The sequence below is a fragment of the Arachis ipaensis genome, chromosome B4, assembly GCF_059453495.1.
Source record: "Arachis ipaensis isolate K30076 ecotype BB chromosome B4, ASM5945349v1, whole genome shotgun sequence".
In the NCBI taxonomy this organism is placed as follows: domain Eukaryota; kingdom Viridiplantae; phylum Streptophyta; class Magnoliopsida; order Fabales; family Fabaceae; genus Arachis; species Arachis ipaensis.
In genome coordinates this window covers 106,761,544-106,833,632 of record NC_142439.1, presented here as the reverse complement: position 1 = coordinate 106,833,632, position 72,089 = coordinate 106,761,544, and the positions used below count along the sequence as shown (strand labels likewise).

Genomic DNA, 72,089 nt, shown 5'->3' with positions numbered 1-72,089 from the left:
AGTGGAGTCTGAGTCTGATTTGAAGACTCGGGGGCAGAGGATCATAGAGTCCCCTCCTCGCTCTAAGGATGCTCCGAGTTCTTCTGCCGCTCCTCCGACTTTCTCTCCAACTCCTGGTCCTGGTGGTGGTGATCCTTCTACTCCTCTTAAGAAGTGATTTTGGCTATTGGGGCTCGGCCTGTGGGCCCCTCTTTTTAAACTCTTTTTATATTTATTTGTTGATGTTTGCAACAATTTTTTGGCCTTTTAGGGCCGTAAACAAAACAAATTTTCGATACCCTTTTTAATAAGGGTTTAATTTAGCGTTTAAATAAATGCCCTTTTTTGGATAAGGGTTTTGAGTTACCTTATGCGCGCATGCTTTTCTGTTCGTGGTTCTTTTGACTCTTTGATCTTTTCTGGAAAAAACCTTTTCTTTGGGGCTTGCCTGCTTTTCTGAATCTCTTTGATCCTCAAAGCAGCCTTACGACTTTTTCTTGGTTTTTTCCTATCTCTTTTTGTTATTTCTAGTACTCAATTTTGTTTTATTGAGTTTTTCGTGACTTAGGCTACTTTTGCGATTCATTTTAATTTTACTCGGTTTCGCATTCCGACTTATGAGTCGGACTGCTCCCGAGTTTATCATGATCGACTTCTATAGCCTCTTTACGCCGACTTGTACCTCGTCGTTTTATCCTGACGACCATCTAGGTCGGTTCATGGGATTTTCACGTTTTGTCGAGCTTAAATCGGCGCGTTTCGTGGAAAGAGAATAAAAAGGGAATTTAAAAGAGATATTTAAAATGAAAGAGATCTTTATTAATTGAGGAGGTACCTTATTGCTACTAAGGGCTTTTGATAATTTATTTTCCCTTAGCCCCTACTATGATGCCTCATTAAAAACCCTTTTCAGAAAAAACCCTTTGATTTTGGGAAAAAATCATGAAATTGGGAAAAGAGTACATCAGGGAGTAGGGTTCGCTTTTAGCTGTAGTACCTTTTCATATTATAAGCATGCCATGATCTTGGTAACTCGTTGCCGTCGAAGTCGGTTACTCTATAATAGCCTTTTCCTAAGACCTCGTTGATCTTGTATGGTCCTTTCCAATTAGCAGCGAGCTTTCCTTCCCCTGATTTGTTGACTCCAATATCGTTTCTGATTAGGACCAAGTCATCTGGGGTGAAACTCCTTCGAATGACTTTTTTGTTGTATCGCGCAGTCATCCTTTGCTTCAACGCTGCTTCTCTTATCTGGGCTTCTTCTCGGATTTCGGGGAGCAAGTCGAGCTCCTCTTTGTGCCCCTGTATATTCCCGATCTCGTCGTGGAAAATCACTCTTGGGCTTTGCTCATTAACCTCTATTGGGATCATGGCTTCTACGCCATAAACTAGTCGGAAGGGTGTTTCTCCAGTGGCGGATTGGGGGGTTGTTCTGTAAGCCCATAGTACTTGTTGGAGCTCTTCAGCCCAAGCTCCTTTCGCATCTTGTAATCTTTTCTTCAGCCCTGCCAGTATGACTTTGTTGGCTGCTTCGGCTTGCCCATTGGCTTGTGGGTGTTCCACTGAGGTGAACTGGTGTTTGATGTTCATACTGGCTACTAGGCTTCTAAAGGTGGAGTCAGTGAACTGGGTCCCATTATCTGTAGTGATGGAGTAATGTATCCCATACCTTGTAATGATATTTTTGTAGAGGAATCTCCGACTTCTTTGTGCAGTGATGGTGGCTAGCGGTTCTGCTTCTATCCACTTTGTGAAATAATCTATTCCCACGATTAAGTACCTGACTTGTCCTGGTGCCTGAGGAAAAGGACCTAACAAATCCATCCCCCATTTTGCAAAGGGCCATGGAGAAGTGATACTAATGAGCTCTTCTGGGGGAGCCACGTGGAAATTTGCGTGCATTTGACACGGTTGGCATTTTTTCACAAAGTCTGTGGCATCTTTCTGCAAGGTTGGCCAGTAGAATCCAGCTCGGATCACCTTTCTGGCTAATGACCTTGCCCCGAGATGGTTCCCGCAGATTCCACTATGTACCTCCTCTAATACCTCGGTGGCTCTTGAGGTCGGTACACACTTTAACAATGGTGTTGATATCCCCCTTCTATAGAGAATATTTTTCACCAAGGTATAGTGTTGTGCTTCCCTTCGGATTTTCTTGGCCTCTTTTTTCCTCTTTGGGGAGGATGTCGAATTTCAGGTATTCGACCAAGGGGTTCATCCATCCGAGGTTTAATCCGACCACTTCAAAGACTTCTTGTTTGTCTTCCATTTTTACCACTGAAGGTTCCTGGAGAGTTTCTTGGATCAGGCTTCTGTATTTCCTCCTGGCTTGGTACTTGCTAACTTGGATAGGGCGTCTGCTCTGCTATTTAGGTCCCGAGTTATGTGCGTGACCTCGGTTTCTGCAAAACGCCCAAGGTGCTCCAGAGTTTTTTCCAAGTATCTCTTCATATTTGGGTCTTTTGCCTAATATTCTCCACTTATTTGGGAGGTCACCACTTGAGAGTCACTGTACACCATTACCTTCGTAGCACTGACTTCTTCTGCCAGCTTCAATCCTGCAATCAAGGCTTCATATTCTGCCTGATTATTTGAAGCTGGGAATTCAAACTTGAGGGAGACCTCTATCTGGGTTCCCCTTTCATCTACCAATATTATGCCTGCGCCGCTTCCTGTTTTATTGGAGGATCCATCTACATAGAGTTCCCATGTAGTTGGTTTATCCTCTTGATCCCCTGCATATTCTACAATGAAGTCGGCGAGGCACTGGGCTTTAATCGCCGTCCGAGTTTCGTACTTCAAGTCGAACTCGGAGAGCTCTATTGCCCATTGAACCATTCTTCCTGCAACATCCGTCTTTTGGAGGATTTGCTTCATGGGTTGGTTCGTGCGGACTCTTATTGTGTGAGCTTGAAAGTAAGGTCGTAGACTTCGAGAGGCTATCACTAAGGAGTAGGCAAACTTCTCTAATTTGTGATACCTTAGCTCAGGGCCCTGTAGAACTTTACTGATGAAATAGATTGGGTGTTGACCGTCCTCGTCTTCTCTTATCAAGGCTGCTGAGACAGCCTTGTCTGCCACGGATAGGTATAGGACGAGGTCTTTTCCGGCTACAGGTCGGGTCAAAATAGGAGGTTGGCTCAAAAACTTTTTGAACTCTTGGAACGCCTCCTCGCATTCAGGAGTCCATTCAAATTGGCGTCCCTTTCTCAATAGGGAGAACAGTGGAAGGGATCTTAGTGCTGATCCTGCCAAAAATCTGGAGAGAGCCGCTAGTCGGCCATTCAGCTGTTGGACCTCTCTCAAACAAGTCGGGCTTTTCATTTCTAGGATGGCTCTACACTTGTCGGGATTGGCTTCGATCCCTCTTTGTGTTAACATGAATCCTAGAAATTTTCCTGCCTCCACCGCGAAGGCGCACTTTGCAGGATTGAGTCTCATCCCGTGCAACCTTATGGTGTCAAAGACTCGTGAAAGGTCAGACAAGAGGTCGGTTTCTTTCTTGGTCTTTACCAACATGTCGTCGACGTACACTTCCATTAAGCTCCCTAGGTGAGGGGCAAACACCTTATTCATCAGCCTTTGATATGTGGCCCCTGCATTTTTTAATCCAAATGGCATGACCACGTAGCAAAAGTTGGCTCTGGGCGTGATGAATGATGTCTTTTCTTGGTCGGGTTCGTACATCGGGATTTGGTTATACCCCGAGTAGGCGTCCATGAACGACAAGTATTGATACCCTGAGCTAGAGTCTACTAGGGTGTCAATGCTTGGTAGTGGATAAGGGTCCTTGGGACATGCCTTATTTAAGTCGGTATAGTCGACGCACATCCTCCATTTGCCATTTTGTTTTTTGACTAGCACTACATTGGCTAGCCATGTTGGGTATTTGACTTCTCTGATGAAGCCGGCTTCCAGGAGCGCCTGTACTTGCTCGTCCACTACTAGGGCTCGCTCTGGGCTGAGCTTGCGTCTTCTTTGTTGCACAGGTCGGGACCCTGAGTAGACCGAGAGCTTGTGGGACATGAGCTCAGGATCTATCCCAGGCATGTCGGAGGCCTTCCAGGCGAAGAGATCGGAATTATCTTTTAGGAGCTTAGTCAACCCTTGTCTTAGGGTTTCCCCTAGGTTGGCTCCTATGTGAGTGTTTTTTCCTTCCTCTTCGCCGACCTGAATCTCCTCAGTTTTTCCCCCGGGCTGAGGTCGCAGCTCTTCTTTAACCCTTGCTCCCCCGAGCTCTATTGTGTGAACTTCTTTGCCTTTTCCTCTCAGGTTTAGGCTTTCATTGTAGCACTTCCTTGCCAGCTTCTGATCTCCCCTCACCGTTGCTATCCCCGCTGAGGTCGGGAATTTCATGCAGAGGTGGGGTGTCGATACCACCGCTCCGAGTCGATTAAGGGTAGCTCTGCCGATTAAAGCATTATAGGCCGACCCCACGTCGATGACTATGAAGTTTATACTCAGAGTCTTTGATTTCTCCCCCTTTCCAAGGGTGGTGTGGAGGGGCAAAAATCCTAGTGGCTTTATTGGCGTGTCACCTAATCCGTACAAGGTGTCGGGGTAGGCTCTTAACTCTTTCTCATCTAAACCTAGTTTGTCGAAAGCGGGCTTAAAGAGGATGTCCGCTGAGCTTCCTTGGTCTACTAGTGTTCTGTGTAGATGGGCATTTGCTAAGATCATGGTAATTACCACTGGGTCATCGTGCCCAGGGATTACTCCTCGCCCATCTTCCTTTGTGAATGAAATGGTTGGAAGGTCGGAGGACCCCTCTTCGACCTGGTAAACTCTCTTGAGATGTTTTTTACGAGAGGATTTTGTGAGTCCCCCTCCCGCAAACCCTCCTGAGATCATATGGATATGTCTCTCCGGAGTTTGTGGTGGTGGGTCTCTTCTATCCATATCATCTCGCTTTTTTTTTCCATGATTGTCCGACCTTTCTATGAGATATCTGTCAAGCCGACCTTCTCTGGCCAGTTTTTCTATCACATTTTTAAGGTCGTAACAGTCATTTGTGGAGTGCCCATATATTTTATGGTACTCACAGTAATCGCCGCGGCTCCCCCCTTTTTTATTTTTAATGGGCCTGGGAGGAGGCAGCCTTTCGGTATTGCAAATTTCTCTGTATACGTCCACTACAGGAACTTTTAGGGGAGTATAAGAGTGATATTTTCTTGGCCTATCGAGGCCGAGTTCTTCCTTCTTCTTAGCTTCCCTCTCCCTTTCTTTCGTTGAGGGAGGGTGACCGGGTCGCAAACTCGGGTCTCTTAGCCTAGCGTTCTCTTCCATATTGATGTACTTTTCAGCTCTTTCCTGTACATCACTTAAAGAGGCGGGGTGTCTTTTTGATATGGACTGTGAGAAGGGACCTTCTCTAAGATCATTGACTAGCCCCATGATGACTGCTTCGGTGGGCAGGTCTTGAATCTCCAAACATGCTTTGTTGAACCTTTCCATATAGGCCCGTAAGGACTCCCCGACCTCCTGTTTTATTCCCAGGAGACTTGGTGCATGTTTTACTTTGTCTTTCTGGATGGAGAACCTCATCAAGAACTTTCTTGAGAGGTCTTCAAAACTGGTAATCGACCTCGGAGGGAGGCTGTCGAACCACTTCATCGCTGCTTTTGACAAGGTTGTCGGAAAGGCTTTGCATCGCGTAGCGTCAGAAGCGTCAGCCAGATACATCCGACTTTTAAAGTTGCTCAGATGATGCTTTGGATCGGTGGTTCCGTCGTAGAGGTCCATGTCGGGGCTTCTAAAGTTTTTCGGAACTTTTGCCCTCATTATGTCCTCGCTAAAGGGATCTTTCTCTCCTAAGGGAGAATCTTCTCTACCGTCGTGGGAGTTCTGACCTTTAAGGGAGGATTCTAACTTTAAGAGTTTTCTTTCTAACTCTTTTCGTCGCTCCATCTCCTCTTTTAGGTTCTTTTCGGTTTCCTTTTGTCGTTCCCGTTCCTGTTCTAGCTGCTCGAGGCGACTGTGGATTAATCCCATAAGCTCAATTGCGTGGGATGGTCCTTCTTTTTCTGATTCGCGCCCCTTCGAGGAATTCACCTTCGGGTTTTTGATTCCGGAGGTGCCTTCCCTGTGTTGATCATTGGCTTCCTGGTGAAGGGTCTGGTCTGCCTCATTGTTTCCAGTGTTCAGATTCTCTTGTTCAGAATCTGTCTCCACATGACCCTCTTCAGGGGATCTATCCGCCATCACTGGTTGATCTCTCGGGTCCCCGGAAACGGCGCTAATGTTACGATGGGTAACCGGAGATTAATGGGCTGGATGGCGTTGGTTGACCCAAACGTATGAAGGAGGTGGTTTTCGAGTGGACCTGGTACTCGGTGTTCCTCCGTCCGACTTGTACGTGAGAAAGAATAGGGGGTGGTACCTGCAAAGACACTCCGATGCCTAAGTTAGCAAGAGTGTGAGCAGGTTAGAGAGTATTGGAACTTAGAGATACCTGAATGGTGTCAGTGTATTTATAGTGGTGAACCAATAACCACCGCTGAAGTAGTGCCACCTTTTTAGGCGGATAACCGTTCCCATATCTTAGGGAGGTTAAGATATGGCCCTATGAAGTGGTTAGAGAGTTTCTAGGGGCAGTTACTCATTCGAATGAGTGTTATCTGCCAGCTAATCCTCGTATCCGACTTCTTTGGGGCAGGTCGTGTTCAATACCGACTTCTGGGGATGAAGGCTGGTACTGGGGGAGGGTCAACCCTTTGGGTTGGGCTTCTTTGCTTGGATCCTGGGCCCTATTTATTGGGCCAGGGTATGAACAAGAACAATTGATAGAAAATAAACATTGTACGTGATGAATGGTGAGATGAAAATGACTAGTACAATAGGGGAGAGAAAATAAAAAAATAAAAAAATTACTTTATTTATAGAGAAAAAATTAGAGAGATTTTAATTAATAAATTTAAATTAAATCTAACGAATAATGTATTTATCTAAAAAATAAAAAAGAGATTTAATTAAAAATATTTAAAAAATAAAAAATTAAAAAAATTTAGTATTTAAAATTTAAATTAATTTTAATTACCAATATATTTAGTTACAAATTAAAAATATGTTTTAATTAAAATTTAATTAAATAATATTATTTAAATTAAAAGACTGATTAAAGACTAAAAGTTAAAGGATAATTTACATTTTCCGAATAAGTGTATGGTTCATCTAGACAATCTTGGCATAAGGCCTTTTAATAATAATAATAATAATAAAGTTTAATTAAATCAAGTTGGATTGGTCTAGTAGTTAGTTCACTAGTTCGTTTAAATAAGTGTCGGAGGTTCGAGTCCTAGCTTGTGCATGTAGCAACTTATTGGCAACGATTCGTGATGGATTAGTTCTTGACTTATCAGATTAGGGGATACAGTAGAAAAAAAAATTTTAATTACTTTATTGGTCTCTATAGTTTTAATAAATTTACAATTAGATTTTTATACTTTTCTTTTCTTTCAATTGGATCTCTACATTATTTTTAATTTTGTAATGAGGTCCTTTCTAATATAAAAATTGTTGAGTTAATTGAATATTTCATCTCAAATTGAAAGTATCGATAATTAAAAATCTAATTAGATTTTTGACTACATATTTTTTGAGATAAATATTCTATTAATTTTAATGTTTTTGACATAAAAGACTTAATTACAAAATTAAAAATAGTGTAAGAATCTAATTAAAAAAATAAAAGATATAAAAATTTTATTACAAATTTGATAAAATTACAAAGATAATAATAATAATAATAATAATAATATAACTGAAAAAATTAGAGAGTTAGGATTTGAACGTAGAATGAGCCATTTCATTCATAAAACACAGTAACATCTCTTGGAAGAATCCACCCGATACATCCACCAACCTTACACCAAATAAATAATACTCGAAAATAAAACACATATTTAACCATAATTTTATTAAATTAACTATGAAGGGTGGGGATGGGCTCTGAAGGGTTGAAACACTCAGTCCCTCCAATTAAAACACAATACATACATTTAGTAATTTTTTTATTTAATTTTATTAATCTTAAATTTTCATCTCAACAACTTGATTGTGACGACATCAATCCCTTCACAACCTTAGCTTTTGTCATGAACTCCTCCTCATGTATTAAGAAAGATGAGGCTGGTTCCAAATTGATTTGGAAATTTAAGATTAAAAAGGTAAATAAAAAATTTACTAAATTAGTTGACACATAAAATTTAAATACTATAACAATGGCTTTGTTAGTACTAATGCAAACTTAGGCAACACTTTACCTAAGCCATTATTATTTTTAAACAAAGTAGTCGCTCGTGTATTTTATTATAATCGCTAGTGTACTAATACCACCAATTAGATTTCTTCAAATGCAGATTCTTCTTAGATTCATTCAGGTTTCTATCATAAAAGAGGGGAAACAAAATACCCTTGCCAGATTAGAAAGCCCAATATCAACGTCTACTTTGCTATTACTCAAATTTATTATTTACAAATTATAAAAATGGGCCTTCAAAACTTCCATGCTCAGCAAAATAACCAAAATGACCCATGGCCAACAAAAAGCCCAATCCAAGCACAACCATCATTAATATAAGTTTACACATAAATACCAATATATATATAAGCTTACACATAGGTCATTATCCTAACTCATCTAATCCCCTCTCTGCAACCATTGCAATGCCACAACTTTTGTTTGTGCTTGTACCCCCAACATCAACATGCGTCCACCAGCGGATGTGCCACCGCGAAATTAAAGGGGTTCAACACAGTAGCATTGGCCATATCATTTTTATACAAAGTGAAACGAGATTTTTTACCTAAAGATTTTACATATGGAATAAAGTCATGCCTTTTTCTTCGATTAAATATTTTCAATATATTTTTTTTCCAGCCTTTTCAACAATTTTTTTTCGAGCCTATAACTATGATATTCATCATAGAGTATCAGTATAGTAACTAATTCTGCCTTAACTTGAAGATGCACCAATAGATGAAATAATTTCACAAGTGTTCCAAAGATTTCTAACAATATCATTCACTTGAATATTAACTGTAAATGAAGACATAAATGAAAAATAAAATAAAATTTTGATTAATTTCTTTTGACATTATATCTATATTTATTAATTAATTGATTAAGTTAACAGATAATGTTAGTAATTGTATCATTTTTAATAAGATGGCAAATCGAAAATAATCAATGGAAACAAATTTATGTTGAGAATTTATCCATAGATATTCTATAGCTGATAATATAAAATATATTTTATACAAAAATTTTAAGTATATACTAAAATCAATCACTTATTTTAGGGATTTTTTTATTTAAATTAAAAAAATATAATATTTACTGATTTAAGTAAATGTATAAGTATTTATTAAAATACATTTAGAGTCATATCTCGGATGCAGTGGGAAAAATCGAAAATCATACGTATCTCGGATGCAGTGATCCCGTTATGTCTAACAGAACTCGCTGGTCATATCTCGGGTGCACCCGAGATATGAATAAGAGAGCATTTCAGATACACTGCATCCGAGATATGCTCATATTCTGACATGGAGCATTGCGTCCAAGATACGTGTAATGAAACAAAACAGGGACACTGCATCCGAGATATAGTCAAGATTATAATTAGGGTCTCAGCACCCAAGATATGTTGTACAATAAGTCTATTTATAGATACCATCCCAATACCTCACCTCACACAATTCACAAACCATTCTTTTCTTTGTCTTCTTTCGATTTTGCTCTGATGGAGAACAATCAATACTTTTTTTTGTGGTGGTTTATCCGAATGGGATAGTCAGACATGGTGATGAAGGAGTGATATTTGAGTCTAACAATACTATGATGCCGCGCACTTATCGGGTTGATACCCTGGATGTGCTAAAGACGATCATGCTGCGTAATATGGGAGGAGTAGGAACAAAGGAGGTTGGGAGGATTGCATATAGATTTCTGTATGCGCTTCCGAACGGTGGATTTACGAACCGGTTATTCTGGATAGATGGGGATCAACATGTGAGGGTCATGTTCGATGTACATGCGTGACTGATGCCCCAACATGTGATGGAGTTGTATGCTGTGGTCTGAGATGTAGTTGCTGGGGATGGGCTGCGCTGTCTCCTCCGGGTCCTGAAGTCGTGCCGCTCGAGGCGACACCAATCCACTATGCCCAACCTCATGATAGTGCCGATGATTCTGACAGTGAGGGCGATTCCGCCTATGTTGCCGGGTCCGAATCGTCGAGTGATACAGTGTTAGATAATGAGTTTGTGCCGGAGACTCCCAGTGGTAAAGTTGGTAGGTTTCTGCTACCTCCACCTTTGGCCATTCCTCGACTGTCGGATGTTCCTAACCATTACCAAACGTTGAACTTGGATGCAATGCACTCGGACGATCTTTTGAACGCTGGGGACGGGGAGTATTACAACACGGATGGTGGGGTGAAATTTCGAATTGGGCATAGGTTCAGCAACCGAGAAATAGTCCTACAGGCGGTGAAGAACTACAGTATTCGAGGAATGCGTAGTACAGAGTGCTGGAGTCAGATAGGCTAAAATATCACTGTCGATGCAAGCAATTCTCTAATGGTTGTCCGTGGAGTCTTGAAGCATTTAAGCATTGCAAGTCGTTTGTATCGGTGGACGGAACACATCTGTACGGCAAGTACAGGGGCGTGCTTTTGATTGCTGTGGCTCAAGATGGTAACAACAATATTCTTCCTATAGCTTTCTCAATAGTGGAGTCTGAGACAACGGTGTCATGGTCGTTTTTCCTCTCAAATTTGAGACAACATGTTACTCCACAGCCAGGAATCCTAATCATATCAGATAGATCACAGGCCATTCGTGCCGCTCTCAATGCACCTCACAGTGGATGGCATCCCCCATCAGTATATAATGCTTACTGCATCCGGCACATGGCATCAAACTTCAATTCCAAGTTCAAGTCGATCGAGGGTAAAAGGTACCTGATAAATGCGGCGTATAGTCCGAGTAAGGAAGGATGCGACCGGTACTTGGATGCTTTAGGTACACTGTCCCGTGAGATGGTGGATTAGGCTCTTCGTTTCAGGAAGGAATTGTGGTTGCAACATTGCAACATTGGCAGCTATAGACAAGAACATAGAGAGTTTGCCGATGTTGCGAGTCACCCATTGTGATCGTAGGGAATCTGTTTTTAGCATGGAAGAGATGGAGCCAGTAGATGGTTGGTCATAGACATCATATCGGGTTCGTCTTTCCGAGCGTACATGCGATTGTGGCCTGTTCCAATCATTGCATTACCCATGTCGACACGCCCTGGCAGCATGTGCAGCTGCGAGTATTAAGTGGGGTCATTTTGTGGACCCCATGTAGACGATGACCTCTGTATTCAAGGTATACGAGAGGGAGTTTCCGCCGATACCAGATGAAAAGATGTAGCTTCCATGGTACGGTGCACGCCTGAAGCCCAACCTAGCCATGAGGAGGAAGGCATCGGGTAAGCCGGTATCCACTCGGATCTGAAATGAGATGGATGCCATTGAGCGTGCAGAGAAGAGATGTGGGCTCTGCCGCGGAGAGGGCCACACCAGACGTGGGTGTCCTAATGTGCCCCACTCGGATCCATGACGACGCATGCAGTTTAGGGTTTAGGTCTTTCTGTTCTAATGTTGTCACTTTGATGTATTGATTGTTATTAAATGTGTTTAATGTGTAATGAATCATACTTTCTATATAACTAGTTACCTTCAATTGTTATGGGACCATTTTTCATCTATAACATTGCAATATTTTCATAAAAAAAGCATACAATATATTTATAACATCAGATCTTGACTATATCTCGGATGCAGTGCCCCTGTTTTGCTTCCTTGCACGTATCTCGGATGGAGTGCCCCATGTCAGAATATGAGCATATATCTCGGATGCAGTGTATCCGAAATGCTCTTTTGTTGTACCCGAGATATGACCAGTGCATCCCGTATCACAAATCAAGGTCACTACATCCGAGATACGTGTGTTTTTCGGTTTTTCCCACTGTATCCGAGATATGACTCCAAATGTAATTTAGTAAATACTTATACGTTTATTTAAATCAGTAAATATAATTTTTTTAATTTAAATAAAAAATCCCTTACTTCAATCATAATATATTATTATATTTTTATACGTATACAAATCTAACACAAAGTAGTCACTAATTTTATGTGTCACAAGCCCCCATTTCTCTTTGAGATTTTGTTGCCTCCTTCAGACCTTCAATCCTCGGTCCCTCTCCTTACCGACCACCATCGTCCTTTTGTCACCATCATGCCGGAGGCCGGACGGCTCAATGTTGGCGCCAGTTGTTCGTGGTTCTTCGCTACTCGCCCTGTTCAGTCTTGCTTCTTCGCTACTCGCCCTGGTCGAAGAAGCTTTGTGGCTGATTTGAACCACAAAGGGCGGGAGCCCAGCAGATCCGAGAAAAGGTCCATAGAGGATCTTGGTGGCGCCGGGATCGGATCCGCCATTATTCGGTTCTAGTGCACAAGACTTTGTGTGTTGTTTGGTTGCTGAGAAAATAAATTCGATTGCGGTTCATAAATTTTTAGAAAGAGCCAATTTCTACTGAACACACCACACAAGAGTCTACCGCAAATATAACATTATTAAAACATTAGAAACCTCAATTTTTGAATCACAGCCATGTTTTTTTTTTAATCATGGCATGGATTTGCTTCCCTATTTTAACATTAGTAACATTGGTAGCATCATTACCTACAGAGCCAAATGTGAATGTTGATTTTTCACCCATCTTTATTCATTTTAGCAAACAGTTTCGGCGCTTCATTCTTTAAAATATCTACTTGGTGAAAATCCTGATACCAATGAGTTCCATGATATATTGTCTTTTGCAATATTTTATCAAAACAATATATGCTTTTCGTACTTCACCATACCTAGCATAAAGACTAACAAGTGTGCTACTAATTGAAAGATCATCAGAACAACTAGAGACACATGACTATGTATGAATTTGCCACCATTGATAAAGTGCTTGGATACCTACACATGCACTAATTGCACCTACAAATCCTATATTATCAGGTTGAATCCCTTGATCTTGCATTTCTTCAAAGAGGTTAAGAGTTTCAGATTATAATCAAACTGAGGTTTCTAGCATTTTAATCGCAATAAATTTTGACTTAGATTCTTGAATTTGATTATTACTTTGAGAATGTTTGATCAAAATTGAATTTTGTAATTTGATTTAGAGTGCGTTTAATTATAATTTAATTATAGCATAAATTTAAACTTTGATTTGGATTCTAAGGTTTGATTATTACCTTAATGTGTTTGATTATTGAAGTATGATGTGGGACACATTTGATTACAATCAGATTATAACATTGAACTTTGATTTGGATTCTTGAGTTTGATTATTACTTTGAGCGCTTTGATCATAACAATTTTTAATATGATTTGAAGCATGTTTGATTATAATCTAATTATAATATGAGTGTGAACTTTGATTTGAATTCTTGAGTCTGATTATATTGTTACCTTCATTTGATTATAATAAGATTTTGTAACATGATTTGGAGCTTGTTTAAAATTACAATAAGGGACATCCAATTCCAAAATAACTTGTCTAGAAACACTAAAATTTGGGATAATTTGACAATAATCAAACATAATTGTGAATAATTAAAAATAAATTAATCAAATTATTATTGTAATAATAATTTGTAACTAGATTATCATACATACTCAAGGCTAATTCTGTGTTTTTTCAGCCTCACATATAGTATTAATAGTTTTAACATACAAAAATTGTAATCAATACATAAATTTTTTTGTGCAGGAATACAAGCTAGCTTAAGAGGAACAAATATTAAACCATTTAAATCAATCAAATATCATTATGAAAACTAATTATACAACAACATACTGGTTACCTGAAAGGCAAAAGTAGCAAAGTGACATTAACACCCAAAAAAAGGAACTTGACCTCCTATAGTATTTCATACGCATAACTCTTTTGAGGTATCTATTGAAATGACAATGTTAAATTTAGTTTCAGTTAAAATATATAAAAATAAAATCATTAACATTAATACCGAGTATATACTAATGAGAATTCAGAAAGCATATATTCCTTCACCAATCACCATAACCAACTCGAAATTAATGAATAGAGGTGATTGCCATTCGTAAGAGAATTGCATTCCCTACACTCTGATTCCCATAGAACCTTCCTTTTTCTTGTATTGTATTATGGTCTCTCTCTCTCTCTCTCTCTCTCTCTCTCTCTCTCTCTCTGCAACTGACGTTGGGATTTTTGCTAGTAAAGAATTTTATAAAAATAGTCGCATTGTAGATATAGATTCTAAACCAACAGAAATCCCTTCGTACAAACATTTTGGTTGTCACAGGTAACAAACCCCTAAATAAATTGATAACTGAAGTATTTAAACCTCGGATCGTCTTCTCAAGGAACTGCAGGAAAGTATGTTCTTATTATTGGTTATGAAGATTGTAAATTGGGGTTTTTGAGAATGAGGAACGAATGGTTTAATTAGCAATTAAAGTAAATGAAGAACAAGTAATTTAAATGGCAAGTAAAATAAATAGATGACTGTAAATAAACTTTTGGCAAGGTATGAGAAATTGGAGGTCCTATCCTAGTTATCCTTATCAATGATGATGAGAATTGAATCTTAATTCCACTTTGTTAACCCTTACTAAGATAAAGGAAGGTCAATGGATTAATTGGTTTGATCTTCGGATCCTATTTATTTCCTAGGAAAAGATTGGGATTATTGAAGTTCAATTTAATTAACAAAGATAACAATTATCAATCATGTTTGAGTTTGATAACTTCTGAGTTACTGATTTCTTAACCAAGACCAAAAGGAGAAAAGTAAATCTACTGGAATAAAAATGTCTTCAGATGGGAATAACAATAATGTAAATAAAAGAAAGCAATAATAAACTGAAATACCTCAAATAACATTAATTCAAAGAGTAATCTGTAACATAGAAGAATTCATAAATAAAATTGGAAAAATAAATAAAAGGGAATATTGAACCTGATAAAAAGAGATAATCCTGAAAGCGCATAAAATCCTAATTCTAAATCCTAATCCTAAAGAGAGGAGAGAGAGGAGAGAACCTCTCTCTAAACTAAATCTAAATCATGAAAACTAACTAAAGTGGAGACTCTCCTTGAATGGATGGATTTCCCCACTTCATAACCTCTGGTCTATGCCTTTTGGACTTGGATTTGGGCCAAAAAGGGCTTCAGAATTCGCTATGAGCGTTTTCTGCAATTTCTGGTGTGTGGCCTCTGTCACGCGTCCGCGTGGGTCACGCGGTCGCGTCATTCAGAGTTTTCCTTGTCACGCGATCGCGTCAGTTACGCGGCCGCGTCAATGCCTTTTCGCGCTCGCATGCGGCCGCGTCGCCCATGCGATCGCGTGGCTGCCAGTTTCTTCAAAAACTCTGTTTTGTGCTTTCCTTACATTTTGTATGTTTCCTTTCTATCCTTTAAGTCATTCCTGCCTTAGAAGATCTGAAACTACTCAACACACTAATCACGGCATCGAATGGAAATAAAGGTAATTAAAATAATTAATTTTAAAGCATAGAAAACATGTTTTTCACATACATCACATAATAAGGAAGGGAAAGTAAAACATGCAATTAATATGAATAAGTGGGTGAAGGATTGAATAAATCACTCAAACTAAGCATAAAATATATCATAAAATATGGGTTTATCAACCTCCTCACACTTAAACAATAGCATGTCCTCATGCTAAGTCCAAGAGTAATGTTAGGTTAAAGTGGTGGAATGCCATGCAATGCAATCTAATCTAAATGCAACTACCTAGATGCATCATGCAATTCTAATTTTTATACACTTGTATATAAAGCTTGCATGTAGTTGAATTAATTCACATTCTCAAGGAGTCATATATATATATATATATAGCCAAACCTTCACAACTAGAAAATGGATAAATACAGACAGATTTACAGACAGATTTAGTCTTTATTACAGACGGATTTTTGGTTACCGACGAAATTACCGACGGATTTTGTCCCACTGTAAAAGCCCCGTCGGAAATTATTTACCGACGGATTTTTTTTCCGTCGGAAAATTACCGACGGATTTTTACGATTTACCGACGGATTTTCCCTCTGTAAACCCTCCCTCCATTTCCTGAAGGCGACAAACTTACAGGCGGATTTTCCGTCTGTAATTACAGACGGATTTTCAGACAGATTTTTCGTCTGTAATTACAGACGGATTTTCAGACGGATTTTCCGTCTGTAATTTAAACTTTGGAAAATCATGATTACAGACAGAAAATCCGTCTGTAAATCCGTCTGTAAGGTAAAATAGAATTTTTTTTTACTTTTTCTAATTACAAAATAAAATTATTTTCATACAAAATAAATATAAATTTAATACAAATTTTTATCTAATTTATATTTGAATATTTATAATATTTCAAAACATAAACAAATTCATCGTATTATCAAACTAAAAGAAAAGTAATATGAACAAGCAAAGTCAATATAATTCAAAACATAAACAAAATGTATTGATCATCAACTATAATTCCTAGTATATTGTTCAACCATACTAAAACTATCAGCTATAGTCTTCAGTGTCATCTTCATCCTCATCATCATCATAGCCCTCATCCGAAGACATTGAGGGTGGCGGCGGTGGCGGTGGTAGTGGAACTGCACTAGAACTACTTGACGCTCTAACCTTCTCATAATAGCTAACATAAGCCTCATTCCATCTCTTCTGTTTCAGCTTTTCCTTTTTGGCCTTTCCAATTGCCCGTTCTAACTTTTCTAATTTCTTTTGAGTCTTTTCCAAAGGAGCCAAGCGTGTATCTAACAACTTACTAATACGCTCATCTGTTTGTTGAGTAACACGCTGAAAAAGCTCTTCATTGAGATTATGAATCTGTTCTCGCAAATCAGGAACAGAATTTTGATTTCTTGGTGCTCTTCCAGATACAGAATTGGCAGAAGTGGTTCCAGACTTGATAGAGCTAGAAAAGAATGACCCTTTTTCGTAAACTCGATTCTTCTTTTGCCCACCACACACTTCCTCCCAAATCAAGTCTTCATCAATTGGTTGTAGCTCCATTCCCTGTGCTTGAGCCTCGGCATGTTGAGCCTGAACTTCTGCCAACTTTTTTATAAACTTCTCCTGTTGCACAATGATTATATCAATTATATTATTATTATTAAGACAAATAGCCATGCATATTACTTAATAGAAAACTTTTAGATTTTGCACAAAACTTTTCAAATTGTATATATTTAAATTCAAACAATAGAAAACTCCAATAATTGGGACATGCTACTATGGTTTAAGTACAGCATTAGTGACCCTCTAATGATGATTTACTAGTAAAAGAAACGCTACTTGTGACATTCCTGGATCTTGATCAGCCAAGCCAACTCTTATTTAAAGTATTTTAACAACTGACAATGCCGTGGAAGTACTTAATGAACTGAATTTCTTTTTGGAAGAACATGATTCTTAACTTTCATTAATTCAAGGAAAATTGGGTATATGCCAACAGATTATTAGTTCTTGCAAACACCCCTGCAAGCTGCAAACATTTCAAGCTACTAGATTACCATATTCCAAGAGAATAATGCATGCTTCACATGCTTTCTACACAAGATTAAGATTGGTGAACTGTATTATCTCTTAAGGAGATGTGTCAAATGGCTTAGACTATAGAAACTTGGAAGAAAAGAAACCAACTATAAAATCACAAAGCACAAAGCTGAATAATAATAATAATAATGTTGAACATAGTTAGGACCACTAAATACAGTAATGTTAATGCCAGACAGCTAGAAATTAGTTAATAATTTTGACATAGGAGGAGTATTTGTACTATATCTCACATGAGTGTCTTGAGAGCGCTTGTCCACCCATTTAGACTTGTCACTTTTAAGTGTGTGGGTTTCTTTGAAGACCTCCTCGTGGGTTGGTGTACGGCCCAACTGCTTCTTCTGTTCCACATGAAATACAAAATAAGAAAAATTTTACATAAATAGATGTCTATTAAATAAGATCTAAAGCCACTTAAATTATATTACCATCCTCTCTATAGTTGAGCTCAATGGAATAGAACCACCGCAATGGACAGAACCACCTAAGAGTGACGCTCGATTCTCTCTTGCTTTTTTCCTTATATTTTTCCATTTCTCATTTGTTTCCCAATACCTTTCCAATACCTTTTTGTAAGCAGGAATTAGCCATTCGTGGGTTGTATCCACACCCTCACGGATATCTGACATCATTTGGCTAAATCGCTTACTTGTCCTATACTTGAAAGCCCTCCAGAAAAACTCATCATCATCATCATCAATAAGAAAGTGGCTCTGCACATACTCATCAAGTTGCTACTTATAAGATTCAAATCACATGAACAATATTCAATCCAAAATAATTTTATTCAATCCAACACTTTTACCTTCCACTCCTTAAACCAAAGCTTCTTTGTCGGAAGAGGGACATCTCCAAACTTTTTGTACGGTTTATCATATCGTTTCTTGATGATCTCTGTAATCTTCTGAGAACCATGAGGGAAAGGTAACCAACTGATAATTTCATAAAGAATTGACAAGTTAGGAAACTAAAAAAAATAGTTTTAAGTCATTAGCACTTTAATTTGAAATTAAAATATAGTAGTAAACACATTTAGATTAGGAGTAGTAAAAGAAGAAGAGTGATTAGTATTGCTTGCTGAAAGAGTAATAAGAGGAATAGGTAATGCAGTATGTAAAAATTGTGTAGAAGAGTAATAAGAGAAATAGGTAATGCAGTATGGGAAATCCACTAGAAGCTGCTATTTTAATTATGGAGAGATCCAAATTTTACCTTGTTTTTCCATCGGGAACCAATCTTTCTTTTGTGACACTATTAGGAACCGATGCAGTCTCTGATGGAGGAGATGTACTAGAGCTTCTAGGTGTCTCTGAATCAACTAATAGATTGGAATTGCAAAGCGGAGGAGGAATCGAAATTGGAGGAGGGGGTGGAGGAGGGGGACCCATACATCCTGGAGTAGGCCAACTTGGTGGAGGAAGACCCGTGTAGCCTGGATTAGGTACCATCAAATACGGTTGCTGGCTAAGTGATCCTGACTGAAAATCTGGCACAACCGAAGTCCCAGAAGAGGTGGAGGTGGTTGAAATAGCGGCTGCGGCAGTGGTGCGAGAACTTCTATGACCCTTGACACCTTTACCCTTGACCCGAGGAGCCATGACCTACATATATATTCAAGGACTATTATGCACAAAACTATCTGCAGAATATCATTTTGATAAGATATCATAAGTCAGAAATTGTGAATGCCTTAACAAAATTTTGAAATTCAATCCATAGAGTAATAACTTAACTTTACTACAAGAAATTTTTGTTAGTTTAAATAACTTAACCCATTATGAGGCTTAACAAGAAAGCCAGTTAAAATGGATCAAATCTGATTGACAGTTATCATCAATCGAAAAAGCAAGAACCTTAAACAATGCCCTGAAATTAACTGGTTATGTTGCTTATACTTTCTTTAAACCTTGGAATCTTTGTGGCTTAGTAGTAAGCAACCACAATGTCATCAGCAGATACATTCCAAAGAAGGAAAGAACCGTTAAGATGGCACCTTTTTTTCACTAGGCTAGCCCTTTATTTTATTTTATTTATTATTATTTTTGACATTCTTTCTTTTATTTTTTTTCCATAGGAAATGATACATAACATTTAAGTCATTAACATCTGAATATCTTTCAATCACACTACAAAATAAGCATAAAAAGGATCACATTCACACGGCATATGTATCCATTGAGAGCTAGAGAAATGACTTACGTTCCAGAGAAAGCCAAAATGCCAGTAGTTAGAAGGCCTCCAAACTGCACAAAAAAAATGCTGAGTCGAAGAGGAAAGAGAAAAAAATTGATGTCTTAATTTCACAAACACTTGATAGCTGTAACATCTAAACTCTAAAGAGGAAAAAAGCAAGGAACTTTGAGAAATGGGAACTTACAATATTGGGATTTTTCGTCAATGGAGCACCAAGTAAGGCAGCAGAGATTAAAAACAGAGAGAGAGATTCAATGAATTTCCTTCACTACTGCCACTGCAACAAAGAGAGAGATTCAATCTTCAAACCAAACTGTAAGAAAGAGATTAAAAACAATAAGAAAGAATATGAAGCTTCCTAAATTTCAGAAAAGGGACAAGAAAAAAAATTCCAGTGGTGCTTTAGACATGTCAGCTTAATGAGTGTGGGACAGAGTTATGCTTTAAATATATTGAATTTTTAAGACAACTAGATTAAGTTACATGACAACATATGTAAATAACAATATATATAAGCTAAATATTAAGAACAATATATGTAAAGAACAATATATATAAGCTAAAACAATACAAGCTAAAAATGATTACCCTATTAAAAATCAATATCATCATCAAAGTCTGCAACATCATCATCTTCATTTTTATTAGCCCCAGAACTAGAGCCGATGGACAATTCAACAATGCGGTCCTCTCCAAATGGAGACTTAAGACTGATAGGAGGCTCGGTGTCAGAAATCCTAGAAGGATTGCTCTCATTCGCTTGATAAGCTACATCATTCTCTTCCCCATCCTCCTCTACATGTACATGATTGATTTCAATTCGACCTCTTGGTTTAGTGTTTACAACAGCACGCCACATAGACTTGCAATTTCCAGGATAAGGTAAGAAGTAAACTTGTTTAGTTTTTTGGGCGACAATGAAAGGATCATAGTGGCGATATCTTTTACTATGGTTGACTTCAGTTATTTTGTAGTCATTATGAATACGTGTTCCATTTGGACGACTTGGATCATACCATTGACATTTGAATAAAACAACTCGATTATAGTCACTACCAGTGTATTCAAGCTCGAGTATATCTTCTAATACTCCAAACCAATCACTTTCCCCGCTGCCTATATCACCTTTAACAAACACACCGGTGTTATCGGTTTTTTTTCCTTTTGACCTTGCAAGGGTATGAAATGTATATCCATTTACTTTATAAATTGGATAACTTGTTGCTTTGTTTGAAGGACCCCAAGAAAGTGATTGCAAACCAGGATCAACAATTTTATTACATTGATTTTGAACCTAGTTAGAAACATGCAACAAATTATAAGATATGTGATGCAAATCTTTAGTTAGAAACCTTTACAATAAATGATACGAATTTATGCACTTACATATGATGCAAACCAAGGGGGAAATCGGTCATCGCTTTCTCCAGGACAAGTTTCTTTCCAAAACCTTGATGAAAGTAGGACTAGAGTTTATAAGCTATGGGATTCGTTAGTAGAAAAAGTGCAATTAACTGTTTAATAAAAGATTTGGGTACTTACATGTAGAAAGGGCTAACTTTGCTTTCATTGAGTAGAATATGCAAATGAGCTGCGGCCTTGTCTCGTTCATCTAACCAATGATCTTTAGCTTTACCAACCTTGCGACCAGGTCTATTAAATATTGATAAAGAGGCTTTAATTGTGTCTCCGCCGTCATCATTTCTTCCCATACGGGTTCGCCTCGATAAGATATGTGGTTCAAAGTAGAAAGAAACAAAACTTGAAGTCTCCTTTGCCAAGAAAGCCTCACAAATCGAACCTTCAACCCTTGCTCTATTTTCACTGTTCGCTTGAATGCTCCTATCACCCGTTCAAACGGATACATCCACCTATATTGGACAGGTTCACACACACGTGCCTCATATGCTAGATGAATTGGCAAATGCTCCATCACATTAAAGAATCCCGGGGGAAATATCCTTTCTAACTTGCAAAGGATAATGGAAATATTCTGCTCCATAACCTCTAAATCATGAACCTTGAGAGTGGTTGAACACAAGTCTTTGAAAAACTGGCTTAACTCGGTAAGAGGCTTCCATATATTTGTAGGTAGTTCTCTGAATGCAGTTGGAAGCAAGCACTGCATAAAAATATGACAATCATGGCTCTTCATACCAATAAACCTCCCCTGGGAAAGACTTACACATCTAGCAAGGTTAGATGCATAACCATCTGAAAATCTAAGTTGTTGCACCCACCTATACATGTCTTGTTGTTGTTCAGAAGTTAAAGTATAAGCTGCCTTAGGTTTGGACCAACAATTATCACCGACATGCCGCAAATGTAAATCTGGACGCTTGCACAGTTCAGCCAGGTCTAACCTAGCCTTTTCATTGTCTTTAGTTCTATCAGTGTCCATAACAGTATTCATTATGTTATCAAGCACATTCTTCTCTATGTGCATTACATCAAGACAGTGATGAATCAGGTTATCCTTCCAATAAGGTAACTCAACACACTTTGCTTAGTCCAATTGTGAGTAATACCATACTCTCGCGATTTAATCCACTTTCTATTATCTGATATCTTCCCAAGTCCTTTAACCCTTTGCCAAATCTCCAAACCACTTAATCTGGTAGGAGCCTCTTCACTTTCTATTTTATTCTTCCTGAAGTCATTCTTATTGCGCCTATAAGGGTGGTTTGTCGGCAAAAACCTCCGATGACAATCAAACCATGATGCCTTGCCTCCATGTGATAGTGTAAAAGACTTGGTATCCTCCATGCAAATAGGACATGACAATCTTCCTTGTGTCATCCACCCAGACAACATCCCATAAGCCGGGAAATCATTGATAGTCCACATCAATGCTGCCTTTAAGATGAAATTCTTCTTTTCTACAATATCATACGTCAAAACACCAGGATTCCACAACTCATTTAATTCGTCAATCAAGGGTCCCAAGAATACATCAATGTTGGCTTTAGGGTTATTAGGACCAGGTATTAAGCAAGTCAAGAACAAATAAGGATCTTTCATACACATTCCAGGAGGTAGATTGTATGGAATTACAATTACGGGCCAACAAGAATAAGGCTTGCTAAATTGGATATTTGGGGTAAACCCATCAGAGCAAAGACCTAACCTAATGTTTCTAGGCTCCAAAGCAAAATCAGAGTGGATACGGTCAAAGCTTTTCCATGCCTCCCCATGTGACGGATGGGTCATCACGCCATCATCACGTTGGTTTTTTATATGCCACGTCATGTGCGGAGCTGAACTCATTGACGCATAAAGCCTTCGAAGTCTAGGGATTAAGGGTAGGTAGTGCATCCGTCTAACAGGAACTCTCTTGGACTTACAACCACCATCGGAAATAGGCTTGAATCTAGGTGCTTCACAAAACTTGCAACTAGTTAGAGCAGCATCGTCTTTTCGATACAACATGCAATTGTTTGAGCAACAATCTATTTTGATTGCCTTCAATCCAAGCTTTTGCACTAACTTCTTAGCCTCATAGTAATCCCTAGGTATGGCACTACCCTCAGGAGCAATTTCTCTAATTAAGGTGGCCCACTGCTTAAATGACTCCTGTGATTGATTTCCCTCGGCCTTAATGCATAGCATTCTAACAGCTATCGATAGTTGAGAGTGCACACAACCTTCCCACAAAGGCTTTTGAGCTGCCTCAAGAAGATCAAAAAAGTTTTTAGCCTCTACATGAGGATCCTCTGGACCAATAGAATCGAAAACCATTTCATGATACCTTCTGGAGTTGTCTTCCCAGCTAATGTCATACATATCACATTCTTCCACATTTGCACCACTTCCTGAACCACCTTCCCCACAATTATTGAATCCCGTCTGATTAATCCCTATGTCATCAATCTCTCCATGTTCTGTCCAAATCCAATAATTTGGCATAAACCCCTTTTCCCACAAATGCATCTTAATAATGTTCAGCTCTTTATAATTTGTGCATCTACACTTAACGCATGGGCATCTACACTTTTCTTCCGACTTCACAACATCTAACTTACTAATTGTTTCTATAAACTCCTCAACCTTGTCATAAAACTCAGGTTTAATACCCCCTCTTGTTGGATTCAACCTATCATACATCCACACTCGATGGTGCCAAGACATTTCTTACGAATTTGATATTTTTAGTACCTATAAATCATCCAACACAAGCAACATTTCATCTTTCATACAATATCCTATCAATATTTAACCATATCAATGTTTTCAATGCAATACAAGCAACAACACAACACAAGTAATATTTCATTTAACATACAATACCCTAGAAATCAATGAAGTTTTATAACACAAGAATTGTACTAACCTTAACTCCAAGCAAAAAGTTGAAGGGATTGAGAGAGAGAGAGAGAGAGAGTGTGTGTGTGTGTGTATTAGAGTATTATTTTTATAAAATCATGAGCAACGGTAATTTGGTAATTTACTATGACAAAATCACAATCAGAAGACCCAAGAAAAGACCTAATCCAACCACTATAGATAAACAAATCACACAGAATTTTTTGAGAATCAGGGTGTGCTTGCTAACCTCACTGACTGTCACTTGGAGCAGAGAGACAGCTGAATTCTAAGTCGTCGATCCTGTGGAGTAGTATTAAAAAAAATTAATTAAGAAACTTAAATTTCAGCTACATTATTATCAATCTGTAAATGAGTTTTTACTAAAATATATATTATTTTGAATGACTACTTAATAAAGGAGGCTAAGAATAGGAAAATGAAAATGAAAGAAATAATAGTAATTAAGATAAGGGAGAGGTGTAAGAGAAATAAATAGGTGAATATATGGACAGTAATATGTCTAATCAATTAGCAAAATAGTACAGCTGAATAGATAACAAGACACACTATATAATGCTATTATATATAATGCTATATATAAAGAACTAATTATATAGTTTGTGAAAATAGTACAGCTGAATAGATAACAGAAAGACTACTAGAAGGTGGAGGAATTCGATTTCCTAAAGTCCTAGTTTTACTTGGAACCATTTCTTCTGAGTCCCCACCTTTTTTCTTTTTGGTCATATTTCATTACTTTTCTTCATTTGAACAGTAAATGAGGCTTCTCTTCTTTCAGTTCCTATTGTATCTTATAGCAAGATTCTAGCTAAATTATAATTTGTTACCAAATTCAATAATATATTTCCAGTTTAAAAGCATATTTGAATCCTCTTGTTTTCTTTTTTTTTTTTACCCTTGACTATAGAAGAAATTGAACCAATGAAAAAAAGGGAATAATGATATCAAAATATTAAGGGAGACAGACCTAAGTTAAGGCAAAATTAATGTAATCACAAACTATAAAAGAAAGAAACATGATTAGATATTCCAACATAAATTATGCCACCCTGCATGAAAATAGTGATGGGCTTGTCATGTGATGCAAAAGCCTTCCAAGGTGGGCAATAACTAAATATGTTGATGGCATGGGATCAAATCAAATCACCAAAATAGTGTATACCACAACACATGACAAGGGACAATATCAATAATCATGGCATTGCAGATGCTTCAGGTGAAACACCAAATATCATCATTCATCACCATCAGATTTTGAAGGTACCATCCGGTGGAAAAATTAGGGAGCAAAAGTTAATATGCTAATGATTATCTTTATTATGGTAATAGTCATGTGGATGAAACATAAAATGAAAAAAAAAAGAAAAAAACAAATGGAATTCCAAGTGGATAATTAGCTCAGAGGAAATCTAATTTCATATTTGAAGGGAAGTTAAGCTGAAAAAAATTGCTTACTTTTGTAGAACCTCAACATGGAGAGAGCGTCTTTGACTCCCAAATTGTTGACCTCAGCATCTAAACAAGAACAAACAATTAAAGTAGTAAGTCCCATTTCCATTATATGAGAGAGAGAGAGAGAGAGAGAGAGAGAGAGAGAGAGAGAGAGCACCTTGCAGTCCTTGGTGCTCAAGTCTAAGGAATCAGAATGGAGTTGTCAAGTGGAAAAGATGGAAGCAGATATCAGTACTTTCAAGTCTACACTGAACACCAAAGAACAAGAAATAAGGGAGCTTCAAACAGAACTTGAAAAATGTTTTTGTGCTATTGAAGAGAAACATATGGAACTCTTGATCTTTAAATCGCAACTTGCAGAGGCTGACTCCAAATCATTTTTGGCAGAAACTGATAAAGCAGTTTGTATCAGTGAGAATGAAGATTTGCTTTGTCTCAGTAAAGAACAAAAACATAGACTCACATTTACATCAAATCAGAACCACATTGGTCCCCTGCATTGCAAATTACAAAAATCAAAAGCTGAAAAATATATATAAGACTACTAAATTTCAACATCATCAACAACCACCTTAGATTATTTTTCTGTTACATAACTCCTCAATCCAATTGAGAAACAAAAAGAATCAGTAAAGGAAAGAAATATAAATCAATTGAAGAAAAAAGAGTCTCTAAAATCCAAAGAATATTTTTCAGATAATATGTTCAAATGGTACAGATATAAATGATAAAGGACGAGAATAAAGGAATATAGAAACATAAAAAAACCAGGTATCGAATTTTTTTTCCATAGATATTTGCATTACTTAGAGGAGTTACCTCTTTTAAATCACAGGGAAAAAAAATTTGTACGATACAAGTTCTGTGGAAGAAAAAGAGATAATCTGCTGGATCCATCTCATATCATTGATGAAAATAAATCACCACCAGAATCCATCTCATTAAAATTATTTGAAACAGAGATATGAATGGAGAGAATCAAGCAAGTAATCAAAGACTTGAATTTTTTGTAATTGGGAGGAAGAGTTGAAACTTGAAAAGTTGAAGCTTTCATCATGTGTAGAAACTGGAAAGAACCTTGGTGCTAAAGTGGAAATATAAATTAATAAATTAAGCTTTGACATCTCTTAAGAGGCAATATCATAATATAAACATATAAATAAAATTGATTATAATATTATAATTATTCAAATCCATACAGTCATATTCAGATATATATATTCTAGGAATTATATTCTAAGATGCTATCACATTTTAAATTCAAATAAATATATGACAAATTAAATAATTGACATATAAGTACTTGGCCCTTAAACAAAAGTAGTATGCAGTAGTGTAAAGGTTTTTGTAATGTAATTTTATTTTTCTAAAGAACACAGTGGAGCATATACAATAATCCAATAATGAAAACAAAAAAGAGTGAGGTGAGTGATGTGTCACAAAATCTTAATACGACAAACATCTCATTCATTCTCTCATTTTCAATGTTATTAACATACAAATGCATGTTGAGAAAGGTTACTATAAAACAATACAATACACACGGTCCTGCAAGAGATATATATATAAAGCTGTTGTGTTGTATATGTATAAAGACAAATATCACTGTCCCTTTCTTTTTCATCAAAATGGCCAAACCATGTAAGTGGTGCTACCTTTTATTTAATTTTTAGAGAAAAAATGAAGAAATTAAACTATATAAGATAAAATAGGAAAGCTTTCATCAATGTGAAAATAAAAAAAGGAGCTAAAGTGGATTGTTGATCAAAAACTGTTCCTTGGTGCTCAAATCTAAGGAATCAGAATGGAGTTGTCAAGTGAAAAAGATGGAAGCAGATATCAGTACTTTCAAGTCTACACTGAACACCAAAGAACAAGAAATAAGGGAGCTTCAAACAGAACTTGAAAAATATTTTTGTGCAATTGAAGAGAAACATATGGAACTCTTGATCTTTAAATCGCAACTTGCAGAGGCTGACTCAAAATCATTTTTGGGAGAAACTGATAAAGCAGTTTGTATCAGTGAGAATGAAGATTTGCTTTGTTTCAGTACAGAGCATATGAGATTGAAACCATATAAGCACACATAAACACACCTAAGCATGATCAAAATGAACAGCAAAACTCAGCTAGGCATTTTGTCAAGCACTAACTGTGCATTACACTTTCAATGTGATTCACTCAGTAATAAGCATACATATACTCCAAATCTAACACTGGAGAAAAAGGAGCTGTTCACAACACTGGAGAAAAAGAGCATTTACTCACCGGCTGCGAGGAAGAAGGGCAGTGGCAGAAACACAACGGCGACACAGAGAGAGAAGGAGAGCGCTCGAACAGAGGAGACGGCCAACGAGCTTCCAAACGACGGCGAGGGAGCTTCCAATCACGGCAACACAGCTTCCTACAACGGCGACAGATCTTCTACGGTGGCGGTGGAGGCTGTGTCTGTGTAGGGGCTGCGGTGGCTGTGCCGCTGCGGGGCTGCGAGGCTGTAGGGGTTGCGGGGAGCTGCGAGGGCTGATGCGGGGGCTGTGTGGCTGCAGTGGCGGCAGAGACTGCAGTGGCTGTGGGCGGCGGGCTACAGGGCAAAGAGCTCGAAGGATGTGGGCAAAGAGTTCGAATAGAGTGTGAATGGGGTTTTCCGACAAAGACCTATAAAATTAGGGTTTTCAATATTTCCGACGGATTTAATTTAAATTACAGACGGATTTTCCGTCTATAATAATTTAATAAAACGCACGTTTCGTCTGCATAATTACAGACGGAAAATCCGTCTGTAACCATTCCACGGAAAAAAAATTAATTTTTCCGACGGAATTATAGATGGATTTTCTTTTCCGTCTGTAATTTATGTTAATCTATTTTTTTGTTTTCCGACAAAAAAATCCCTCTGAAATTCCGTCTGTATTTCAGTGGGATAAAATCCGTCGGAAATATCCATCTGTAATAACTAATTTTCTAGTAGTGCTTAGATAGTTGATAAAGTTCCTTTACAATTGAAATGGGAGAGAAAAACATTTTATAAACTTGCAAGACAATTAATAATTTCAGCAGAGATATATGTTAATGAGATATTGAACCCTCACTGGATTTTGTGTTTACTCTCTAGTCACTCAGTGTTTATTGGGTTAATCACTCTATTCTTCTTTTTATTCTTACTTTCTATAACTTTGTTCTTCATCTAACCAATCAACAATTATAGAATATAGACATACCAAAAATCATGAGGTCTTTAGTTAAGGTTGTAATGGGGCCAAGGTAAAGGTAAGGGTATATGTATAAGGCTAAGTGAGCTAATAAGTGAATCCTTAATTAGTCTAAGATCTCACCTAACATACATACTTTGTAAAGCAAAGCTTCTTTACCTATTTTCCCATATTTTCTCACTTTTCCCATATTTTTACCCTATGTGCATTGCTTTATTTCACATTTGGGGAATTCTTTTGTGTCCCCTTTATTCAACCACTGAAAAATAACACTTTTTTTTAATGCACATGGTAATTCAATTATTTTGATTTCACATGAGCATGCTTCCCAAAACTTTTATTTTGAATTATTTTATTCTTTTCAACTTTTCTACCTTTTGTTTTTATCATCCATGTTCCCAATAGGTTTTCCACACTTAAACAATTACACACTTTCTATCTTAAGCTAACCAAGGATCCAACTTGGAATTTTTATTTTGTTTTTCTGCTTAAGGCTAGTATTGTGGCTTATAGAATAAGAGGGGATTTAAAGGCTCAAGGGGGCTAACAAGGATGATGTAAAGGGTAGGCTAATTTGGGATAAGTGAGCTAAAATTAAACAATGGCCTCAATCACTCTCTTGGTATGTATTTCTATTCTATAATCGGACATATAGATTAAAACAAAGTAAAGAACATCAGAAAAAAAAAGAAGGGCGGAACACACAGTAATAAAAATTATGGTTTGAATGTAACCATACAGTTAAGCTCAAAACTCACAGGCTGTGTGTTCTCTAGCTCAAAAATCATTTATCAGTTATGTATGTCACGCAAGTAAAATCAAAAGTTCCCATTATTCTCAATGTAAAACTTTAGGTGGCTTTAAAGTTCTAGTGTTTCTCCTTGATGAAATGTTGTTAACTAACTAACATGTAATGCTATATATACAAGTCGTGTGGATTGTTTCTTATTATGTTCAAGTTCCTATCTTATGCTAAAAAGGGTAAACTATACTAATTAATCCACAATTTCTATAACTAATAAGTTAGAATTACAACTAAACTAAATGGCTAAAATATGAACTAAAGTGCAAAATGCAGAAATAGAATAAAGATACATAAAAATATCAATATATAAGTACTGAGAAAAGAAAAATAAAAATAAAAAGAAAAATACAGAAAAGTAGCAAAATAAAATAAAAAGAGTCTATAGTGGTTCACCAAAAAAATGTACGCCAGAGATGGTGACCTCCCCACACTTAAAATGAAGCATCGTCCCTGATGCTCACTCAAGCAGGGTGTGAAGGGGTGTCATCACTGGAAGGACGGGTAGCTGGAGTCTCTGTGGTGGTGGTCTGAGGATCTGCCTGCTGCAGAGGAGGTGCTGACTGGATAGGGATCTCGGGGTCTACAGCTTGAATCTGAGGTGGAGCCTCCTGATGTGATACGGCCTGCTCTGTGCCTGCCTGCACAGCCTCGCTCTGTAGATGGGTCTCTGCCTCGTGATCATCCGCCTCCTCCTCAGATGCCTCGGATGGTGTGTCAGGCTCGGAGGGGATGTCGCCAGATCGTATCATCAGCTTCAGGTGCTCATAGCGTCGCTTGTTGCGACACTCCATCTGGTCAAGCCGTCGAAACAGGCGGTGCACTAGATGATAGACGGGCTCTGGGGCAGGTGGAGGTGCAGTGGTGGTGGCAGGGGTAGCTGTAGAGGAAGAGGGGCCGACAGATGGTGTGACTGTCTCAGCAGTAGCAGTGAGGAAAGGAGGTCTGTAGCCCAAAACCAGAAAGTTCCTGCTGTGAGGGATAATCTTCTTGCATTCTACAGCAGGTGGCTTTTCATCAGCATCCTCCCAAGGCACGTCAGCTCGACGGCCTAGCTGTGTAATCAGATAAGGAAAGGGAAGAGTGCCTCGGACGTGGACCCTGGCCATATAGTACCGGATAAAGCGTGGCAGGTACAGGTCCTTACCCTCCATCACACACCATAGGAGGGTGATCATAGCGGCTGGTATCTCAGTCTCGTGAGGACTCGGCATAATGAAGTTGCTAAGTATCTGATGCCATAGCCGAGCCTCATCATTCAAGTAAATCCGCTTGATTCCCTTTGGCATGGTAGTGTTCTGACCCATAATCCAAGGAACGGTCGGGTCAAGGGCTATCCTGGCCTTGACTGCATTCCAATCAAACTTCATGAAGCGCATGTCCTCCTCAGCTTTTTGATAACCATCCAGCTGATCAGATATAGGCAGAAGTTTCAGAACATCCTCTATGGCCTCTTCAGTGACCAGAATCTGCTTCCCTCTTAGGTTCACTGCATCTAGGGAAGTCTTGAAGTAATTGCAGTAGAATTCCCTTACCCAAGATGCATTGACCTCAGTCAGGTTTCTTTCCAGGAAGAACTAGCCTCTTTGTTTGATCTGATCAGAGGTGTATTGCTGGAGTTCTTCTGGGATCTTCAGAGTCCTCTCCAGGTACAGGTTCCTGGAGGTTACAAACACCGGATACTTCAGCTCACAGTATCGGTTTGCAAACTTTACTGGATTAGTAGCAGGGAGCAGCTGGTCGGCCTTCTCCTGCGGGGTAAAGTTTTTCTCCTGCCAGGAGTAATCGTGCATGATATCCAGGATGGACATGGCAGATTCTCCTCTTTTACGTTTGCCAGTAGTTGCCTTTGCTTTTCCCTTTCTCTGGGTGGCAGACATCCTGAAAAACAGAAAACCAGGATATAATAAAAACAAGAAAATAAATAGGCAAATAGTCAAAAGAAACACAAAGTGGCAAAGGAGCAATAGGATAAGGAAAATGAGTTAAGTAAATGTGCATTAAGGATTGTATAGGAGTTAAAAGTCTGAAAAGAAGAATTCACAATCCAAAATGTAATAGAGGGCATGTTAATTAGGAAAAATTATCAGTATGCCATGGTTAGAAGGTTAAAGAGAAAGTGAAAAACCAAGAAGAGAGAGTATGAAAGGTTAGGTTGGTTAGAATTGAAAAAGAGTTGAAGAAGTTAAAATTAGTGAGTTAGTAAAAAGTGGGTTAATGTAAGTGGCATAATGATAAGTTTCTAAGTAACAAGCATTCACGATTAAAGGCTACAGGTAACTCATAACCAAACAAAGAAATTAGGTTGATGATGATTCAGATAGATATAGAAATAGCAAAAAAAATTGGAATCTAATCATCAAAAATGCAGATTATGAACCAGGGAAATCAAAGAGAATGAGAAAGCTTGCCCTGGCATTCATGAATTGGTTTAGTTAAATCTAAGGGAAGCACAGTTGAAAATGCTAAAACCAAGACATGAATGAAAACATTTTACAGAAATTTAGGCAGCATTCCGGCTAAAATTGGATTGTCCCGGAAAATAAACAGCAACAGAATAGTTCATATGAATCAAAAGTAAAGCTGCAATTAAATAGTATGAATAAAAAAAGAGCATAGCAGCATGAACTTGAAGAGCAGCATATGAACATTACTAACTTCACAGCAACAGCAGAATTGCAAATTGATAAAACAAGAAACACGAACAGTGCAATTAAACAGGCCTAAATCCACTAACCACATTCTAGGCTACCTAACAACCTAGAATCCACTACAACATGCATATCTAACTAGCCTAAATATGAGCATAAACAGAAAAATATGAATTAACTACGAATGGATAGAAGGGTGGCGTTCGTTAGAACCTGGTAGGCGAATTAAGGAGAGTGGAGCAGAGAGGTGGCTGGGGATGGTGGCGGTGGTGTCTGGCGCGGCGGAGGCGGCGGCGGTTGCTGTTTGGAGGTAGGGGCTTCGAGAAGGGCAATGGGGGTAGGGGGAGAGAGGGAAGGAAGGGAAGGGGGGCTTGGGTGGCGGATGGGGGTGCGGCGGTGACGGCGGCGCGGTGGGGTGGTGATCGCGGAGGGGGGCAGTGGCGGTGGAGGGAGGAAGGAGAAGGAAGAAGAAGAAAGAAGAGGAAGGAGGAAGGGGGTGGCGTGGCGACGGGGTTTGGGTGGTCGACGGGGTGGCGGCGGTCCGTGATGGTGGCTGGGTGGTGGTTGGGTGGTTGGAGAAGAAGAGAGGAATGAGAAGGGTTTGGGGGGGCGCGAATGGTAGGGTTCGCGTGACTGGGGGGTTATAAATTTGAATCCACGCGATCGCGTGGGGCACGCGGTCGCGTGGTTGGGCTGAAATGGTGGTTGACGCGATCGCATGGGACACGCGATCGCATGGGATAGCTAAAAGAGTGAATGACGCGATCGCCTGGGGCATGCGATCGCGTCGCTGGAAATTGTGCTAAACGCACGAATCCAGCGTCATTTCAGCGCAACTCTCTGTCTCCTTTAGGGGTGTTGTGTAATCTATGCGACGTGATCGCATCGCTCACGCGATCGCGTGGGATTGATGTTGTGCAAGTGACGCGGTCGCGTCAGGGACGCGACCGCATGGGTCGTTTGTGCGAAACGCACAATGGCCGCACGATTCCAGCCCAACTTTCTGGATGTTGGATCTTTACGCCGATCTCCAGATCACGCGGTCGCGTGAATGACACGGTCGCGTGGGAAGTGTTTTTCACAACTTGACGCGATCGCATGAATGATGCGGTCGCGTCGCACACCCTTTTTTTTGTGCAAAATGTAGAATGCAATGCTAATATGAATGTTATGCATGATTCCAGGTTCAATGAAGTAAAATAAAATAAAACTCAAAAATAAACAAAACGGAATAAAATTAAAATTGAAAAAAAAGAACGATCATACCATGGTGGGTTGTCTCCCACCTAGCACTTTTAGTTAAAGTCCTTAAGTTGGACATTGGATGAGCTTCCTGTTATGGTGACTTGCGCTTAAATTCATTCAGAAATCTCCACCAACGCTTAGAATGCCAATAGCCTTCGGGGTCCCAAACTAAGCATGTAAAGCTTCTGAGCAGCTTCAAATAGATTCTCAGGTTCCCGGGGTAATGAGTGTCAGAATAGATTCCAGGATCCCAAACTTGGCTTTTAAATCCGCCTTCGTCTTGATCTATATTTTTCCATCCGGGCGGTTTAGAAATTAGATTCTCACCAGGATAACCAAACATTTTCCGAGATCCATCCAATTGATCATGATGCCAATCCGCACACTTCGAGTCGAAGCGTGGAACCTTATTGAACCTTGTGCACCAGCTCTGAGTACGAGCCATTTGCCGCTTACTCTTAAAGCCGCAGAGAGCTCTAAGCTGGCCATCTGTTTCAAGCAAACCATATTCAAGTGGAAAAACACAGTTAAAGGTTAAGGATTGTACCTACTTGAAACTTGTATTGGGTGGTAATGGCCTTGGGATAGGTGGTTCCAGTGGTTCTGTGAGTTCTACTCCCTTGTGCTCTTCTGTGAATTTCTCCACTTCTTTGCAAGATTCTTCAAATGTATCCATGTCCTGATCAAAGTCATCTATGTATTCCTCATCACTTAAGTCATAGACTGGAGGTTGAGAGAAATCTACCTCCGTATCACCTTCATATTTACTTGGGGAAGATTCTTCGATCTCAGAGAATTCACTTGTGGATGCAAGTTTATTACGTGGGGGTTGGGCACTGTCCTCCTTAGCATCAATTGTAACGTCCTTGACAGAATTTTCCACAACTCTGGATTCCCATGGAAGTTCAGTATCTCCTAAGTCTTCAACCAACTCTTCTTCTTTAATAATGACAGCTTCCTCTACTTGTTCCAAGATGAAGCCATGCTCTGTCTTGTCCACTGGAGTTTCTAGCATCTCCTTCATGCTACGCTCTTCGTTAGATTGTCCACATGGGGCTGTGGGAGGTCCTTGAATGTTCGAACGTCTAGAAGATAATAGACTTACTGCTTGCTCCAGTTGATGAAGGGTTGTTTGAAGTTGATCTACTGTTTCCTTGAGGCGAACCTCTGATTCTCGGGGTGATAGATTTAGATATGGTACATTGGAAAGTGGTGATGTTTGGGAGTAATTGGACTAGAATCGGGGTAGATGAGGATCATACGGTGGTGAATGGTGAAAAGGAGCTTGTGAGTGTGGTGGTTCGAGGTTGTGTTGAGAGGATGGCCTATAAGCATAGGGTGGGGCTTGTTGGTAACTACGAGGTTGTCCACCATGTCCATTGCCTTGGTATGCATTATAGAATGGTCTTTGTCCATGATATCTTGGAGGGTGTTGCTGCCAAAAGGGTTGATCAGATCCTCTTGGCTCCATCCATCTTTGATTGCTCTGACCTTGATGCATGTTCCTGTTATAACTTTTATTCCTTTCAACAATATTAGAACCAAACTCAAAGCGAGAGGGGTGAGAATTCATAGTAGCTAATGAAGATAAAAGAAGAAAATAAAAACAAATAAACACGTAAAAGAAAAATATTTACAATAACCAATAATAAGGCACACGATTGCAGTTCCCCGGCAACGGCGCCATTTTGACGTTGGGATTTTTGCTAGTAAAGAATTTTATAAAAATAGTCGCGTTGTAGATATAGATTCTAAACCAACAGAAATCCCTTCGTACAAACATTTTGGTTGTCACAGGTAACAAACCCCTAAATAAATTGATAACTGAAGTATTTAAACCTCGAGTCGTCTTCTCAAGGAACTGCAGGGAAGTATGTTCTTATTATTGGTTATGAAGATTGTAAATTGGGGTTTTGAGAATGAGGAGCGAATGGTTTAATTAGCAATTAAAGTAAATGAAGAACAAGTAATTTAAATGGCAAGTAATATAAATAGATGACTGTAAATAAACTTTTGGTAAGGTATGAGAAATTGGAGGTCCTATCCTAGTTATCCTTATCAATGATGATGAGAATTGAATCTTAATTCCACTTTGTTAACCCTTACTAAGATAAAGGAAGGTCAAGGGATTAATTGGTTTGATCTTCGGATCCTATTTATTTCCTAGGAAAAGATTGGGATTATTGAAGTTCAATTTAATTAACAAAGATAACAATTATCAATCATGTTTGAGTTTGATAACTTCTGAGTTACTGATTTCTTAACCAAGACCAAAAGGAGAAAAGTAAATCTACTGGAATAAAAATGTCTTCAGATGGGAATAACAATAATGTAAATAAAAGAAAGCAATAATAAACTGAAATACCTCAAATAACATTAATTCAAAGAGTAATCTGTAACATAGAAGAATTCATAAATAAAATTGGGAAAATAAATAAAAGGGAATATTGAACCTGATAAAAAGAGATAATCCTGAAAGCGCATAAAATCCTAATTCTAAATCCTAATCCTAAAGAGAGGAGAGAGAGGAGAGAACCTCTCTCTAAACTAAATCTAAATCATGAAAACTAACTAAAGTGGAGACTCTCCTTGAATGGATGGATTCCCCCACTTCATAACCTCTGGTCTATGCCTTCTGGACTTGGATTTGGGCCAAAAAGGGCTTCAGAATTCGCTATGAGCGTTTTCTGCAATTTCTGGTGCGTGGCCTCTGTCACGCGTCCGCGTGGGTCACGCGGTCGCGTCATTCGAAGTTTTCCTTGTCACGCGGTCGCGTCAGTCATGCGATCGCGTCATATGTGTTTCGCTCGAGGCGCGCGGTCGCGTCAGTTACGCGGCCGCGTCAATGCCTTTTCGCACTGGCATGCGGCCACGTCGCCCATGCGATTGCGTGGCTGCCTGTTTCTTCAAAAACTCTGTTTTGTACTTTCCTTCCATTTTGTATGTTTCCTTTCCATCCTTTAAGTCATTCCTGCCTTAGAAGATCTGAAACTACTCAACACACTAATCACGGCATCGAATGGAAATAAAGGTAATTAAAATAATTAATTTTAAAGCATAAGAAACATGTTTTTCACATACATCACATAATAAGGAAGGGAAAGTAAAACCATGCAATTAATATGAATAAGTGGGTGAAGGATTGAATAAATCACTCAAACTAAGCATAAAATATATCATAAAATATGGGTTTATCAGCAACCACCAATGACCAATGCAGTGATGTATGAAGTTACTTGAGGGTTGCGGTGTGTTTTTTATGATCTTTTTTGAAACTTTGAATCAAACTTAAAATTGAATATTTGAGAGAAAAGAAGTAGCAAAAATCAAACAAGAAAAAGGATAACATGCAGAAATCAAACAACAACAACAAGAAGAAGCTCACCAAGATGAACTTTGCCGAAATGCAGAAACATGGAAGACAGAGAAGTTTTGTTTGAGAGAGCTTAACTGGTGAAGACAAAGCGCGAAGAGGAAGATGGTAGCGGGTGTGACAGAGAGAATCGTAACTGAGAGTGGAAAAGGAGGTGGCTTAGCGCACGTGACTTAAGGCTCCATTTGTTTTCTGTCCATGTCTACCAGAGACAGGGACATGATAGCATGTGTCTACTGTTTGTTTCTTGAGACATAAAATTAACAAGAACACACAAAGTGAGATAAATTACATGTCTTTTGTGTTCATCCGAAATGATGAAACACGGAAAGGAGATGATGGACACAGATCTTTCTTATATTTTCTCAACCATATTATCTTTATTAATATTTTTAAATTCAAAATTCTATCCTTCTCTTACAAACCCTTTCTTCTTCTTACTAGAACTCATCAATTTTAACTCATTGAAAAATTAAGCAAAATTTATCAACTCAATTATCAATTTCAAGTATGCTTAATTAATTAATCATTAAGAAATTGATAAAAAGACATGAAAAAAAATGAAGAAGCAGCAGCCACAAACAGGAGAAGAAGATGCGAGAAAGATTGAGAAATGAAAATAACTATGAAAGATGAAATCAATGGAAATGAAACTGGAGAAGATGATGGTAAGAGCACCAAGATAGTGCTCGGTGATGAGAAAGATCGACAATGAAGAGGAGGCAATAATGGTGTCTCTCTCACTTTGGGGTTTCTATACAATGAAAACAATCTTCTTATCTCAACACCTGAACATGGATTCCTTCCATAGAGTAATGCATAGTTTGGGAAGAAAACTTGAAATTGGAAACAATGGGAATGAGAGCATTGACATTCAGAACAGAAAAGAAAAGCAAAGCACAATGATTTTATATATAGATGACTTATTACATATCAACTCATCAAAACAAGAAAAAAGAAAACGAGAAAAGGAAAATAAGAAGTGCTCTGTCCTTGACAAGTTAGAGAAAAGGGAATTAGAACGAGAGTTCTTATTTATTTTTGTTTTAAAAAAATTGTTTAGTTCTAAATTAAAATTAAGGGTAAAATTATCATTTAAGATTGTGTATTGTTCATGTTCTATGTAACAAAACACAAATTTACACACTGCACTAATGTTATGTCTATTATTTCCAAACATTATACACAAGTACATGTATTTTATATCTATGTCTTAAATATCTATATTTTAATGTCTATATCTTAATCTATACACAAGCTAAATGGAGCCTAGGGGTATAGGAGAGGAGGAGTGCGTGTGTATGAGTGAGAGTGAAATTATTTTTCCAATTTTTAAAGTTATATTTGTATACTATAAAAATATAGTGGCTGATTTTTGTGTACATCTAGCATGATTGATATATATATATTGTAAATTCCTATTTCATATAATTTTTATTGAATAATTATACAAAAAATATATTATCAATATATTAATGATAAAAAATATTAATGATAAAAAATATATTAATGATAAAAAATATTCATAAAATAAAGATTACACAAGAAAGTGAACGTGTAGGGTTTTGATGCGATTTGATAATTAAAAGGATGCTCCACTCAAGTTGTAGAGCAACGATCACCCACACCAAAAACTTATTAAAATGTCCTTCAACTCATTCTCTCTAACAAACCCTAACCATTAGTCCACTACAAGACGGCTAATTTTTTTTATATGATTCACAAATGTGAGTTACGCTGGTCTATGGAGATTGAGAGTGATTTACACTGTTGTGATGGCGTAACCTTTTGGAATTTAGGGGGGATGAAATTGGACCATCCAATTTCTTGCAGAGAGAAAGGAACACAAATCGGACGGTCCGATTTGTGTGAGCGGACGGTCCGATTTGTGTGAGCAAGAGTGTACGTTGCATGAAATCGGACCACCGATTTTTTGCTGGCTAAATTTTTTTAAATCAGATGGAACACTAATCGAACCCAGCGATTTGTGTTGCGTGAAAAATTTGAATTGGTAGCACGCGGTCGGACCGTCCCAAAAAAATCACAGAACCCCCACTTCTTCTTATTCAGCGTGAGTTTCTGCATTTAGATGATGTTCTTCTTCTTCTCTCATTCTTCTCCATTTCTGTAGAATAAATTATACTGAGATTGAGAGTATTTAAACACGTATAGTATTATGGATGATAGAGTTGTGTTGAAAATTTATTGTTACGGACATATTTTATTACAAACATATGATGGAGTTCGATTTGTATGTGAAAATCCATTAGATGTTATCCCGTTCACGTTGTCATTGGAGGAATTAAAAGGTGTGATTTGTGAGAAGATAGATTCTCAAATATCTAGGAGAGTATCGTGTATTTTGTATAGGTATCCTTTACCTTTGTTTGGTGGGCTTGTTCAATTTCATACCAAATACGTGACGGATGAAGTGAGTATGTATGAAATGTTTTCAATGTGTATTAAAAATCGCCACTGAATGTCGTGCATCAAGTTGTATATTGAGTTCGAACAATCTGAAGCGGACCAAAATATTGAATTGGAAGATTATAATAGTGATAGCGAGGAGGAATTTGAAAGTAACTATGAGATCGTTGGTCCAGGTGAAGACGAAGATGGAGCTGACGGCACTATGAACGCAGATGTGGCAGAGGTTGCAAATGCACTAGCAAATCCGCATCCATTTCAGGAGCCTTCTTTCATGCGGTCGTTGGATTTGGAAGCATAGCATTTGATTACTTTATTAATTAATAGTTCTTTATTATGAATTATATTTACTAGTTCTTTATGTAGATAGAATAGCGAAAATATAGACTGTTATAATCATACATGGTAAAGTGTATTTATCAATTGTTTATATAATAAATAATTTATTATTGTATACATAAAAACTGATTTATTACTTATAATGTATAGAGAGATTTTAATTATTAAGATATATATTTAATGATTATTTATGAAAATATATATCTTGCGGTGTGATTGTGGCAGAGCTTCCTACTGTGGCGGATGGTGAATTCACGGTGGGGATGGAATTCAGTTCAAGGGAGGTAGTAATCAAGGCAATGAAAGATTATACCATCCGTAGAGGTGTAGACTATCGCGTTTATGTGTCGGAACCGACGACATTCTATGCTCAATGTACACAATATGGCGCAGGTTGTGATTGGCTTATTAGGGTTACCAAAATGCAGAAGAAGTACTGTTGGGAGATAAGGAGGTACAATGGTAGTCACACTTGTACCAGGTTTACAATTTCTCAAGACCATTCGAAACTGGATTCTAAGACAGTTGCAGAAGCAATTAAGCCGTTGGTAGAGGTTGACCCATCTTTAAAGGTGAAATCAGTCATTGCGGAAGTCCAGCCAAAGTTTAATAATATCATCAACTATCATAAAGCTTGGTTAGCAAAGCAGAAGGCAGTTGAGTTAATTTTTGGAGGTTGGGAAGCATCGTATGAAACTTTTCCTATATGGTTTGAGGCCATGTGTCACAAGGAGCCATCAGCAGTGGTTCACTTTGAAACAATGCCTGCGTACCAGAGGGATGATCTGGTTCCTGATATTTGTGTACTACATAGAGTCTTCTGGAGTTATTACCCTTGTATCAGAGGAAGTGCGATCCTGAGGTCTCAAATCCAATGACCTCCTAACTTGAGTAATACCACCCGAATGTGCCAGCTGGTCGGTGGGAATGTCAGCATAATTACCTGAATGTGAGTGACCTAGTCCTAGAGCCATGAAACCAAGGAGTTGGCTGAATGAAGCTTGCTCTCCTGCCTCAAACTGTGGACCACCCCAATACTGTTGATGGACCGGGACTGACAGTAAAAAATAATCAGATGGATGCGTGTAAGGAACATATGGTGCAAAATACTCAACCTCTTGTTGTCCTGGTGGCAGTGGCGGTGGAGGTGGCGGTGCCGATGCCGCTGGTTGTTGCTGTTGATTCTCCTGATTATGAACTGGGGGACCTTCTGGATTCTCTTGAACTACAAGGTCCAACAATTGCAAGTGGGCACCGAATGCTCCTCGGTACCAATGCATTTAAATTTCCAACGGATAATGTAAAGGCACTAATTCATTAGCAAGAATGTGATTATGCCGATTAGTCTACTGCATCACCCAAAAAGAGTGTGTGTCGGCCCAATCTTGATTCTTAGGCCCAGTTAGTACTTTGCCGTATGATGCACCTAGATCCCGCTCTTGATTAGGGACACCCTGGATCAAGCCAAATTGCCTCCTGAATATATCGGATGCATGCCACTCAACGCATTTGAAAGATATAAGCGGCACCGTGGCACTCCAAATAACAGAATGATGACGGATGTCTAAAGGAATCACGTCTGGCTCAATGTGTTCAAAGCCATAAGCTTGCCAAACAAACTGGACACATCAAAATTGTCAGATGATTACACAACAATTAATTCATTGACCAAACAAAAGCAGGTACTAGTATTTTATAACATACATGTCCTTCTTGCAGATCATCCAACAACCTCCTGTAGTGCGCAAGCGAATGATACCGGTAAGCATAGTTTTCACGATCCCAGTTACGCCACCTGCCATCAGACAATCTCTTAATTAACTTATTTTGTGAAAAATAAAATACAATTTCTAGTGCTTCTTTCAATGCATGCATTAATTCATTTTACCTGTTTGCAATTGGAAACAATCGAGGATTGCCGGGAATCAGCGCAAGAAATGGTAGCCGGATCCAAGCCCAAGTAAGCAAAAGTGTCAGCGGACTGATGAGGGAAAGAAGTTGGTGAATTAAAAATTATTAAAATAGTTACGTTGCAAGTATAGTTCTTAACTCACCGAAAATCTGCCTATCAATTTAGAAATATGTCACAGAGAGTTTAAATTAAAAATTACTGGGAGTTTAAGTCCCAGGTCGTCTCCCAACGAGTTGCAGAAAAGTGTGCTATTTTATTAATCAGATGTTCCAAGAAGTTGAGTTAAGTAGAGGGAAAATTAAAAAGGGGAAATTTAAATAATATGAATAAAAGCCTTGACTGGGAGTTGATTAGTTGGAATCTCTATTATTGATGGAATGACCTCAAGATTAATTTATAATTAATGGTCATTCTGTTTAGTTATCCTTTACTAGGTAAGGGAAAGTCAAACAAGTTGGAATGCTAGATCTATTCATGAGTTGCAACCCACTTAGTTCAAAGGGATTAGTGTTAGTGATTAGATAACAATTCAACAGTTAACCTAATTATAATTTTTCTTTCAATCCTTCCAACTCAAGAGTTCCTTTCAATCAACTCTCCATCAAGTGAGGGAACTACTTACTCATTGCAAATAATAAATCCATAACACATGAAAGGGAATTAAAAGAAGACATGATTATTGGAATGGAGAAATAAATTAAAATAGAAGAAATAATCCTTGTATCAAATAATCATGAAAATATTCAAATGACAAAATTGAACAAAGCAAAGAACATGGAAGAATAAAACCAAGTTAAGAGAACGAACTAGAATGACGAGGTCTTGATGAGGAAAAATAACTCTTCTCAATGTTCCAATGCTAAGATCAATTCCCAAAATTAAAATTCTAAAACCTAGAGCGAAAAACCTAGAGGAGGAAAAAAAACTAGATCTAAAACTGTCTACTGTGTAGAATGAATGTTGTTGTTTGTTTCTGCATATTCTCTGGCTCTAGTCTGCTGTTCCGGGCTGAAAACTGGGTCGAAATGAGGTCTGAAATCGCCCCCAGCGAAGTCTGCAGATTATGCAGATCGCACATGTCACGCGATTGTGTCATTCATGCAGACGCGTCTTTCGCGCTTTTCCTTGCCACGCGTTCGCGTCGTCCACGCTATCGCGTCGCCTGAGCTTTTCCAATCCGCGCGGCTGCATGAGCCATACGGCCGCGTCACTGCGATTCACTCTCCTTCGCGCGGTCGCGTGAGCCATGCGACCGCGTCACTTCTCGCTGGTTATCTCCTCAAATTCTTGTGTTCCTTCCATTTTTTCTAGCTTCCTTTCCAATCTCCAACTCATTCATGCCCTATAAAGTCTGAAACACTCAACACACAGATCACGGTATCGAATGGAATAAAGGAGAATTAAAAATACATAATTAAAGTTTCTAGGAAGCAGTTTTCAAACATGTTATAAATTCAGAAAGGGATTATAATTTCATGCTAATTTAATGAATAAGTGGGTAATGATCATGATAAAACCACACAATTAAACACAATATAAACCATAAAATAGTGGTTTATCAACCTCCCCACACTTAAACATTAGCATGTCCTCATGCTTAATTGAAGGAGATAAGGAAATAAGTATGAACATGTAGAAACTCATGAAATGCAATGCAAGCCTATATATAAATAAATGCAACTATATGATTCTTGCCCACTTAATCAAAAGTAAATAAGCTCTTCAAAACAATTACAAATCAAATTCCACTAATTCTATCATTATACAATAAAACAGATAAAGGTGCAAGAAGATAGCTCATGAAAGCAGGGAACATGAAAATTCAAGCATTGAACCCTCACTGATAATGTATGTACGCTCTAATCTCTAGTGTATAGGGTAATCACTCTATCCTTCTCTAATCATGCTTTCTAACTTTTGTTTTTCTCCTAACCAATCAACAACAGTTAATATACCAGTGCAAACATCATGAGGTCTTTTCAAGGTTGTAATGGGGCTAAGGTACAGGTAGGGGTATACATTTGGTCAAGTGAGCTAATAAATTGAATCTTTAATTAACCCAAGCTTCAACCCAACCTATATATTTTTTTTATGTAATCTTAAAGTTCATACCTAGCTACCTAGAATTCCCTTTTTTCTATTCATACTCATGTATCAACTTTATATTTGATTTTATCATATGTGCATTGATCTTTGAATTCTGAATTTAACATTGGGGTAATTTTGTCCCCTTATTTATTTATATAAATAAATTTTTTTTACATTAAAATAATTATAGTTTATCAATGCACATAGATTTTTAATTCTTATGGTTTCACATGAGTAGGTATCCAAATTTCCATTAAATTCTCATGACACATTCCCTTAACAACTTTTGTTCCCACAATTTCCCATACTTAACTAGCACACACAATTCTATTTTAAGCTAACCAAATATTCAATTTGGGATATACAATTATTTTTCAGCTTAAGGTTAGTAATGTGGTAAAATATAGAACAAATAGGATTTAAAGGCTCAAAGTGGTTAACAAAGGTAATTGAAAAGGGTAGGCTTAATTTGGATAAGTGAGTTTAAACAAATAATGGCCTCAATCATATGCAAGCATGCAAATATAATAAATATTGGACATATAAGATAAAACAAAATATAGATTACAATCATAGAAAAGTTAACACACAAGAAAGAAATAATTATGGTTAAATAATGTAACCATACATAAAGGCTCAAATCTCTCACAGGTTGTGTGTTCTTTAGCTCAAATGTCATGTTCCAAATACAACTCAAGAAACTTTATCATAAAATTTTGAAAAATTAGTGAAATTTTGTTCCAAAGATAGAGTCTTAAAAGAAACTTATTGTCTTTTCAATCAAGTAGAACATGCATGCAACTATCCTAACCTATTCAATTTATTCTATTCTATAAAAGAAAGAAAATCTAACTAAAATATCCTAATTATTGGTGCTAGAGAAGAGAGATTACCTTCGAAAGTCAGGTACTGACCGACCTCCCCACACTTAAGGCTTTGCACCGTCCTCGGTGCCGTCTGTCAAGAACAGGGGTGGGCTGGTAGCAGTATCTCCACAATCGAGACCGGCATGGCTCCCTGTGTTGGTAAAAGAGGTGGAGTCCGGGGTATCCGAGTCCCTGAAGTATCCCTTGAGTAGCTCCTTGAGGTGTTTGAATCGGCGCTCGTTACGGCGCTCTCTCAACTTAGCTTTGTGTTCTTGCCGATCCAACCTTTCGATTATCTGCTGGAGCAATTCATCAGTTGTGGGTGCTTGTGGTGTTGAAGAAGGATTATCTTCAACTGGAGCAGTAGGAAGACTTGTAGTGGCTGCTAGAAGTCTGAGGTATTTCCCGTTAGGGACATACTGATCATCCCGTGGAAGCACAGCTTTGGTGTCCCCAGCTCTGTAGGAGACTCCGGCTGCTGAGACAAGATCTGAGACCAAGGCGGGGAAAGGTAAGTTGCCCGCAATTTGTACGTGTCCCATAGCATTCCGGATATGTCTTGAGAGATTCAGATGTTGGTCTGTAAGGATGCACCATAGTAGAACGGCCATGTCCGCAGTGAAGGAGGACTCATGAGTGCTCGAAAAGACGTAATGAGACATGATCTGTGCCCAGACGCGAGCCTCCAAGGTAAGTGCTGAAGCCAAGATTCCCTTAGGGCGGGTACGGTGGTATCCGTAGATCCAACGGCTGCCAGGTAATGCGATAACTCTGAGAACGGAGTCCCAATCAAATTGGTATCTCTGGCGCTTAAGTGCGGCTTCTTGGAAGGCGTCCATTCCTTCTGGAATAGGGGGGAAGACTCAGAGCTTGCTGAATGGCCTCTTCTGTGATGGGGACTTGCTTCTGCCGGACATAAACAGACTGCAGGGTTGGCATGTAGAAGTTAGAGTAGAACTCAACTACCCAAGAAAGATTGACCTGCCTTGGCTGTCTCCGTAGGAAACCCCATTGTCTTCGTTCAATTTGAGGCTCAACAAAGGTAGCAATATTGGACGGGAGGATAAGAAGGTATTCATTGTTATAGTTTCTTTCTGCCAGGATAGGGAACATCTGCTCACAGTAGCAATTGGGAAATCGCGCAGTGTCCTTTGCTGGAAAGGCTTTCTCCTTTTCATCAACCTTTATTATCCTCTTAACTCTTTTTGTTGAGGGCTTGACTGCGGTTGAAGAAGGCTCTGCCACTAATGCTCTTTTAGTTTCTCTTCTTGCTGGTGGTTTAGAAGTAGCTTTCTCTTTTCCTTTCTTGGTGGCCATCCTGAAAGAAGGGAAGAGAAAGTAAATTAAATTCAAAAAGATATACAGCCAGGAAGGAAACGGGAAAGAGGGTGATGGATGCACATTAAGATATGCTGACATTATCACATGCTCGCGAGTACATGTGAAAAGCCAACAATGGAAAATAGCTAGTGCATATAAAGACAAGTGACTACAAGGTGTTTATTGGCATGCCGGCAAAGGGCATGAGTAGCATAGACCAAGCAAGACTTTGTAACAAACCATCACGTTTGTATTGACAATTAAATTCAATTAATACAATAGTAAAGGAAAGTTGTGAAAAGCAAGCATTGAATAGTATAACAACATAGAGAAGTGCATAATGCCATTTGAGCTTTTTCACAAACACATAGCATGCATGATGAATAAGGTATAGAAAATATGAAGGTGAACATGCAAGCAATCCCTTAATTAGAATAAAAATAATAGTCAAACAATTTGCAACAGTCCACAAGCATATATGAGGGATAATGACTCAAAAAAAATTTCTAACACCATGTAAAAAGGAAAAGAAAAAGAAGGAAAATATGAATAATGAGGAGAAGAATAATATATAAAATAATATATAAAATGATAGAAAAGAGAAGAAGTAAGAAGAAAATAGAACCTTGGTAACGGAGGTGAGAGAAAGAGAGAGGGATAGGTGAGATTGGAAGAAGAAGGGAGAAGGGGGGAAGGAAGAAATAAGAAGGGAAAAGAAAAACTAGGATTTGGAAGAGAGAAAGATAAGATAATTTGGCAATTTAGGTTGAGCTGTGCGGCGCATGCGACGCGGCCGCGTGGGGCACGCGTTCGCGTGGATGCGCTTCAAGTATGGTGACTCGATCGCGTCGGTCACGCGGTCGCGTGACCCATGTTGTGCATCTGGCACGAGTGCAGCCTCGCACCAGCACAACTCTCTGTTCAAATTAATTTAGTTGCCAAAATTGGGGTGACGCGATCGCGTGAGTGTGCATCCGAAAATGGATGACGCGGTCACGTCGGCGACGCGGTCGCGTGATAAGGATTGTGCCTCCAGCACCAATCCAGCATCACTCTCGCACAATATTTCATTGTGCACCCTTTTACGTCGAAAACTCAGGGCACGCAGCCACATGGGGCACGCAGTCGCGTGGGAGGCCATGATTCCCATGCGACACGAACGCGTCAGCGACGCGGTCGCGTGGGTTGATTTGTGCCATTGGCACGCCTCCAGCCACACTCCAGCGTGACTTTCTGTTCATTTTTATTTTTCTTTACTCTCCCTGTGACGCGGACGCGTCGCTGATGCGATCGCGTCGCGTAGCAAAATTTTTTTTTGTTTTTTTGTTTTTATTTTTTTTTAAACATGTAAATGCAGATGCACGAAAGTACTATGAAAGAGAAGAGTTATTGAATAGGAAAAACTAAAATTAAAGAAAAGAACGATCATACCATGGTGGGTTGTCTCCCACCTAGCACTTCGCTTTAACGTCCGTAAGTTGGACGCTCCACTAGCTCAATCTTCTGCTATGTGGGGACCTTCCAAGAGGAAGATCTCAAGCTCCTTGTTTCTCTGCATCTTCTTGCCATGGTATAGCTTCAGGCGTTGTCCATTAACCTTAATAAGTTCAGAGCTTGAAGGATGGCTTAGGTGATAAACTCCGTACGGTTCGGCCTTCTCTACTCTGTATGGACCTTCCCATCATGATCTCAACTTGCCTGGCATGAGCCTTAGTCGAGATTTGTAAAGGAGGACTAAATCCTCAGGTTGGAACTCTTTCTTCTTGATGTTTTGATCATGTACAGCCTTCATCTTTTCCTTGTATATTCTGGAATTTTCATAAGCTTCTAGGCGAAGACTCTCCAGTTCCTGCAGTTGCAACTTCCTTTCAGCTCCGGCTTTCTCAATTCCCATGTTACACTCCTTAACTGCCCAAAAGGCTCTGTGTTCTACTTCAACTGGGAGATGAAAAGCTTTTCCATAAACCAAGCGGAAAGGACTCATCCCAATGGGTGTCTTGTATGCTATTCTGTATGCCCAGAGTGCATCTTGTAGCCTGGTGCTCCAGTCTTTTCTATGAGGCTTTACTATCTTTTGCAAGATACGCTTAATTTCTCTGTTTGACACCTCGGCTTGCCCATTAGTTTGGGGATGGTAAGCTGTTGCAACTTTATGAATTATCCCATGCTTCTTCATTAGTCCTGTCAGTCTCCTGTTACAAAAATGGGTGCCTTGATCGCTCACGATTGCTCGTGGTGATCCAAAGCGACATATAATATGGTTTCTCACAAAGAAAACAACAGTGTTAGCATCATCAGTGCGGGTAGGAATTGCTTCCACTCATTTGGAAACATAATCCACAGCTAACAATATATAAAAATATCCATTAGAATTTGGAAATGGACCCATGAAGTCAATGCCCCAAACATAAAAAATTTCACAGAAAAGCATAATTTGTTGAGGCATCTCATCCCTCCTGGATATATTACCAAATTTCTGGCATGGGAGACAAGATTTACAGAACTCAGCAGCGTCTCTAAAAAGGGTAGGTCACCAGAATCCACAGTCTAAGATCTTTCTAGTTGTCCTTTGAGGACCAAAATGTCCTCCACTCTCAGATGAGTGACAGGCCTCTAAAATGGACTAGAATTCTGATTGAGGCACACAACGTCTAATTACTTGATCAGCGCCACATCTCCATAAATATGGGTCATCCCATATATAATATTTAGACTCGCTTTTCAGCTTGTCTCTTTGATGCTTAGAGAAATTTGGAGGAAATGTGCGGCTGACTAAATAATTAGCAACAGGTGCATACCAAGGGACTACCTCAGATACTGCTTGCAGGTTATCAAAAGGAAAATTATCATCTATAGGAGTAGAATCATCCTTAATATGCTCAAGGCGACTCAAGTGTTCTGCCACTAAATTCTGATTACCACTCCTATCCTTTATTTCTAAATCAAATTCTTGTAACAGCAGTATCCAACGTATGAGTCTTGGTTTGGATTCTTTTTTAGCTAATAAATACTTTAAAGCTACATTGTCCGAATACACTACTACTCTAGTACCAAGTAAATAAGCTCGGAATTTATCCAGAGCAAAAACAATAGCAAGAAGCTCTTTCTCAGTAGTAGTATAATTGGACTGGGCAGTGTCTAAAGTCTTAGACGCATAAGCAATAACGAAAGGATCTTTACCTTCACGCTGAGCCAGCGCTGCTCCTACTGCATGGTTGGAAGCATCGCACATGATTTCAAATGGCTGGCTCCAGTCCGGTCCTCTCACAATTGGAGCTTCAGTCAGAGCAGTCTTCAGCTTATCAAACGCTTGTTTGCAATCCGCACTGAACTCGAACTCAATATCCTTCTGCAGTAATCTGGATAAGGGAAGTGCGACCTTACTAAAGTCCTTAATAAATCTCCTGTAAAAACCTGCATGGTCAAGGAACGAACGGACTTCCCTCACAGAAGAGGGGTAAGGTAAACTAGAAATAACATTCACCTTTGCTGGGTCTACAGAAATGCCATTATTGGATACCACATGTCCTAATACAATTTCTTGTTTTACCATAAAGTGACATTTTTTGAAATTTAAAACAAGGTTTGTATTAACACATCTATCTAATACTCTAGATATTCCATCTAAGCAAAGGCTAAAAGAATCGCCATAAACGCTAAAATCATCCATAAAAACTTCCATACAGTCCTCAATAAGATCAGAGAAAAGACTCATCATGCACCATTGGAAAGTAGCTGGTGCATTGCACAAGCCAAAGGGCATTCTCTTATAAGCATAAGTCCCAAAAGGACATGTAAAAGTAGTCTTTTCCTGATCCTCAGGAGCTATATGAATCTGGAAATAACCTGTGTAACCATCTAAAAAGCAATAATGTGATTTACCTGACAGGCGATCCAGCATTTGATCAATGAATGGAAGTGGATAGTGATCCTTACGGGTAGCTTGGTTGAGACGCCTGTAATCAATGCAGACTCTCCAAGCATTCTGAACTCTAGTTGCTATGAGCTCTCCATGCTCATTCTTCACTGTAGTGACTCCAGACTTTTTGGGCACCCTTGTACTGGGTTTACCCATTCACTGTCTGAAATGGGATATATGATACCGGCTTCCAATAGTCTGGTCACTTCCTTTTTGACAACTTCCAAGATGGTGGGATTTAATCTTCTTTGGGGTTGACGGACAGGTCTTGCTTCCTCTTCTAAAAATATTCTGTGCTCACATACTTGAGGGTTGATGCCTACTATGTCTGCCAAGCTCCACCCAATTGCCTTCTTATGCTTTCTCAGCACATCAAGTAACTGCTCTTCTTGTTGAGAAGTAAGTTCTCTTGCAATGATAACTGGAAACCTCTGCTCATCTTCAAGATAAGCATATTTGAGATGTGGAGGGAGGGGTTTCAATTCTAACTTTTGATCATGGGCAGGCTCTGGATTATCTGGAGCTTGTGAAAATGACGAAGTGCCCTCATTGTCAGTTAAGAGGGTCCCCACACTTGGACCTTGTCCAGTGTGCCTCTCTTCAAACTCTTCCTTGTGAACTTCAGCTACACTTTCATCTATGACATCACACTGAAAGATAGAATGATCTTCTAGGGGTTGTCAATGACTCCATTCAGATTGAAGATTACTATGCGGCCATCTATTTCAAAGGAGTATGTTCCTAAAAAGGCATCCAATTTGAATTTTGATGTCTTCAGGAATGGTCTCCCAAGTAGGATTGATGATGGCTTATCTGAATCATTATGGGGCATTTCCAAGATATAAAAATCAGTGGAAAATGTAAGTCCTTTAATGTTCACCAAAACATCTTCAGCAACTCCAGCCACTGTAATAATGCTTTTATCTGCTAACACAAAACGAGCTGCCGACCTTTTTAAGGGAGGGAGCCTCAAAATATCATATATAGACAAAGGCATTATACTGACACATGCTCCTAAATCACACATGCAATCATAAATTACTACACCACCAATAGTACAGCTAACTATACAAGGACCTGGATCACTACATTTTTCAGGTAATCCTCCCATTAAAGCAAATATAGAACTACCTAAAGGAATAGTTTCTAATTTATTAATTTTGTCTTTATGGATACATAAGTCTTTTAGAAACTTTGCATATTTAGGTACCTGCTGAATAACATCAAAAAGAGGAACAGTTACCTCAACCTTTTTGAATATTTCTACCATTTTGGGGTCGGGTTCCAGCTGCTTCCTGGGCTTCCTTGCAAGTTGTGGAAATGGAATTGGAGTAGTGTTCTCTGTGGTGTCTGCGCCTTTTGGTGCTTCCTCCTGTGGTTGAGCTATTTCTTCTTCAACTATGTCCTGTATGTCCTCTTCCTCTTCAACATCTTCTATTTCTACTACCTCTTCAGCTGAGGTGTGTTCTGATGGGCTTGGTTCCTCCTGATTCCTCTCCTGCAGTGTGGTTCCAGACCTTAGGGTGATGGCATTAATGCCTCCCTTTGGATTGGGTAATGGTTGAGAGGGGATTCCAGTGGAGCTTGAAGGTTGGTTACTGGAATTTCGCGTTGATCCAATCTGTGACATAAGAGCTTGCAAAGTAGAGGTGAGACCATTCAGACTTGCATTAATACTATTCATGTTATTTTCCATGGTCTGTTGTCTTCGCTCAAAAGATTGTAGTAGCTCTTCATTAGGAGATAAAGAAGAATGAGTAAATTGAGATGTCTGCTGTTGATTGTTCTGTGGTCCTTGGTTTTGCCTCAGGTGAGGTGCTCTGTAAGGTTGATTCTGCTGCCTGTTGTTGTTATTATTCCACCTCTAATTTTCCTGATTATCTCTGCCTCCTCTGTTATTGTTGACCCTCCAATTCTGGTTAGAATTGTCCTGCCATCCATGGTTATTATTTTCACTTTGATTGTACCCTTGGTAGGGGCGGTCATAGAAGTTATGAGTGGATGCCACCATGTTTTCTTCTTGTTGGAGATGCGGACATTCATCAGTGTAATGGCTATAATCAGCACAGATTTCGCAAATTCTTTGTAGGACTAGTTGTTGGTTTTGCTGTGGCGGAGGAGGTTGAGCTTGCTGAGCTTGTTGTTGATTCAATTGCATCTGCTGCAGCAAGTTGGTCATCTCACATATACTCTGAGCTAGAGCAGCAGTCTCTCTGTTAGAGGATATTTCTGCAACGGCTTTTGAACGGCCTTACTTTTGCCTGTGATTCCTAGTAGATTCAGCTAAATCACTGATCAATTGCCAAGCCTCATCAGTGGTCTTGTACTTCTACATAGACCCATTGCTAGCACTTTCCAATGTGATCTTATCTTGGGGCCTCATGCCCTGTGTGACATAGCTAAGCAACACTATCTTGTCAATCCTGTGGTGGGGGCATGCTTCCAAAAGATTATTGAAGCGCTCCCAGTATTCAAAGAGAGTTTCATTGTCATCCTGAACAATTGTGGAAATATCCTTCCTTAGTTTATCAGTAACTTCAGATGGAAAGAATTTCTCCAAAAACTCCTTTCTGAGTGTATCCCAGTTGGATACATTTGCCAGAGGTTGAGTGTAGTACCACTCTCTTGCTTTTCCCTCGAGAGAAAACGGGAAAGCTTTCAGCAAAATTGAAGTTTCATCAGTACCATCACGCCTGACAGTAGAACAGGCTGCTTGGAAATCTCTCAAGTGCTTGATAGGCTCTTGAGCAGGTAGGCCATGAAACTTGGGCATCAAGTTTAGCAGTGCGGTCTTTATTTCAAAATCTGTAGCCACCGCTGGATGATGCGCTTGAAATGGTTGCATTGTAAAATCAGGGGCTCCTTCCTCCTGGATGGTAACTCTCCTAGCTGCCATGTCTTCTGCACGTAAAACAACCGAATCAGTAGAACGGGGGCTAGTTTCTTCCTCAAGTTCACTTTCAGATCCGCCCTCAGAGTGGACTAACCGACGTTGTTCTCGCCTTATTCGTGAAATAGTCCTTTCAATTTCAGGATAGAATATTAGCAAGCGCGGATCAGGAAGTGAACGCATCATTTGACGGAAGAAACATGCAGCTCATAGTAGCAAAATAAAATAAAATACAAATAAATAAATTCTAATTAATAACTTTAGCACTCTATTGCAACTCCCCGGCAACGGCGCCAAAAATTGATGAGGGGCAGAAGTTGGTGAATTAAAAATTATTAAAATAGTTACGTTGCAAGTATAGTTCTTAACTCACCGAAAATCTGCCTATCAATTTAGAAATATGTCACAGAGAGTTTAAATTAAAAATTACTGGGAGTTTAAGTCCCAGGTCGTCTCCCAACGAGTTGCAGAAAAGTGTGCTATTTTATTAATTAGATGTTCCAAGAAGTTGAGTTAAGTAGAGGGAAAATTAAAAAGGGGATATTTAAATAATATGAATAAAAGCCTTGACTGGGAGTTGATTAGTTGGAATCTCTATTATTGATGGAATGACCTCAAGATTAATTTATAATTAATGGTCGTTCTGTTTAGTTATCCTTTACTAGGTAAGGGAAAGTCAAACAAGTTGGAATGCTAGATCTATTCACGAGTTGCAACCCACTTAGTTCAAATGGATTGGTGTTAGTGATTAGATAACAATTCAACAGTTAACCCAATTACAATTTTTCTTTCAATCCTTCCAACTCAAGAGTTCCTTTCAATCAACTCCCCATCAAGTGAGGGAACTACTCACTCATTGCAAATAATAAATCCATAACACATGAAAGGGAATTAAAAGAAGACATGATTATTAGAATGGAGAAATAAATTAAAATAGAAGAAATAATCCTTGTATCAAATAATCATGAAAATATTCAAATGACAAAATTGAACAAAGCAAAGAACATGGAAGAATAAAACCAAGTTAAGAGAATGAACTAGAATGACGAGGTCTTGATGAGAAAAAATAACTCTTCTCAATGTTCCAATGCTAAGATCAATTCCCAAAATTAAAATTCTAAAACCTAGAGAGAAAAACCTAGAGGAGGAAAAAAAACTAGATCTAAAACTGTCTACTGTGTAGAATGAATGTTGTTGTTTTTTTCTGCATATTCTCTGGCTCTAGTCTGCTGTTCCGGGCCGAAAACTGGATCGAAATGAGGTCCAAAATTGCCCCCAGCAAAGTCTGCAGATTATGCAGATTGCACATGTCAGCGATCGCGTCATCCATGCGGACGCGTCATTCGCGCTTTTCCTTGCCACGCGTTCGCGTCGTCCACGCCACTGCGTCGCCTGAGCTTTTCCAATCCGCGCGGCCGCGTGAGCCATGCGGCCGCGTCACTGCGATTCGCTCTCCTTCGCGCGGTCGTGTGAGCCATGCGACCGTGTCACTTCTCGCTGGTTATCTCCTCAAATTCTTGTGTTCCTTCCATTTTTGCTAGCTTCCTTTCCAATCTCCAACTCATTCATGCCCTATAAAGTCTGAAACACTCAACACACAGATCACGGCATCGAATGGAATAAAGGAGAATTAAAAATACATAATTAAAGTTTCTAGGAAGCAGTTTTCAAACATGTTATAAATTCAGAAAGGGATTATAATTTCATGCTAATTTAATGAATAAGTGGGTAATGATCATGATAATACCACACAATTAAACACAATATAAATCATAAAATAGTGGTTTATCACGGACCGTCCATCTCCTTGCAGTCGACACGAGTTGCCCTACACAATGATCTACACAAGTGTGCGAGGCATGCCAAACCCCAAATAAACTGTATGATTCCAGCGAAGTTACGGAGCAAAGGCAGAAATTTCCAGTGCACCACTGCACCCGACTTATCTCCAAACAGAATAGTCCCAAATAACAACATAATGTGACACTTTACATACATCTGAATGTGAATATCATCAGTCAACACTATGCGGTCTTTCAAACTCCTAAACCACGTTAATTTTATAAAGCTTCCTCTACAGTCTGTCTTCCTCGGTGCAACCCCAAACTGGTGCAAGCACTCGGCCTCCAATGCCTCAAAACTACTCATGGTCGATCCTATAACCGGAAGACCATTTGTCAGCAGACCGAGAATCATCGCCACATCCTCCAACGTCACCGCACACTCACCAACCAGAAAATGAAATGTGTGAGTCTCAGGCCGCCATCTCTCAATCAGAGCATTAATCATTGCTGACTGACATTGAATGACTCCAATATGGGAAACATAATAAAAACTAGTCTCCCGTAAGTGTCCCTCAACAATTTGGTTGTACGAATCGGGCGACTTTAAGTGATCACATATCAACATCCGTGAACCCTACAATATCACATTTCCGTTATAAGTGCCAGTATAATATAATTATATTAACAATAACATAATTATCCTTACATGTCCATTATAACTAACTACCAGCATAATTGCCTATCAAACATACATAGTAAACCTACATAGTAAATCTGCCTAATTTATTGTCTAAATTATACTAAATTATGTTAAATTCAATTATTAATAATCATAAATAATTTATTGAATTTATATTTTTTTATTTAAGTTAAACTATTCTAAACTTATACTTCTATTTTTATTTCTAGTACAATACAATTAAAACAAAAATATGTTAATTAAAATTTTATTCTAACAAATAATAATAATAATAATAATTAAGATTATCTATCGATGATGATGATAATAATAATAATAATAATAATAATAATAATAATAATAATATATTTACAGATCTCATTCATTCATTTCATTTTAAAACATATTAACCAATAATCATAAATCTAAACCCAAATCAAATCAAAGCCTAACATACATATTATTAACTAATCAACGCTACAGAGGCTTTATAAAGAGTAAAAACTAACTAACTAACTCTACTTTAATCTATATTTCTAACACCTAACAGTAACCATATCATACATACATACATGACTAATCTCTACTTAGTACTATTATAATATTTATTGCTATTAAAATCTTATTTTATCACTATTATTTTTACTAAATCAAAATATTAAAAATTAAAAACTTACATAATTAGAATGCCCAAGATAATTAACAATATGAAACTGTGGCTGATTTACTTTGATTTTTGGTCTTCTTTGCATTGTCTTCCAATTTTTTTTAAGCTTTTGGTGGTCCAACAATGGTAAAAAATGAACAAGGTTGTAAGGTTGGGGAGCAAGTAGAGAGAGATATGAGAGTGAAAGTGATAGCTGTTGGGAGGGGGGAGACACTCGAAATGGGGGTATACATGGAACGCAGCCAACGAGAAAAGCAGCTGCATGCTCGCCACGTGTCAGCGGTTCCTCCAATCGGTTCGTCCGATTTGTTCTCAACAGGACAGCAGCCATCACAGCTCGGTGATACACCATAAACCTCCATAACCCTATTATACACCATCAGTCCCTCCATATCAAAATTAAAAAACTCCCACAAGACATCTCTTAAGTCCAACGGTTTTGTTTTGTTTTTATTTTATTTTTGTTCCTTTCATTTTGTTTCTTTTGTGAAACACTCTTATGAGAATTGCATGCTTATCAAAGGGATGGACTGAGTTTCACTACTGAAGAATTTGAACTAATATAAGACACAGGTGATAACTAATCCAGCACATATATGAAAATTCCAAATTATGAATTCAGCGCCTTAAATTTATTCACCATAATAAATAAATTCAATTCAAATTACTTAATGTATGAGAAAATATTACTAGGATTTAGGGAGAAAGCAGCAAATATTGATCAATACTCTATTTTATTTAGAAATTGTTATAAACTGTAGAAATCTTAGTGTATGAGTACAAAAAATGTGCAGCGAGAAAGAGAAATAAGGAGAGCTTGTAGCCAGAATTGAAGATTTATAAACTCTAATTTTGTGGTTTATCTTGTGCTTATTTTAGGAGATTTTATCACCTTTTCTCATATTTATTCAATGAAATGGCATGGCTTTGTAATTCTCCCTTGATTTGTGCTAAAGTGTAAAAATATGCTTTTTAATACCTTAAATTGGTAATTTTTATTCACCTTTGATTCTACTAGATGCCTTGATGTGTTTGTTAGTGAATTCAGGTTGAAAAGGCTAGGAATGAATCAAAGGAGTGAAGAGAAAAGCATGCAAAGTGAAGAACTCATGGAAAAACAAGGATTTAGAGTGCATTCATGGACGCGCACGCGCAGCAGATGCGCACGCGTGAAGATGAAGTCGCATGGCGACGCGCACGCGTACATGACGCGTATGCGTGGATGGAAAAATGCCAAGCGACGCGTACGCGTGACCCATGCGTACGCGTCGATACTCGCACGTGACCTCATTAAAGTGAAAACGCTGGGGGCGATTTCTGAGCTGCCCAGGCCCAAATTCAATTCATTCCTGAGGCTATTTCATGCAGAATTCAAGCTGGGGCAAAGGGGGGACACTTAGTTGTAGAATTGGCATCATGTAGTTTAGTTTCTAGAGAGAGAAGCTCCCTCTTCTCTCTAGAATTAGGGTTCCTAGGCCAATTGCATCTTAGATCTAGGCATAATTTCTTGATTTCATCTTGTTTCCTTTACAATTTTTTGCTTCTATTCCTTCATTGTTCCTAGTTCTCTTGTCAATTTTACTTTCATGCCTCTTTTATGTTTATGAATGCTCATGTTGGATTTGGTTTACAATTAATGCAATTTGATGTTTGATGTTCCTTATTGTTGATTTGAATTGTGAATTTTACTTTCCTTGCAATTGGTAGTTCGTAGATTTTACTATTTCTTGCACATTTACCATGCTTTCCTTTTATACCGTCCAAGTGTTTGACAAAATGCTTGATTGGATGTTAGAGTAGCTCTTTGAGCATTCTTGGCTTGAAAAAATTGATTAGGCAATCTTGAGTCATGAAAACCCAACCTATGTTGGTGATCTAGAGTTGTTAGCTAATATTATTTCCAATGACGCTAATCTTTTGCTAATTTAATTAGTAAGTTGATTAGGACTTTTGAATTGAGATTAGCTAGTCTTATTAGACTTTCTCCGAGTGTGAGGATACTATGATACCTTCCTCCATCGTCGGGAATGACGTAATAAGATAAATTCTTGTTTATCATTGTGATATGATTGATTAGTCTTGTTTGACGTTCTCCCTATGTGAAGATAAGATGATACCTTCTTTCATTTGCCAGAGTTGACTAAATAGGATGGATTAATCATTGTATGACTAGGATAGAAGACCTATATTCTCAATCTTTTCCATGAATATCTCTCTTTGTTAATTGCTTTCTTTAATTGCTTGATTGATTTACTTTTCTTGCCCCTTTATTTTCTTGCCCTTTATGAAACCAAACCCCTTGTTCCTTCATAGCCAATAATCATTCACTTCATTGCAATTCCTTATGAGATGACCCGAGGTTTAAATACTTCGGTTAAATTTTTATTGGGGTTTGTACATGTGACAAAACTATATTTTTGATTGGGAGGATTGTTTGTTGGTGTAGAACTATACTTGCAACGAGATTTCAATCATTTAAGGAAATTTTAGACCATCAAAGCAAATTCCTTTTCATCAAAATGGTGCCGTTGCCGGAGAATTTCAATGGTGCTATGTTGTTGGCTATTGTACATATTGTGAATAGTTTGATTTTTGGTTTGTTTGTTAGTTTTTGCTAGTCGTAAGATTTTGCTCTCTTTGTTTCTCATTAGTATTTTTTTTTTCACTTTCACTATGAATTCTCACAACTTTGGCTATGAGTGTGGTTCTAACTATGTTGTAGGAGATGGAGATTACAATGGCAATATGCATCAAGGAGGGAACAATCAAAGGTGGGAGAAGCCCCAAGCTTATGATCAACCTTCATGGCGACAACTTCTACCAATGTACTATGAACAAGTGCCATTCCAAGATGCATATCAACCTAAGGTGTGCAATGACCCTAATTGTGGTTGTCAACCACAGTCATCATATGCATATGATCCCCCTCCTCAATATAGTCCTCCACCATACTCACAAGCCTCATACCGCCATTCACCTCCATATTATCCCAACCCATATCCACCATACCAACCACCATATGAACCGTACATAGAACCACCACAATTCCAACACAATTACTTCCAAGAACCACCTCAATACACACTATCTCCATGCCCTTACCAAGACAAACCACCTTCCAATTATGAATCCTTTCCCCCAAACAATGAACCCTCTCTTACACCACCTCTAATGGATGAATCTCTCCAAAGCCTCAAGCTACAACAACAACAACAAAGAGTCATTGGCTCTTACCTCCAAGGGCAAGAAGAGAAGTTCAAGAAGCTAGAAGCCGTGATGACCGCCGTAGCGGAAGTCGTTAGCAACATGGCCTCCTCCCGCCTAAGCTCAAACAATCAAGGCACTCCCATTGTTGAATGTGGAGAAGCAATCAAGGAGCATAGTGAGGGAGTGAATTTGAAGCTTCAAGGTGAAAAAGAGAAACCAAGGCATGACTTGCATCAAGAGGAGGAAGTTGAGATCATTGGTGTTAAGGAAGTGGATAGAGAGTTGAGGGAAATTGATCAAGTAGATTCCATCATTAGTGATTTTTTGTCCACACTGATCAATCTCCTTGATGATCTTGTTGAACCTTCTTCTATTGGGATAGAACGCGACGTTAAGGAGGACACACAACCTCCAAAGCATATCATGGTTGAAGACCTTGAAGAGGTTGGCCAAGAGATAGATTCAATCATTGATGAATTCCCATCCACAATTGAATCCTCTCCTATTGGACTTGGCATGGAGATTGAAAAAGAAGATATCTCACATCCCATATCCTTGGTGAGCAATGATAAAGAGATTGAATTGGAAGAAAGCTACCAAGAGGAAGAGGTTGAAGTTGGGAAAAGTTGTCAAGAGGTGGAAGCATTCAAGGAAGAACACACGAGAGTGGACCTCGCATTATCTAAATTTGGAGAGGTCACCCTTCCTAAGTCACCACCATCATCTACACTATTCAAGTGGGTAAATTCCTTATCTCTAAGCTTTCTAATTCCACTTGAATATGGGTTGCTTAAAACGGATGGTCAACTTAGAGCCCTTTGTGGATTGAAGAGTAAGGGAGAGTTGGATAGTAGTTGGCGTTTCAATTCTAGGTTCATTATGGTTAAGAGGTCAAGGTTGACATGCAAGGGTTGGTATCTTGCTAAATTGTATGGATCTAGGAGGAGAACTTGGTGCTCTAAGGAGGATTCTATGTGTCAACCACCCAGACGGAAGAATCATGATGATCAATTAGAAGATGGGTGTGAAAATAAGATATGGGATCCTGGATCACAACATGAAGATCAACTTTGGAAGCTCATATCTTGGGTAGAACTTCACCCAAGTTTGGTGAAGACAGTTGGAATTTCTGACAACCAATTGAGGAGCAAGCATCCTTGGAGATTCAAGGATGAGTACAAGCATAAGCTACCATGATGAGGAGATCTCAAATGTCTAACTTAAGGACTTAAACTAAAAGTGCTAGGTGGGAGACACCCCACCATGGTAAACTCTTTCCACTCTCTTGTAGATATAGTGAATAAGTGCTTTGAGTTACCATTGTAGGTAGTTTTCCCTCTTCAGATGTTCTTCTTTTCATGCTTTGGTTGTTAGTTGCTCTAGGTTGCACCCTAGTGTTGGATTGCACTTTGCTTAAGGTGAAAGTTTCCTTGTTTTTCCATTTCAAAAGTTTCAAAAACCAAAAAGATTTTTGATAATTTTGTATTTTAGTTGGTTTTGAGTTGAAGGTAGTGTTAGGAGGATTTTTAGCTGTTTTTGGTGCTTTTGAAAAAAAGGGGGGGGAGGCACGCGTATGCATACCTTACGCGTACGCGCTGATGTGTCAACGCAGTTCCCATACATCATACCCGAGAGTTATGCCAACTTGGTGCCAAAATTGTGCCTCTGGCATAATTCTCGTTCTGCGCGTACACGTCGATGCGCACCCCCTCCATCCATGCATACGCGTGCTTAGCGCTTCCGCGTCCATCACCTTTCTGTCCATCCACACGTACGCGTACGCGTGGATTCAAAATCCTTAACCCCCAAGGACGCGAGGAGCCCTAGCCAGACGCATCCCTTTACCATTCACCCTCCAACATTCCGTTTTCATCTCCTCCTCCCTCCAACACAAACCACCATCGCTACCCCCCTTGAGCTCTGCAACCACCGCCAACTCCAGCGACCCACTGCCGCCGTCCACCACTTTCCCCCCTCCTCTTCTCTTTTTTCTTCCCTTCTCTTTCCCTCGTTCCTCCTTCCTTTCTCTTTCTCTCTCTATCAACCGTTCCTTCTCTGCCGCCACCAGAACCGCCGCGGACCTCCATTGCCATCGGCGTACTAACCACAACCATCACCCACATCATCTCTTCCCTTTTCTCCCTCTCTCACCTCGCCTTGACAGAAGAGAAGCTCCACTTCTCTGCTCCACCAACCATCCCCCTGCTTTGTGCCACCGGTGAACAATCCAGTCGCTGCCATTTCTGGGCGGCCCTGCCCTCTCCCTTCCCTTTCCACCTCCATCTCTGTTCTACTTCCAGGTTACCCATGCTTTCAATCGTGCTCTGTTTTTATTTTTCCTTTGTTAGTTCTATTCTATTAATTTTAGCTATGATTAATTTTTGTTTGATTAAGATAGATAGAATTGCATATGGTTAGGTAGCTAGGATGTGGTTAGAGGATTTTAGGCCTGATAAGTGCTCCGTTCTTGTTATCTTAAATGGCTGAATGTTATTTGCTTACTTGTTGAATGGTGATGATATTGTTCTGTGTATATCTGCTTACTGCTGTGTGAATTTGGATTCATGTGAATTGTTGATTGCTGCCTTGCTGAGTAATTCTACTTAATGTCGCCTAAACCATATGAACTTGTTGCTTGTTACATGTTTGATGGATTCATATGTGTTAGTTGGCTGCTTTTTGTTATCCAGGAACGTCCAATTTACTGCCGGAATACTACCAAAATTTTTGGAAGCCATTTGTTATCAACTTGCAACTTAGGATTGAACTTGGCACTTGCTTGATTTGATAATGGTTTCAATTTACACCAAGTTCAATTCTTAAGCTGATTTGGCCAGCATTCCCTCTTCATTTTGATTCCCGCTTATGTGCATTACAATTGGTTAATCAAAGGACTAATTGACGAATTTCTGTGTCAAATAGCACCTTGGTCAACTATGTCAAGAAGAACCTTCTTTGTGTTTTTCAACATTTATTCAAGTTTAATTTAAATGCTTTCTAACTTCTTGGTTCAAGTTCAATTGTTAATTCTACTTAACCAATGAAGCTTTTCACATTATGTCACCATTTGATTTTCACTTGTCTTTTCTTGATAGAGGTTCTTACATTTGTAATAATTGGTGATTCCCACTGGTGTAGCCCTTTCAATTTGACAATGTTTTCAAAACCTTCTTAGTTACACCAAGTGCATGCTTCACTTCTTCCAATACCAATTATTACAAACTTAGTGACCTTGTGCATTGTTGATGACTTGCTTTCCATTGTTTGCTTTATGCAATTTATATCTCATCATCAATGACTTGCATCATTCTCATGAACGTGAGTGTGCTTGTTTCTTGTGATTTGTGTACTTCTCTTCGTTAAGCTCTATAATTGTCATGCCACTAATTTCTAACCGCTTTTCTAACTTTTGACTCAATTAATTCTCTAACTCCACTTTTTAGTTTTCACTTTAGCCCTTACACATTCATTTGAGGCGTGATAATTGTGGTAGCTTAACAAGCAAGCACTTTGCTAGCATTGCATGAATTTCTTGGTTTGTATCCTATTTGGTGTTTGATCTCTATTTTCTTGCATTCCAAGAATTCTCTCTTTTAGCTCACTCCATGAATATGTCAATCTTTGCTTTATACTCCTCTACTTGGCTTAATTGTTTATATCCTGTCATATCTGTTTTTCAGGATGTCTGACAGAGGCAAGGGAAAAGCAAAGGTTACCTCTAGGAAAAGGAAGAAATCTCAATCTTTCGCTGCTTCTCCCTTCTCTGATTATGCCAAGAACCCTCTTTCAGAGAAGGAGAAAGCAGATCAGCTACTACCGCCTACTGACGGAGACAGGTTTCCTAACCTGTACTGTGAGCTCCGCCTCCCGACCTATCGGCAAAAGAATCTCAACATAGAGAAGCTGGCCATTCCCGCCAATCTGAGGCAATCCATTGAGACCCGTATTGAGGGGATGGGCCTCTCTTTTGTTGCTAGGGAGCTGACTAGGGTGAACACGTCAAAGATTCAGGAGTTTTACTGTAATTTCTTTAAACCGACCCTTGACTCGATTCACCTGAGAGGCAGACGGGTACTGATTACAGAAGCTGACATTGAGGATGCACTCCGCTACCTGCCCAAGACCAGTGATACAGATGCCTTTATACAGGCTGAGGTAGAGATGCAATGTATGACATATGACTATGATGCCTTGAGGAGTATAGTTGCCACCCCGGACGCCCCTTTAGAGATGGATGCTGACCAGACAAAGCCCAAGGGGATGCTATTTGTCCATCTGACAAGGGAGGCTAGGACATGGCAGCAGATCCTTGCCCACTATGTCATGCCAACCACGCATTTTACTGAGATTCCGGTGGACATGCTCGTTTTGATCCGATGTATTCTGGAGGGGAAGGAGGTGTACTTTCTCCGATTGATCAGGAGATTTATGTGGCGAGCACATGTCCGAGGCTCACTCCCATTCCCGACTTTGGTCACTGAGATGGCTCGGCGAGCCGGTATTCCATGGAGCGCGGATGATGAGTCACTACCCCCAGTCCACAGAAAGGAGAGCTTTATTCCATGGGGGACATGGGTGAATGAGAAGCCTCCAGCCCGGCGTCGATCTACAGCTAGAGCTTCTGCAGCAGTGACACCTGGCCCTTCATCTTCTTCAGCTGCAGTAGGACCATCTACAGCACCAGCAGCACCTATTGCACCACCACCACCAGCACCCCAGCCGACATATCTACTGGTACATTGTCTTTTTCGATTAATGGAGCGTAGCGAGCATCACATCATGCGCCGCCTTGATCGTGTGGATCAGATGCTAGTAGCACTGGGCACCGAGATGCCCCCGATTCTAACCCTTCTTTCGCAGAGGAAGAGGAGCATGAGGAGGAGCAGGCTCAGTAGCCAGAGGCACCCACTCAGACCCAGGCTACCCCGGAGGCGCAGCAGACCTCTGTGGAGCCACAGCCTCAGCCCCAGCCAGATGCGACCGTTGACCCTCACCCCGAGTCCGAGCCATAGCATTGAGGACGATGCTTCATTCTAAGTGTGGGGAGATCACCGTCGTCATCGTCGGTGGAGTTGCTATTTTGGGTGATAAGTTCGCACATCTATCTCTTATTTTGTGCTATTTCTAGTATTTTGCACTTTGCTTTATTTTGTACTTTTGGGATTATTGTATATATTAGCACCTTGGATACTTTTATTTTAGTTTGTTGCATTTTACACCTTGGTTAGTATACATTTCATATTTTTAGTTGAATTTGCATTTGTAGTTGATAGTATATATATATATGTAGTTGTTTTAGTTTAGTGGTTGTGGTTTGAAAATTGGATTATTGAAGCTTGGTTTACCCTCTTCACATAAGAGAATTTGGTTTAATTGAAAAAGAAGGGATAAACTAAGGATTTTTAACTTTCTCAATCACGACATTGCATTTAGGATACATATAATAAGCTCGGTCAAAACAATGAAATTTTTCAAAGAATTTATCCATAGGGCACCACACCAATTGATTGAAAAAATTTTTTGTGTGATTGAACTTGCTTGAATCATATATTTTGTGAAGCATATTTTTGAGCTAAGAACACAAGCATGTGAGATTTGAGCCTAATGGTGTGGTTACATCTTATAACCACTTATTTTCCTTCTTGTGTGTAATTGTTCTCTTTCTATGATTGTAATCTTTGATTTGTTTAATTCTATATGTCCATTATTTTGTGTATACATGCACTTATATGATTGAGGTCATTGTTTCATTAGCTCACTTACCCAAATAGCCTACCTTTTATCTTCCAGTGTTAACCAATTTTGAGCCTATGCTTAACCCAATTGTTCCTTATTTTAACACATTACAAGCCTAAAGTGAAAAATAATAAATGTCCCTTGTTTGGATCTTTGATTAGCTTAGGCTAGTGAGAGTGTTTACTATTCAAGTTTGGAGAGATTTGGGAATATTGGTTGGGATAAAAAGGGTGTTTTGTATTTCTATAATTGGAAATTGGGTGCATACTCATGTATTAATCAAATGTTTATACCTTATGCATTGATGTAAAAAAAAATTAAAAATTTTGAGAAAAACAAAAGAAAAAGAAATAAATATGGAAAAGAAAGAAAAAGAAAAGCAATGAAAAGGGGACAAAATGCCCCCAAGTAAAGCTCAATAAGAAGCAATGCATATGAGTTGTAATCCAAAAGAGAATGCATGAGTGTGTGGAAAAGTGAAAAATGGGTAGTTAGGTTAGCTTCTAAATTGTATAGGTTGTTATATAGGTTAGGTGGGAAGTTTAGGTTAATCAAAGATTCAAATTCTAGTCCACTTAACCATATATGACCCTACCTTGACCCTAGCCCCATTACAACCTATGGAAAAGCCCTCATGATATTTGTATGCATGCATTGAATAATTGTTGATTGTTAGATGAAAAACAAATCTTGAAAAGTATGATTAGGGGAGAATTGAGTGAATTAACCCCAAACACTTGAGTGACTAGAGCAGATACACATCCGGTGAGGTTCGATTACTCAATTACATGTTTTCACCATGATCATTCTTCTTCATGCAAGTTTGTAAAATCTTTTTGATAATTCAATACAATTGTGGGTTTGGTTTGGTTTGAATTGATTCCTAGTGCTTTAGCCCTTATGCTTACATATGTTTCCTTGGAAGTGATTTGTTTTGACCAAGTGATTGCATTTATATAGATAGTTGCATTTCGATAAGTTGCATCTAGGTAGTTTACATTGGATAAATGTTGATGCCCTTTCTTTCTTTCTTGAGTTTAGCATGAGGACATGCTCGGTTTAAGTGTAGGGAGGTTTGATAAACCCCAATTTTGTGGTTTATCTTGTACTTATTTTAGGGGATTTTATCACCTTTTCTCACATTTATTCAATGAAATGGCATGGTTTTGTAATTCTCCCTTGATTTGTGCTTAAGTGTAAAAACATGCTTTTTAAGCCCTTAAATTGGTAATTTTTATTCACCTTTGATTCTACTAGATGCCTTGATGTGTTTGTTAGTGAATTCAGGTTGAAAAGGTTAGGAATGGATCAAAGGAGTGAAGAGAAAAGCATGCAAAGTGGAGAACTCATGGAAAAACAAGGATTTAGAGTGCATTCATGGACGCGCACGCACAGCAGATGCGCACGCGTGAAGATGAAGTCGCATGGCGACGCGCACGCGTACATGACATGTACGCGTGGATGGAAAAATGTCAAGCGACGTGTACGCGTGACCCATGCGTACGCGTCGATACTCGCACATGACCTCATTAAAGTAAAAATGCTGAGGGCGATTTCTGAGCTTCCCAAGCCCAAATCCAATTCATTCCTGAGGCTATTTCATGCAGAATTCAAGTTGGGGCAAAGGGGAGGGGGCACTTAGTTGTAGAATTGGCATCATGTAGTTTAGTTTCTAGAGAGAGAAGCTCCTCTTCTCTCTAGAATTAGGATTCCTAGGCCAATTGCATCTTAGATCTAGGCATAATTTCTTGATTTCATCTTGTTTCCTTTATAATTTTTTGCTTCGATTCCCTCATTATTCTTAGTTCTCTTGTCAATTTTACTTTCATGCCTCTTTTTTATATTTATGAATGCTCATGTTGGATTTGATTTACAATTAATGCACATGTTTGATGTTCCTTATTGTTGATTTGAATTGTGAATTTTACTTTCCTTGCAATTGGTAGTTGGTAGATTTTACTATTTCTTGCACATTTACCATGCTTTCCTTTTATACCGTCCAAGTGTTTGACAAAATGCTTGGTTGGATGTTAGAGTAGCTCTTTAAACATTCTTGGCTTGGAAAAAGTGATTAGGCAATCTTGAGTCATGAAAACCCAACCTATGTTGGTGATTTAGAGTTGTTAGCTAATATTGTTTCCAATGACGCTAATCTTTTACTAATTTAATTAGTAAGTTGATTAGGACTTTTGGATTGAGATTAGCTAGTCTTATTAGACTTTCTCCGAGTGTGAGGATAATATGATACCTTCCTCCATCGTCGGGGATGACGTAATAAGATAAATTCTTGTTTATCATTGTGATATGATTGATTAGTCTTGTTTGACGTTCTCCCTATGTGAAGATAACATGATACCTTCTTCTATTTGCCGGAGTTGACTAAATAGGATGGATTAATCATTGTATGACTAGGATAGAAGGCCTATATTCTCAATCTTTGCCATGAATGTCTCTCTTTGTTAATTGCTTTCTTTAATTGCTTGATTGATTTACTTTTCTTGCCCTTTTATTTTCTTGCCCTTTATGAAACCAAACCCCTTGTTCCTTCATAGCCAATAATCATTCACTTCATTGTAATTCCTTGTGAGATGATCCGAGGTTTAGATACTTCGGTTAAATTTTCATTGGGGTTTGTACATGTGACAAAACCATATTTTTTGTTGGGAGGATTGTTTGTTGGTATAGAACTATACTTGCAACGAGATTTCAATCATTTGAGAAAATTCTAGACCATCAAAGCAAATTCCTTTTCATCAAAGATCAAGATGAATTCTGAAATACAATGATGAATCTTATCTAGTTAAGCTACAGGTTAATTTGTATATATACACAGTCTATGAACTAACTCACAACTAACTTCTAACACATGCTAACTAACACTAGTTAAGTTCTAACTCTAGCTGTTAGGACTAACTCATACAAATAACTAACTTTTAAACTACTTTGTCTAGTTGGCAGTAGTTACACTATAAATATATGTAACTAACTTAGTATCATTCTTTTTTACTTATTGAGTTTTATCTCTTACATCCTCCAGCAAGCTAGAATCATGAAAATTAATCATTCCTAACTTGGATTGAAATGTGCTGAATGGTCAAAAGGCAAGGACTTTCATGAAAACATCATGTAGTTGGTTGATGGATGAAACTAGTAGGAGATTTATCTTTTCACATTGAGCTTGATCTCAAACCACATTACACTCAATCTCAACGTGTTGTAATTTGTTCATGGAAAACGGGATTGGCTGCTATGTGCAAGGCAAAGTTATTGTCACGGTATAGTCTAATTGGTGACCTTAAAGGAAGCTTGGAGTCACGAAGGATGTAAGACAGCCACAAGCCTTCATAAGTGGCCAGAGCTAAGGCACAATACTCTGCCTCAACAGAGGATCTAGCCATGGTCGTCTGCTTTTTGCTCTTCCACGAGATGAGTGATTGTCCAAGGAAATAACAATAGTCAGACACGGACCTATGAGAATCGGGACAAGCTCCCCAATCAGAGTCTGAGTATGCAGTCAAAGAGAGATCAACAGGGGGGAAAAAGGATGGTATTAGCAGGGCTTGCTTGAGGTATCTTAAAACATATAGCCCCGCTTTAAAGTGTGAGTCCGTGGCATAGTCGAGGTATTGATTGAGCTTACTGTCAGCAAAAGTGATGTCCAACCAAGTATTTATGAGGTAAATTAAGTGACCTATGAGACGTCGATAGGGAGCAAAGTTCTCCAATCTTGTACCACTGCCCTTGGACAGTTTCATAGGTATGGAAGCTAGCTTGGCATCCTCCATGCCAAATTCTTTCAGAAGTTTCAAAGTGTATTTACGCTGATGCAAAACCAAAGCTGCTGCGAGCAATCTCCATACCAAAAAAAATCAGTTACCCAAGTCCTTAATTTTGAACCTATTATCAAGCAATATTTTGACAGCTTGAATGTCATATGAGCTATTACTAGCCATAAATAAATCATCATAGTATATGAGAATACAAGTGAAATCGTGAGATGAAACCATATTGAAGAGGCAAAGGTCAGCTTCAGACTGAGCATAGCCAAAATGTGTAACACCCCGTTACCCTAGCCCTTACTTCATGCCGTAAAGCTAAGGATAACAAAGTGACACAACAGATCTAAAGCTCATATAATAATATATAGTGAAGGAAATAGAAATACGATAAGCCTGATGGAAAAATATACCTCAAGGACATAGAAACAGAAATAAAAATTTCATGTTTTTCATGTTTCCTTTCTTAAGAATAGTATTGGCCCTTCCTTGGCACCTCATCCACTACCGGCTGCACTGACTGAAGAAGGGGAGCTTGTGGTTGAGCTTGAGCAGAACCTGGATGAACGCCTTAACAAGTTAGGAGAACTTGAAGTTCTAGTGAAATGATTGAACCTACCAGATTTTGAAAGAACTTGGGGGTTGGCGGAGAAGTTGAAGCTGGCGTTTCCCTCTTTTCACCTTGAGGACAAGGTAGATCTTCGAGGGGGGTGGGAAATTGTGACAAACCCTGATAGCCAAAAAGTTCAGGAAAAATATGAAGAAATTACTCCTTTTAAATATGCATATAGGAGGACAGGAATAAGAAAGGCTCCGTGAATTTAGGGAGTTAGTTATAGGAGAGAGAGATATATAAATAGAAAGTAAGGAGCATTGGTTTTAGGTAGGAAAAGACTAAAGTGAGAATTGTGGAGATAATTGGCCTTCAAATGCCAAACATTATTTCTGTTATAGTCATATACTCTTATTCAATATATTCATTCACTGGTTTGGGATTATCACATTGATACTTCCTCTCCAATAATTCCTCACACCACTTCTATTCTTGTTATTCGTGACTATTCATACTACTGCTTTTTTACACTCTCTCTATCTAAATCCTCTTCTACCTTCAGTGATACCAGAGAACCTTACACATGACCAACATATTGTTAGAAGTTAGATAGTTCATAGGCTGTGTATATATAAACACGACTTATATCTTAACTAATTGAGATCCATTATCATACTTCAAAAATCATCTTGATCTTCATTTATGGCTCCAAGCTTTGTCCCTGTTTCTCTCTCTCACTGTACATTTTTTGCACTCACACACAGGTTTCTACATGGTACAGTGAGCTATCACATTTATAGTACAATTACACCTCTTCTCGAGTCTTTATCATCTCTTCCTCTTCTTTCTTTTCTTCTCTTCACCTCACGTCACCATCCATACCAATCCATGCATAGGTTGATGAGTTCCGATCATGAGGTTTAGAAAAGAGGTTTCTGTTCTTGTTTGCGTCATTCTCTTCACGACACTGCAACGCATCGAGATTGAGAGCTTCAGAGAGCCGTTTCTTCTTGGTGAAGGTCGTGAATTGACTCTTTGGTGTGAATGTGTAACAAATATTAGAGGGCCTGGGCACGTAAAAGAAGGCCATGCTGCCCATTCAGAGAACAATCCTAATACTCACTCTGCAAAGCCACAATTGTTGGAGGGAGAGTTAGTTACAAATCAAGGACAAATGGCAAGCAATCTGATAAATCAGGGACCACGCAAAAGCACAAGAGTGAAAGCTACTAATAGGAGACTGGAGAATTATGTTCTTTAGCGTATTGTGGTGTTACTTGTTCTCTCTCGTAATTGTGGATTCAATATCGTTCTATTCCCCCTTTCTCTTCCCTCCGCTCTCTTACACTAAATTCCCCGGCTAATTTCTATTCTCACATTCTTGACAGGTTCAATTAACTGGAAGAATGCATGGTCATATCCCTCTGGTGCTGATGTTACTTGAATAGATCATTTTTTCTTTCTATACATTCTCATTGTTTCATTAGTTTACCACTTCATTGCGCTCATGATGCTGCATCACACTACTGCTGTACTGGTTTAATTCTTCTTTTCAATAAAATTCATCAATCACCCTTCCAATTAGTGCTTTCATTGCCCATGTTCGTAGTCGACGGCTTCCTATCGTCCCCAATTTGCTACCCATGCTTTAGGCACTGCTCTGCGACCGAACACATGTTCATCCCTCCCTCCCCTCCTTCCTACACCACCGCAACGCCCACCTGTGACCTCAAATCGAAATGCCACTCGGCGTCTTACTCCAGCTGAAATCCAGAGTATAATAGACAAGGGATTATGCTATTAGTGTGATGAGAGGTTCTCGGCCACACACAAGTGCACTAACCGCCAATTCATGTCTCTCTAGCTTGAAATGGAGGATGATACAGAGCCGCAGGTGAATATGGATGAGGTTTTGTGTGATGGAGAAGTTGTGCCACAATTGGAGCAACAGGTCTTGGGGCACCATTTATCTTATAATGCCATGCACGGCACCTTTAGTCCAGCTATGATTCATATTAAAGCTCATGTCAATGGGTTGGAAGTTCAAGCCCTTATTGATGGCGGCAGCTTCGATAGCTTCATCCAGTTGCGGATTGCAAAATTCTTAAATCTTCCAATCGAGCCAGCTCCTAGTATCAAAGTAATGGTAGGTGATTTTGATGTGTTGGAGGTGGAAGGTTATATCCCAGCCTTTGAGGTAAATTTGCATGGGTGCACATTGACTATTCCCGATGTGTTGGTTCTTCATGTTGCAGGAGGTGATTTAGTGATTGGGAAGACGTGGCTGAAGACTTTGATGGCTCATATTGTTAATTACGATTCCTCGTTTCTCAGGTTCTTGCATAATGGCCAATTTGTTATGGTGCAAGGCGAAAAGTCGCATACTCCGGCACAGGCTCAATTTCATCACATCAGACACTTGATTTGTACCGATTCTATAGCTGAAGGTTTTACTCGAGGTGCAACAAGCCGAAAAGTCCTTGATACCACAGCTGCAACTCCATGAAACTTTGGCTCCTGAATTAATTTTGCTTCTCAACACCTATGCAGGAGTTTTTGCCCAGCCATCAGGTTTACCCCCCAACATTTTCATGATCACGGCATTCCCTTGGTCCAGGGTGCAGCACCGGTCAAGGCTCACCCCTATCGATATCCGCATTACCAGAAAACACAAATTAAGTTGATGATCAAGGACATGTTGGAAGAAGGCATCATCTAACCTAGCAAGAGCCCCTTTTCCTCCCCAATCCTTTTGGTAAGGAAAAAGGATGGCACATGGCGCTTTTGTACCGATTATAGAGCCCTGAATAATATCACTATTAAAGATAGCTTTCCGATACCTACGGTGGATGAGCTTTTGGACGAACTGTTTGGTGCCACAGTTTTTTTGAAGCTGGATTTACGGTCGGGTTATCACCAAATTCTGGTCAAGCCTGAGGATCGCTTCAAGACAGCTTTCCGAACTCCTCAAAGTCCTTATGAATGGTTGGTCATGTCCTTCAGCTTAACCAATGTGCTG

At 38.9% G+C, this 72,089-nt stretch overlaps 4 protein-coding genes, 1 non-coding gene and 2 pseudogenes across 5 annotated transcripts; 3 read left to right on the top strand and 4 right to left on the bottom strand.

Annotated features, from left to right (window-relative positions):
* The window catches only part of LOC148568681 (uncharacterized), a 978-nt pseudogene extending 821 nt beyond the window's left edge, over window positions 1-157 (top strand).
* Window positions 158-16,600: 16,443 nt separating this feature from the next.
* Window positions 16,601-19,254, bottom strand: LOC107643702 (uncharacterized). The gene is made up of 5 exons (XM_088483899.1): window positions 18,869-19,254; window positions 18,462-18,588; window positions 18,085-18,369; window positions 17,890-17,997; window positions 16,601-17,176 (listed from the first exon to the last, which is right to left on the bottom strand). Exons 1-5 carry the CDS (start codon window positions 19,252-19,254, stop codon window positions 16,601-16,603), a joined length of 1,482 nt encoding a protein of 493 aa, XP_088340025.1.
* Window positions 19,255-22,315: 3,061 nt separating this feature from the next.
* Window positions 22,316-23,977, bottom strand: LOC148568680 (uncharacterized). Its single transcript, XM_088483279.1, has one exon. The coding sequence runs from the start codon at window positions 23,975-23,977 to the stop codon at window positions 22,316-22,318; it is 1,662 nt and encodes a 553-aa protein (XP_088339405.1).
* Window positions 23,978-41,019: 17,042 nt separating this feature from the next.
* LOC148568678 (serine/threonine-protein phosphatase 7 long form homolog) lies at window positions 41,020-55,185 on the bottom strand. The gene is made up of 5 exons (XM_088484743.1): window positions 55,180-55,185; window positions 54,665-55,086; window positions 41,562-41,654; window positions 41,378-41,468; window positions 41,020-41,292 (listed from the first exon to the last, which is right to left on the bottom strand). The coding sequence occupies exons 1-5, from the start codon at window positions 55,183-55,185 to the stop codon at window positions 41,020-41,022; spliced, it is 885 nt and encodes a 294-aa protein (XP_088340869.1).
* On the top strand, window positions 52,199-52,305 carry LOC148568679 (small nucleolar RNA R71). The gene has a single exon (XR_015882966.1). It is a non-coding gene; the product is annotated as a small nucleolar RNA R71 (small nucleolar RNA).
* Window positions 55,186-55,921: 736 nt separating the features above from the next.
* On the top strand, window positions 55,922-63,900 carry LOC148568677 (uncharacterized; annotated as a pseudogene).
* Window positions 63,901-67,947: 4,047 nt separating this feature from the next.
* LOC107636703 (secreted RxLR effector protein 161-like) lies at window positions 67,948-68,526 on the bottom strand. The gene has a single exon (XM_016340197.1). It carries the CDS (start codon window positions 68,524-68,526, stop codon window positions 67,948-67,950), a length of 579 nt encoding a protein of 192 aa, XP_016195683.1.
* Between the last annotated feature and the right edge of the window lie 3,563 nt (window positions 68,527-72,089).

What these genes read in the sequence shown, in the direction of transcription:
- LOC107643702 (XM_088483899.1), bottom strand. Translation starts at nt 19,254, where the DNA reads ATGGCTCCTCGGGTCAAGGGTAAAGGTGTCAAGGGTCATAGAAGTTCT. An exon ending in GTTCCCGATGGAAAAACAAG is followed by an intron (nt 18,589 to 18,868) that starts GTAAAATTTGGA and finishes TGAAATTATCAG; the next exon opens with TTGGTTACCTTTCCCTCATG. An exon ending in GCTCAACTATAGAGAGGATG is followed by an intron (nt 17,998 to 18,084) that starts GTAATATAATTT and finishes CATGTGGAACAG; the next exon opens with AAGAAGCAGTTGGGCCGTAC.
- LOC107636703 (XM_016340197.1), bottom strand. Translation starts at nt 68,526, where the DNA reads ATGGAGGATGCCAAGCTAGCTTCCATACCTATGAAACTGTCCAAGGGC.
- LOC148568678 (XM_088484743.1), bottom strand. An exon ending in GATGATATTCACATTCAGAT is followed by an intron (nt 41,655 to 54,664) that starts GTATGTAAAGTG and finishes TTCCCTCATCAG; the next exon opens with TCCGCTGACACTTTTGCTTA. An exon ending in TTGTTTCCAATTGCAAACAG is followed by an intron (nt 41,469 to 41,561) that starts GTAAAATGAATT and finishes GTCTGATGGCAG; the next exon opens with GTGGCGTAACTGGGATCGTG.
- LOC148568680 (XM_088483279.1), bottom strand. Translation starts at nt 23,977, where the DNA reads ATGTCTTGGCACCATCGAGTGTGGATGTATGATAGGTTGAATCCAACA.